General features: G+C 42.1%; 1 protein-coding gene across 1 annotated transcript; it reads right to left on the reverse strand.

The window, feature by feature from the left end:
* Positions 1-10,519: 10,519 nt before the first annotated feature.
* On the reverse strand, positions 10,520-36,368 carry dyrk2 (dual-specificity tyrosine-(Y)-phosphorylation regulated kinase 2). Its single transcript, XM_084038513.1, has 7 exons — positions 36,241-36,368; positions 26,307-26,410; positions 22,469-22,808; positions 22,219-22,382; positions 20,394-20,783; positions 20,221-20,311; positions 10,520-18,639 (listed from the first exon to the last, which is right to left on the reverse strand). The coding sequence occupies exons 1-7, from the start codon at positions 36,278-36,280 to the stop codon at positions 17,987-17,989; spliced, it is 1,782 nt and encodes a 593-aa protein (XP_083894639.1). The 5' UTR covers positions 36,281-36,368; the 3' UTR covers positions 10,520-17,986.
* Between the last annotated feature and the right edge of the window lie 14,528 nt (positions 36,369-50,896).

The following is a 50,896-nucleotide window of genomic DNA, read 5'->3' on the forward strand; positions in this document are numbered from 1 at the left end:
GCTAGGTGGGTGGTATCTCGAATGTATTCAATGTATCGCGAAAAATTGTCACGTAGAATCTTGTTAAGCTAGCCAAATGGGCAAGAGATATGGTAGCGGTCTGTGGTGTCACGGAGCTCCACCATAGTATCTTACGTTTCTTACAGACACCGAACCTAATTATGAGTACAAACTAGAGACTGTCTGTGGGACAAACAACAAGGTCGCTGCCGTATTTATGCCGAAACGACGGTATTTTCAATGTTTACGAAGCAGCTACGGTGTTAGCCTAGCCTAGCTCTGAGCAGCCCGATCGCCATTCAGAAAACAAGCATTTTAAAAGTTATGATTTATTTACTTACCGTCTTGCGGACAGACTTAAAAAACCATGACTTCGGATTTTTTACTAAGCATCACCATTATGTCGTCACTACGACATAATGAATAAATTCCAAACCCAGGAGAGTAACGTGATGTGATGTGAAAATGTGCGAGTAACGGCCTACATCCATAAAACGGAGCTGGATCAAAGGAATGGATGTTCGCACCTCACTTCTCACCAATAGATGGTGCAGTAGTTTTTCTAATTATTTTTCTCAAGCTAGGACTCATCATACCGGTGTGATTGTTAGCATTAAAGGCTTAAAGTCCCAGTCGGCAATTCCGGCGGATTGAGGGCATTTTGAATGTTTCCAACTCTCAGGCTCCTCCCCCACGGCCACCGAGCTCCTTCCCCTCGACTCCGTGCCCTTTGAAATCCCTTAGATCACGCCACCTTTGAAACGCGGCTCCGATGTTGACTCTGGTTTTATCACCATCGCAATCTTTCTTTTTTTCCTTCTTTTCCACCGGTGTTTTCTTTTCCTTGGTTGTTTTGGACCTCCTCGTTTCGGTTTTTAACGAGGAATTGGAAGCTTGTCGCTACTTCCCTCCGCCTCCCCCCTGTGATAGTGGTACGACCCGAGGGGGGAGGGGCTCTGTGTGTGCAAGAACACAGCCCTGCGTGCTGATTGGACAGGATGATCCGGGCGCTGACGATTTTTGCAAAACAAACAACAGGTTCTTCGTGCACGTAGAGACGTGCTTTTTTTCTAAAACCGGATGATTTATGTTGTTCTATCGGAGCATAGTGTCGGCTTCAGTGAATATGATCAAAAACATGTTGCCGACTGGGATTTTTAAGTGGTGTATTTTTGAAGTGCTTTAGAGGAGATATTTACAAATATTGCAATATACGTATATTGTGTATCGTGATATAACCTACATATTATGATATTATTGATGTATATATAAATATATATATGCAGTTACTTAGCTAAAACAGTAGTTCATGGATGAAAACCCATAAAAAGTGTGAGACTGAAACATTGCTAGTAAGCCGATTTGTATTTCTTGGGGTTTTCTAAGGTCAATAACGAACACTTGACCTTAAAATACCTTCTTTCCCACAGACAGGATGTGAATCACAAACGTTCAGTAAATAATGAAACTATGTAAAGATGCATTATAAGTGAAAATATCACATAGTAATAACTTTATCTGTCAGAGGAATGTTGTGGGGTTAAGGTATAAAGCAGAAGAAAAAGTAAGCACACTACTTGAGTAAAAGTGCAGGTTCACATCATGATTCATGAACATCAAGTTCCTGCAGACTGCCGTGTCTCAGAGACCATGATCCTTTGCAGGCAGTTTGGGGTATTTCTGCAGCTGATAAAAACTCAGACCCCCACCCTCCCTCCAACCCACAGCTGTGAGGTCACTTTCTGCTACGTCACTTCTGGTAAACAACAGGTAGTCTTCTTTTACGGTAACTGTGCAGCCCCTTTACCCACAATGCACCTCGGCCGCTCTGCTTCTGAGAAGCAGAGCTGTGCTTCCCCAGAGCTGGAGAGCAGAGCTGCATGTTTGTGTGTGGTCAACAAACAGTCATTGAAGAAGACAAAGAAAGTGAAATATATTAGGAATCGGTTGATTGGGTTATTTCTGGAGGTGTTAAGACCTGTTGTGCTGTTATTCTATATTTTACTAAGTATTACTAAATCTCATAAAAACACCAAATCTAACACCATGTTAGTCTGTCTATGTATTATACATCTTAAAAACAAAACAAATGTATAGACACCTTTGTTTTTAAACAGCTCTTCCCTGTATGAAACAAACAGGGGGGGGTGGGGGCTGCTGCTTTACATGGTGTGGTCCCGTCGGCAGGACACACGTTGGCTGGTAACCACAGCCTGATGAACTTTTTTTTGCTGTGATTTATGGATAACGGATAAAAAGCTCCCATTTCCCCCAAAGTAAAGCAGAACAGGGAACATCTTCTACATATAGCAAAAGACCCATACTTGGCTCCGGGGACGTCACTGTGATTTAAAGACAGGGGGGGCTTAGCCCCCAGGAGAAGCATCTTGTTAGTACTGTATTAGAACTACAACCAGTGAAGAAGTCCAGCTAGTAACCAGTTAAAAGCAACAGACATCGTCTTGTGTTGAACAAGAGTTACTGTCATGTTAACTTTTAGACACATTAAAGCTGCATGCTTAGAACCTGATCATGTAAATGTGTCTTAAAGTGATAGCGTATCTAATTCCTCTCTCCATTAGATAAGCTGCAGGTCTAAAGAATGGACTTTAAGTATGTAGATTGGTTCAAACAGTGTGATTCTGCTCAGTACTGTTTCTGTTATAAAGTATACAGTAGAATAAACCAAGACTGGTTTTAAAGGTCACAGTGGAATCTGACTACATAAATATGAACTAAAACTCGATGTATACCCTTTCATCAGTATGAGATGATCCTGAAAATAAAGACAAAAAAAAAAGTTGAAAAATTAGTGGCGTTTTAGTGTAGCTCCAGCCCCCCTAAAACGCCACTGCTTGGCTCTAATGGCTGACACACCCATCGCCACCGGGCACAGCCCCCCAGGACGAGTGATGGGTAGACGCATCACAGCTACCAGTCACACCATCTGCCCTCGAGCCAGAAACCGAGGAACGACACTGCAGACAGGAAGAGTGGAAAAACGTAGAAGACTCATGACCTGCCAGGACTGAAACTGAGTGATCATGTTTGGTCTCTGACATACAAGAACAACAGACAATGAGGACCAGCACTGATGCACAGAGGTCATACATGGTTGAGACACCACACAAGCACCTCAGCAGACCAACCGGCCAGAACGCATCCACACAACACAGCTGTTCAGGTCCAAAATCCACCATCTAGCAATAAATAAGACGTATGTAATGTATTGAACCCCCTAGTCTGTGAGTCAACACAACAGAACATGCAACACCCTGCTGATATGTTGCACATCGCCATACAACAGCTTGTGGTAAATCGTGTTTATGGATGAAATGCATGTGTCAAATAAATGTTTCCGAGATTAGAGCCGGAGTGTAACAAAGCCGTAAAGATGATGGAAACCAAGAAGACATCGAGAGACACTGGGAGTCACTGCCTCTGTTTCTGTGGTCAGGTCGCCCTGTGTGTGTGTGTGTGTGTGTGTGTGTGTGTGTGTGTGTGTGTGTGTGTGTGTGTGTGTGTGCAGGTTTCAGTGTGAGTCAGCGTGTTGCAGATGCTCTTGCAGGAGAAGGATGTGTGTTTGAGCTGCAGGTTGTAGCAGCAGACACACAGCTGACAGCTTCCCAGCTAAATGAAGTGATGTGCTTGAGACTCACTAGACGTCTGTTTGGCTTCACACTGCAGCTGCTGATAAATGATGATTAACATGTTTGTTCAGGTTATGTTGCAGCTGGTTATTAGGCTCCATGGTGAGAGGTTAACGTCACTTGAGAAGCCTGTTATTCCTTGTTTGTTGAAATTGGGTATAGGATTATTCCAAACTATTGTCAATTTTGCAGTTTTGGTAGATTGCAATAGATTAAATGACATTGTATGGGTGTTCCAATTATTTGATTGGACCATCACATTAAAATGAATGTTTCCAAAAGAAAAAGGGCTTAACTCTTTTCCTTTCTTCATAACTGGAATATATTTACAGCAGGACAGCAAACTATATATACACTTACATATCATGGCTCCCAGTAAAACAAATAATGTATTTTCGAATACTTTTTAAATGTGTTAAGGGCCTGGCTCCTTCCTACATTGCTGACATGCTCATTGAATCCACCCGTCACATCATCAAGTCGACGTGTCCTCGTCACTGCTCCTGTTCTCTGGAGGTCTCCACCACAACACCTCACGTCTGCCACAACTGTGTCTTCTAAGTGTTCAGTACATTACCTTTGATATCACCTATTTTACAATCATTTTATTACACTTTTAATAATAATAACAATACATACTTTATTTTCTAATGATCTCGGTTTTTTTTTACCACATTCATGTCATGTTTCTGTCAATCGTTAGCATATACTTTTATATGTAACACCCTATTATCTTACATGTTCTTATATATTATGTTATTATCTTTGCATATTATTTTGTACAATGCTTGCTATCCTAAAACACATGGAGTCCTACATGTGCTTTATATGTTAACTTGACTCCTGCTTCTCTGTCAGTGCTGGTATATCAGGAGGAAGTGTGTGTGTGTGTGTGTGTGTGTGTGTGTGTCTGTCATTCTAACCACTGTGACCGACCTCCTCGGGCCGGCTGTAGTGTCATCATTCATAAATACAAAACTATTTAAAAAATATTCAGAGTAAGGTTTGTAACACATTTTCGTGGACATTTGTCCTCCCTTTCTTATCCAGTGAAAAGCACGTATCTCCAGATGTGTGGATGTTGAATGTTTGTGATACACTGAAGGATGATGTGACAGGGCTGTTTTCCCTTTACAGATACACGTTTCTCACAGGACATATTCATCTTATAGAATATTACACATTAGGGCTGTGGTGATGTTGGGACCTTGAAATGAATTCACTTTGAAAAGCATGAGTGTGTTCTAGTCCTGGGATAACTCCTGCTGTGATATAAATACAATGGAATTAAAATGGAATTAATGCAGTAGTAACATTAATCCAGAAACCTCAGATATAATAGTACACACAAACACACACATTTTACTGCACCATCAATACTTTTGTACTTTAAGTACATTTACATACTTTTACTTCGTCCACCTCTGGACAAATAATAAAATATTGTTTTTATGTGTGATTGGTTGAACTGGCCCTTTAAGGGGAAGCTGCATTTATGTAAAAAAAAAAAAAAGATGATTCACACGTATTTCGATGTTAATTTTGAGGTTTGTTTGCAGTGTTTCATAGTTTCAATGAAGATGCTGACTGAAGACAGTGTCATGAGAGACACACACACACACACACACACACACACACACACACACACACACACACACACACACACACACACACACACACACACACACACACACACACACACACACACACACACACACACACACACACAGACAGACAGTTGCACTGTGGCATTTCCATGAAGTTACATGTTGTTTCCTGTTGCAAAGGAAGGAGTGGGTTCACAGCAACACACACAAAGTAGCAGCATTAAAGAAACAACGATCATTCATAGAATAAAAAGCAATGATAATGCTAATTTATTATTGAAGTAAAATATTTCAAACAAGTATTATTCAAAGCAATTATAAAGACATGCAGAGGCTTCTTAAAAGTGTCAAATTAAATGTTTTTTCTTCCATTTGTGTTGCCTTTATAGACTCAGGAGAGGTTGCTGCTCTCCTTCTGTAGAGCCTCTCTCTTGATGTATTACCTCAGTAAACATTGGAAACATGAGTTCATGGTCTCAATCACTAGTTTCAAGTCTTACAAGTAAATTCAGTAAAGTCAGCTCGTCTGTCTGTCCACTCTGTGCTATTTTCAGACCGTGGTCAGTCAAATCTAATCCACTTGCTCATTGAGAGTTTGCTTAAAGGTTGAGTAGGTGATTCTATTCAGAAACACTTTCTGTTATATGACTTGAAATCCTCGTAACATACTGATAGCCATGAATACATGAAATACTCTGACATAAGAATGTTTAAAAAATGTCATCTGTGGCTGTGGCAGGACAGTAAAAACCCTGTCCAATCAAAAGAGCCGGGCCAGAGAAAATAATTGGACGTCCTGCCTGTCTGTCAATGATTAGTTCCTGATTGCACGCTGCCGATCTCGAGTACTTGTTTTGCGTTCTGGGGGTTTCAGCGATGCGTTCAAAGTCAAAGTTTCTGTGGTTTTTCCAAATGACCTACTCTGCCTTTAATAAAATGTATTAAGAGCCTCTGCTGGACAAACTGTGCAACCAGAACACAGAGGCCAATACATTTCAATCCACATAATTTTTTATAATAATGACAAGAAAAGAATACTATATGGAAAACTCCTGCGGAGTCCCACTGGGTGTACTGGCGTCCTTTATTCACTAGAGGGTAGCAGAGTGTTGAGGTGAAATTCATTTCTGCACATTTTATAGTAGATTCCTAGCTGATTTATTCTGGAGGCAAGGATGTATTCAGACACTTCATTAAAAGTACTAATACCACACTGTTAAAATACTCTGTTGTAAGTAAAATAAAGTAAAACTGTGTTAAACTCTTATATCATTAGATTATTTTCTCATTAACTACTAATTCTTAGCCGTTGCTGATTTTTGTTTTGGTCCATTTAAATGTGTTTGGGTTGAAAAAGAGGTTTGATTCTTGAAGTGTTTTCAGATCCATATGTGATGTATTCGAAATTTAAACATCCTGAAACATTTGACTTATATATCTGAATACTTAAAATGTTGCTTGGTTTGTGTGAAATTATGAGGAATGGCATCACAATGTTTGTTTAATCCTAACCTCAATATGGTTATTAAAACATTCACATCATTAATATTAATAAATCCGGAACCAGCAATTTTTTCACATGAAAAATAATTCAAATAGTTGCAGATACATAGTTCAACCCATTAATTGTTTCAGCTGTACTTGTATAAACTGTTGTATGGTTTTAAAAGGTAATAAAACTGAATACAAAGAGACAAAATGGCTACAGCAAACCCATCACAATTTATTGACTGATTTATTCCCATATTTGTCTTTTATTTGATTTTTTTTGTTTTATAATTATTGTTTTTTTTTATTATTACTAATAATTAATGTTTTTTATTTTTTTATTTAGCTGGTTATTAAAGTTCCTTGTCGATTGTATTATACCTGCACATACCTCTGGTTACAGCTATTAACATACAATATTAATATTTTCCACACTAACACAACACACTTTCTTACATACGAACACTCCTCGAACAAAAACAATAGAAAACCTGCACCATACTCAAGCATCTGTTCCACACGTCCTCTATGCACACATGTGTATTTCATGTTTCACCTTTGGTTTGTAAGATGTATTACCTGTTTGGTTTACATAAAGTCACATAAAATAAATATATTTAAATTAAAGAATCTCAAGTCGAGAAGTATAAAGTCGCATATGATGTACAAGTAAAAGAAACTCAAATGTGTACTTAAGTACAGTATTTGGGTGAATATACTCCGTTTGATCCTTTATGTGCGTCAGTTTGGACAATCAAACAGAGCGTAGTGTCAGCTTTCAACCACGGGGTGGCAGCAGAGGACAAATATGAACATCTTAGTGGACTTTAACACACACTGCAAATCTGTATTTCCTGCAAGAAAGTGCCTCTCTGAGGTTTGTGCCTATATACCCCTCAAATTAATGTTAATTGTTACTTATTATTATTGCTTGTATTGTTTAGACAAATTAAACTAACTGAGAGAGACAGTTGTTTGATGAAGGGAGACGCTGGAAATACATTGACCTCTGGCCTGACAAATCTGACACCATCTGCACGCAAGCACGCACGGACACACGCACGCACGGACACACACACACACACACACACACACACACACACACACACACACACACACACACACACACACACACACACACACACACAGTTTTCCATTTGTCCTGAACTCAGAGACCCTCAGAGCAGATCAGTGAGTGCTGGAGTCTATATTCAATTATGGAGACAGACAGACAGACAGACAGACAGACAGACAGACAGACAGACAGACAGACAGACAGACAGACAGATTCCATGACTGGTTTGATATTTAGTGTTCAGACTGTCTGGAGAAGGTGGAATGTTGACTGGAATCAACAACCAACTGTGATCTTACAAACTGGTTCCATATCAGACTGATCAGTGATCAGTAAAGAGGAAACCTCTGTTTCTGAAAAGTGAAGCCAAACTGAAGTGCCTTAAACTTGCATTCTCTCTACTGGCCATCAGGGGGCGACTTCTCTAGTTGCAAAAATAAGTCTGATTGTATAGAAGTCTATGAGAAAATGAGTTTACTTCACACTCATTTATCATCAAAGTAAACACTGTAAAGATGAGTTTATGGTCTCAATCTCTCGATGTTTTATTCAATCAGCTTTGAGTAAATGATGGTCCATTTAGAGTCAAATAGACCATACAGCAGGGCATGTTTTAGGGTGTGATTTACAGGTTGCTATATGGCTGGGTCTGGGAGTTGCCCCTGTTGGGTTTATGGTGTTTGTAGAAGATTTTGACTGGTTAAGGACTTTTATAGGTTTAGAATGTTTGTAGAACAATCTGACAGACCCGGACCCTGCAGACTCAGTACAAGAACTTCCTCAGTTTCAACAGCCTGTCCGATCAAAAACAACATGAATACTCACTCAGATTGTTGATCAAATCATTCATCCATATGATTGTGCCATCGATGTGTTGCCTGGGTCGCCCTTCCAACCGCCTGCATGATCACGTCCTGTGTGTGAGGCTATGGAGAAATACACACGGGAGCCTCGGGCAGCAGATGTCCTCGCTCCTGTTTTTTTATTAGAGATGATAGTTAAGTGGCCAGTCACCAGTTTAGTAAAGTTGCTGTCCCGGTAACCAAGCTCACATCACCAGCCACCCCTGAAGAAGCCCTAGCCTTCAAGAAAGTCCAAAGTCTGGCCAGACCATAAAAACGTGGACTATATCCAGTCACCTGCAAACCACCCGACAGGTTCATTGGTCATTGTACTTAGCCATTAGTTTTGTTCTGACCTATCGGCCAGGGATCGGGAATGGTGAGGCCGCCCCCAACCGGGACACCAGGCTTTCCAGCAGACGAGTCTGTCTCTCCAGCATTTGCTGTGCCGCCACCATCTTGTATCCCCGCGATGCACATCGTACAGGGTTCGTACAGCGACCAGACACATAGGTTGACTGTTTTTCTTCTTTTATTTTCAATTCTTGCAACACACACACACACACACACACACACACACACACACACACAACACTTGTGCCTCTACTGCCCCTGCTCTTCATGCCCACCTCCACAATCCTAAAAGTGGAATTTCATTCAGCTGCTGTACAAGCTGCAGCAACTTTTTCTCCAGTAACTATTACTCAACTGTACTTGAGATATGCAACTCACCAAGAATCAAATTCGGAACGGAGCAAGTCATGTTCCTTACTAATCAAATATTGTATACTTGCACTCTTTCCTACATTGTATTACAAAGGCTGCACAACATTTACTCAAGTATGTACATTTTATAGATGCTGTTATTCTATACGAGTACTTTTACTGTTGGTACTTATACTTACTTACTATATTTTGTTCTTAATACTTCTACTAAGTGTCAGTTCATTGTAAAAACTGAGCGCACAGAAAATTTGATAGATATTGCCTATTTTAATGCCGTTTTCTACTTATGGCCAGAAAACAAATAAACAGAAGGTCTCAGTCTGACTGGTTCTTGTAGGTAAAGTACTGTCTGAATGTATAATAATATAAATGTCATGTAGACGTTATTTGAAAAACTGCTCCATTGTAAAGTATGCAGTGTGCATATGCAACCTGAGTGAAGGTGGTTAAACATATGCACAGTAAGTGGATATTAATTTGGACCCATAATCCCTTGCAGCAAGTCACACTATCAGGTTACTGGTGTGTGTGTGTGTGTGATCATCATGTCCTGCTGAGCTCTGAGCTACATCCAGATTTAAATAGACACACACACACACACCAGATTAACCTCCATCACCACCACGTCACCGTTCACCAGCTCAGGAGACGTTCACTGACGCTTCAGCAACTCAGCAAGGCTGTCACTCATCATTAAAGGTTGCAAAATTTTGTGAATAATCAAGGCGGTAACCATAGAAATAGGAGAAGAACAAGCCCCTTCCAAATCAATAGCTATGTCCCAATTCAGCGGCTGCAACCTTCAGAGGCTGCATTGAAGACTAAATGCGTCACAGCGGCTGACACAAGGCGTCCCATTTCAAAGTCTCCTTCAAACGCAGCCTTCTTTCCCCGGATTTTGGGTATCCATCTGATGGATCCTTCATGGCTCAACCAATCTAAAGATCCACTCCGCGCCAGTGACGATTGGATTTTAATCAGCATGGCATCTGCGAGCGGATCAGCAGCAGATTAGTTGCCTAAAAACAATGGAACATTAGTTTGTTCAACAAAAACATAACATTAGCTTGCTCGTTAAAAACTCATTGTTAGCATTAAACACTGATCACGAAAGAACATTACATGAAGATGAACAATAAAATTGTTTTATTAATAATAATAATTTCATAATTCCACCACAATAAAATTTAACAAAGGTTCACTAGAAAAGTGTCGACTTCTGTGTTCTGTACAGTAGATACAGTACATTTGTAAAACTGGCTGCCATGTGGCACAGCAGCGCATTCAACCCCCCCATCAAAAGAAAAAATATTATTCAAACATCTTTTCCCACATTATTTACAGATAAAATTCACAATAAAACTCAGCTGGAAAACATCACAGAAATACAGCGCAGCATCACGCTAACAGCGGCTAACAGGGACCTCTCGATAGAAACGTTAATGGCTAACAGGCTAGTAGGCTACCTGGCTAGCATGATAACTAGCTAGCAGGCTAGTTAGGCTATAGGTGCTTACACGCGTGAGCAGAAAAAACTATTTTCTGAATGCTACCAAGAGGTCAGTTAAACCAGACTTCATGTCCCTGTGTGACTGCAGTCTGTTATAATAAACTTAAAAATCATTTTTAAAAAAACACATCGATCACGTGTTCTCCTTCCCTCCTTATCGTCTGAAAGGAAACCCTTCTCCTCACTTACTTTCTGCGTTCTGTCTTACTTCCTACCTGTCTCTCTGTCTGAGCAGCTAGCTCTCAGCTAGCTTTGTAAAGGAATGCACTTTGGTAGATTCAACCAAATGCCCTGGGTGTTAGTTACAACAATGACAACAGTAATAATCATAATAACAATGATAACTGAGCAGTCTGAGATAACAACATGAAAAGAAAAAAAAGAACAAGGGATGCACCGATTCTCTTGACCGAGCGTTGCATCGGCCGATGTTCGCCTTGTCGACTGCCTCGTGGTTTGTTAACAAATAAAAGGGAAAGAGAATGCGAGTATTCCACCGTCTCCAGAAAGACCGGCAACGCCATCTTTGTAGTCAGTATGAAAAACACAAGCGGTGAAACCCTACTTCTGTTTCTATCACTTTTACATTTAATCATAGTTCATTTCACAAAGTGTTTTTCGCTGGCCATGTAGCCTAAGTACTGACACACTCTCCTTCCGCATTAAAAAAATCATGTGAAAGGTTAAACGATTTTTCATTCACTTGAATGATTAAATTACGTATTCAAACTTAGTATCAAAACATCAGAACTGTCATTTAAAACATCGGTATCGGCCCAGTCAGTGCATCCCTCAACATACACTTTAAAAACCACATGAATGCTAACAGCTAGCAGGTACAAACGTGTTGTGGGCTACTAGCAGTTAGCAGTAGGCTAGTGTTAGCTTCACTGAGAAAGCAAACGTCAGTGCAGCAGCTAGCGGCTGGACGCTAGCAATTGATCAGCTAGTGTTAGCTGAGTCCACTGGTCAGCAGGCTTGTCGCCGGTCCGTCCCCACGGCGACAGTTGGCTGATATGTGTCTGTACATTGTGCAGCCTTTTTTTTGCAATCACCCCCCAACCCCCACCCCACCCCCCACCAACACACACACACACACTTGATGTCATAGTTAGGCCGTTTAACGCTAGAATCTGTGGTTGGTGCATTGGCCCGCTCTGCTGCCTCTGTTGACAATATGGAAGCACATTTCTACCAGACAATAAAAAATATGAATGATAAATCAAAATTATGAAAAATTAAGTCATTTACAGTTGGAAGGTCTCGTCTTTCCAACTATAAATTAGATTCTTAGAGGAACTCATGAAGTCATGAGTTCCTCTAAGTCCATATAGTTTGAGTTTCTAACTGAAAACTACAAGACAGTGGATAGTAAAAATGTGTACATACATCAAATATTTTATTTAGTGAGTAAAAATGATGATTCATCAGATAATTTTTCACAATGTCACATCAGGACTTTTTGACTAAGTAACACATTTAAATTTAAACTACTTTCTACTATGCTTTATTATATTTAATTGCTCACAAAAAAATGAAGGGAACACTTAAACATCACAGTCTAATACCAAGTCAGTTAAACTTCAATGTGTCCCTTTAGGAAACACAAGTGATTGTGAATCCGTTTCAGCTGCTTTGGTGCAAATGAAAGAGACAACAGGAGCAATGTAGGTAAAAACAAGACAACCTCCAAAGAGAGAATGTTTCTCCTTCCTGACTGGTTCTTCTCTGGTTCTGGGTTCTGCTAGTGTCCTTGTCACCATTTTTAGCATGTGGTGATACCTGCAGGCCAATCAGGTTCACAGGTAGTCCAGCTCCTCCAGGATCGGCATCCATACGTGATCCCACGTGAACTGTGTCTCCCAGCACAGTCTGAAGGAGATACCAGGAGACCAGGTGTTACTCAAAGAGAGCTGGACAGGACCGTAGAAGGGCATCAACCCAGCACTAGGACCAGTAGCTGCTATATGAGGACCAGGAGGATCACTGCTAGATCCCCACAAGATAAGCTCCAGCAGGCTGCTGCAGTTCCTTTGGCATTTACCAGAGAACACCAGGTCCTCCATCTGTGCCTTGTTGTCTTCACAGATGAGATTAGGTTCACACTGAACACATGTGACAGGTGTGAAAAAGTCTGGAGACTCTGTGGTGAACGTTCTGCTGCCTGTTACATCATCCAGCATGATGGTTTGGTGGTGGGTCAGTGATGGTCTGAGCATATCCTTGGAGGGTCACATAGACCTCCATGTCATGGCCAACGGTAGCCAGACTGCTGCTAGGATGAAATCCTCAGAATCATTTTCAGACCAACACTGGTGCAGTGGGCCCAGGGTTCCTTGTGGTCCAGGACTAACCCGGCCTCATATGTCCAGATTGTGTGTTAGGTTCCTGGATGACGAAGCCATTGATGCCATTGACTGGCCTTCGTGTTCCCCTGACCTAAATCAGCAGCTCACTGATGCCCTGATCCAGGTCTCGGAGGAGATCCCCAAGACTCCATCAGCCGACTCATGGTGAGCAGCCCAGATGTTCTCTGGAGTACACACAGCCCCACAGATGCCAAACACACTGCTGAGTCACATCAGGAGTTGTCCTGATGAAATTCAAGAAAGTCGGATCAGCCTATGATATTGATTTTTTTTCTTTCATCTTCAGTGTGAATTAGAATCCAGCCTTTGGCGGGTTGATGACTTTGGTTTCCACTGACCGTTATGTCCTTTTGTTCTCAACAAATGATACAATATACAAATACAATATACATCCGTAAAGATTTTCAATTTGAACAATTCAGTCATCAAGATCTGACGTATGATTTTCGTGTTCCCTTCATTTGTTTGAGCAGTGTATTTGTTTATGTCCTCCATGTGTGTTTCACGTGAAGGGGCAACTATGACTTGCATTTAATGAGGAATAAATTAACATTGTAATATCATGACATCATTTTGATTCACCTTTAAATGTTTTTTTATCCTTCCTAACTTTAACATGATTTTCCTTCTCTTTTCCTGGAAGTAATGAGCTTCCATATAACAGCCTCCTGCAAGAGAAGGTGCAATACAGCATCGTTCTGCTTTCATTCATGATGGGTTTTTTTTGCATACAGAATGGAATGAGAGCTTTTCAAAAAGTGTTGGCACAACCAACTTTCAGATTAACATATATATATATATATATATATATATATATATATATATATATATTAGCTAAACCCAGCAAGTTAACAGTCTTGTAGTTTTTTGACACACTGTTTGAACATGAATGGCAGTGAATGGCTTTTTAAAAAGGGAGGCTGAGCCCGACTAAAGTTAACACTGATGCAGGCAACATTTGTTAAAGTCAGGAGACATCTCTGCTTAGGGAGAGAAGTCAGAAAGACTGGTATGGCCCAAAGAACCAGAGTTCAATTTTGATTACTCTTTTGAATAATTGTTTTGGATTCCATCTGAAGAAACTAACAATCAATTATAATCAATCAATTTAGTTTTTTTCCCCTCATTTACTTTATTTTGGTTGTTTCGATTGAGGTCAGATGTCAGAGGTTGCGGGGTTGACATGGTGTCTTTGGCCTTTGCTGAAAGAAAGCAGGAGCCAATCAGAACGCAGACTTTGGCCGACAAAACATACTTTATGACATCATCTTGAATCGCACCGGAAAGATAATTATTTCACTGTGTGTGTATGTGTTGGATGGGTGTTGTCATGGCGATGAGATACTGAAGGCACAAAGTTACGACTCTCAGCACTCTTAAAAAAATTAAAAAACACAATCAACCAAATTCTTAGAAAACAAACAAATCAACTTTTAGCAGGTAGTGTCTGTGTTTTACATCGTCAATTCCTTCTGTGCTTCACGTCGTCGTCGTCCCATGTGCTACAGTACATCACGGGTGCTCCTCCTCCTCCCCTTCAAACCCCTCCTCCCAGTATGACTCAACTTCCTGTCGGTGTGTTCAGGTACAGAACTGTTTATATCTGTATGTGTTTGTGTGTGAGGGAACAAGCTTTAAGAAAACCCTCTCGTAACATAGACACACACACACTGCTACATACAACACACACACAACCACACGCACACACACATTCAAGTATACGGTATGAACTGCACATTGTAGTAAATATGTAGATTAGATTAATAAATATTAATTAAATTGTAGGAAATAAATAACTCCCCTCCCATCCCCGTCACATTGACAGATCTGTTTGATCAATTTATTCCTGTCGGTCTGACAGAGTAACGCTCATGTACACATTACTGTAACTGTTACTTTTATGTTTTGGATCAGTTTATTTCTGCTGCATCTCTACTGTACACACACTGTGTACTCATCCGACTAGTGTTGTGATGTCTGATAGCATTAGGGCCCAGTCACACCAGGAAGTGGCAGTGATTCCATCATGAGATGTTAGCAACAGGGCTACGTACGTTGGCATCTCCAGTTCAGGGTCACTGGAGGCTGAAGCATATCCTAGCATGGACTGAGCAACACGCAGGTTATGGCACCTACACAAGTAGGATAGAACAATGAAGGTTTATAAAAATCTCTTCAGTGTTCAGTCGTCCGGAGGTAGTGTCTGATGTGTCAGTTATTTCATATTGGCATACCGCAAGTGGATGGAAATGTTTCGTGAACATTTGAGCTACATTTGGATGGATGTGTGTCTGTGTTTAGATAGCACCCCGACTTTGCGTAACGAGTGAGACGTCCCATAGTACGGCCGCGGTCTTGTCTGTGGACTCGTAGGCCGTGTGATGTATTCAATGAGCGTCAGAAATCTGATTAGCTCGATGCATCAAAACAACTACGAAAGGTGAACTTTTGCTCATCTCGCATATTTACACGATTCTTCAACCTCAAGTGAAGTTGTTGCATCATAAACATGTGAATGCGTATAACGGCGTCCTCGTACAAGCAACTATTGGCGTTTTATCTTCTTGAGCTACGCTTTGGGCTTGTTACCTCCGCCAGCGGCATGTCGCCCGGGTAACACGTCTTCACTATGTCACGTCTTTTCCGCCTCGGGTGCTCGGAGCGTTTCGATAGAACGCTGTAACGACTCGTCTCTTGGCTCTGTGACGACCTCCTTTGCCGTCTCAGAGGCGTAATATTCTGTTACGCCTTTTCCTTTTATGAGAAAATTGTCCAACTTCTCTCTTAATGTATTTCTCAGTAAACATAGTAAACATGAGTTTATGGTCTCGATCTCTAGTTTCAAGTCTTCTTCAATCCAGCATGGAGTTCATTTAGAACATTATCCTCCATTTAGAGTCCACCAGACCAGAAAGCAGGTTATGCTTTAGGGCGGGGCTACCTTATGATTGACAGGTCGCTACCACAACATTGTTTGGTCGTGAGTCGTCTGTGTTTTCGTCTTACAAATTTAAACTTTTCACAGTGTATTTTTACTTCATGAAAGTTAATTGAAACATTTGAGTCTCCTAAAAAGATGGTAATGGCCACAAACCAAGAAGGCAACAGCATCAAAACGGCCGTCCAAGCAATGGGGTTCTTCTTATATCTGATGTGACTGGACCCATATTTTTAAATAGTATTAGTTGTATTATTAGTTTAAATGTGTTTTAGTGAATATGTTTAGTGTCCTAATTCTGTTTATTACTTTGAAAGAAACCCTGAATTCAAACCGTCACCATCATATGCTAACAGCGTGTTAGCAAGAGAGCTACTACCTCTTTGTGACAGTAGAAGGCTAATGAGGCTTTTGTTCCAAATAAAATTAAAACGTTCTCTTTGAACCTTCACCATTAGCTAGGTCTTCACGAGGGGTTTTCATTTAAATCTTGGCTCTGTTGCATCACCTACATGCGAGACAAAACCAACCAGTTTCATCCAGAAAGACGTATCTTGATATTAACAGCTAACCTCTTCTCGTAGACCAAAACTCACCTTTTCCTCCACATTTTACAGGCGTTGAATGAATACTGCTCTATGCTGTGACATTCCCTTTTATTATTTTAACATGATTTAAAATGTCTTCATAAAACTGCTTTTAATCTGCTTCTCTATCTCTGTCTTCACAGCTCTTTCAGCCATTTTGAATCCTGAATAATCTGATTTAGTTAATTAGCTAAATAGACTTAACCCAAACATACTGAATCTGTGCTTTGTAAGGCTGGGCAGTGCTAACAGGTTATGGCTAAAGAAAAGGCTAAGGCTAGCCACCAGACTGCCAAAAAAGGTAAATAGTCAGCCAACTATAGCTAGCTGACTGATTTGAAGTTTGTAAATTAGGTAGCAAAGTGTCACCTAAACACAAACAAATAGCTGTCTAACAACTAACCAGTGGTTATTATCCAGTTAACAGTTAGCCAGCTGACAGGCACACAGCTAGCATGGTAACACGGGCTAGCTACACATTGTAAAACAACAGCTACCTAAGAAACTTGGCCAGCTAACAGGTAGATGGTTCAGTTTGGATTGTTTTGAAGTGCCCATCAAATGTTCCCCAAACTAAAATGTAACAAAAATGATTTCATATTGATATGCAACAAATATTAGCAAGCTCATTGTTGCATTTTTGCAGCTGTTACTTTAGTATTACAAGGATGTATCTGACTTGTCAGTAAAACACAAACATATTACTCTACATTGTCTGCAGACACAACCTTGTAAGACTTAAGATCATAAAAAATGTTTTTTGGTGTCGATTAATCAGCTCAGCTAAATAGATTCTGTGGTAAAAACATAAAAAAGCCTTGTCCCCTCCGTCAGCACCATGTCTTTTGATGTGTTTGAGTGTTTGGAGCTACAGAGTGGTGTGTTCTGATTGTCTGAACTTCCTGTCTTGTTGCTCACAATGTGTCTTTTTCTGAGAATTTGAGTAGTCCGAATGTACCCCACCTTGTCAATAAAGTTTCCTTCAGCTAGGCTTACATCCAGCCTGGCCGTTCTGCACACTTTAATGCAAAGTTTTCCATTTCCATGAACGCACTCCCAACAACGCTGTGAAGACCAGCATGAAACAAACAAACGCTCCTCAACACTGGACAAACCAGTTTAAATCAGTTCCAGCTGGTTGTTCACAAGCACAGCTTCACAACTCGCAACACAGCGAGCGGGGTGCGTTCACTCTCAGCTGACTAGTTTGGGCAGCACCGTCCTAGGCTGGATGTTTCCGTTGGCATCGGTGATCGCTGCCAAGTTAGTCCTGGTTTTAGAGGAGGAGGACATAGTGGTTGAGGAGGTGGTGGCGAGCTTGGAGATGGAGGTGATGGCGCCGTCGGTGGTGGCGGTGCCCCGCTTAGAGGAGGAGGGGGTCTTCTCCCCCGTTGTGGTTCCCGTCGGCGGTTTGGGGAGTCGCCTCCTGAGCCATGGGTGGCGCAGCGCCTGGCTGGGGGTCATCCTGAGTGCCGGGTCCCACTCCAGGCACTGTTTGAGGAAGTCCAGGAACAGTGGGTCATCGCAGCCCTTCAGTGCTGCGCTCCAGTCCTTGCTGCCCGGCGCGCCGCGCGCCTTCCCTCGCCGTGAGCGGCCCCCGTTCAGCACGGTGGTGCCGTCGGGCAGCGTGGTGACAGTGCAGTACCTCGGGTAGCCTTTGGACGACACAAAGTTTTTGGCTCTCTTGGAGGCATCGAGGAGCTTCTGGCTGGGCATGCCCAATAGTTCAATGATGCAGGCCAGCTGGTCGGCTTCGTCTTCGCCAGGCAACAGCGGGTAACCGGTCAGCAGCTCGGCCAGGATGCAGCCCAAAGACCACATGTCGATAGGCATCCCATACCTGGAACCTGGAGGGCAAAGATCAATCAGTGAAAATCTAGATTCAAGAAAATAATCAGATAAATAGTTCACATTCCCACCGATGATTTCCAATCAGTTTTCAGACTGATGGATTGATTTTCTACTGTTTTCAATATATTTCCATAAGATTTTACGATCAGAGACTTTCGTTTTCGGTCAAATTTACGGAGTTGTCCGCTGTAATGTTTTACCTCAAGCTTATTTGCTTTCTTGGCAATAGTGGAATACAAATATTGATAACAGGCTCAAATCAATACTGAAGCTAGGTTTAGGGTTAGCGTTAGAACAGGGGGAATCTGGTGGCCTGGCTGTCGAGAGGTAACATGATTACTCATTGATTTTGGAAACATGCATGTAGAAAAAAAACATGTTTATTTTAAAGTTGAATGCATCAACCATGGTGCAGTTTTGACAGCAGGTTAGATCTATGAAGAGCTTTGTGCTCGAGTAAACCAATTTAATCATAAACATATCAGTTGTACAGATATGAACAATGTTGACATGCCAAAGAAAACAAGATGGATCAGGTGGGCTACATTGAGTGAGATCCGCACCAGAGATCGGCCATCACCCAGCTTTAAAAGTGACATATTTTCTTTTTATATAAGTGCTGTGTGGTGGATCTCATTTGTGGTTCATGTGGATTTAGAAAAGGGACTGATAATAAATATTCGGAGAATCACCTGATAAATATTTAAAGAAACTGTAAAGTATTAACTTTGAGAACAGAGTTTGGTGGGGATGGTAGAATCAGTGTTTCGCCAATATGTTCGTTAATAATTCACTAATAACTCTTGTCATTCACAATGACATACTGTTAACATCATCAAAAGTCATTTCATGTTTACAAAATAAACAATTTTACATACTGATATATCATCCTGAATTCTCATCTCTGCAGCTCATTTCATTTCAGTTTTCTCCCATTAATCACACACAATGCTAAATCAAAGATGGAGTTGATACCTATATATTAGCTGTGACTACAGAGCTGGCATTCTCAGAAGGCTATTGTATAACACCACTGATCAACCTTTGCAAGATTAGCATGTTCAAAGAAGTAGCATGGAAACAGTTAGCTAGCTAACGTTATAACACCACTGATCAACCTTAACAACTATCGTGTTAGCAGAACAGAACTAGCTACATTTATAACAGCATTCTATCTAATATTCTATCTGTGATATGTCATCTACTTTCCACTATGACTGAGCACAAACCAAGCTAAGCCCTGAGATGATGACTGAGGACGTCTTTAGTATGTAGGTCTCTAACACAAACATCTGTACATCCTGGACATGAAATACAACATTTTAAATGTCAAGAGATCTGTTTGCCTGGAGTTTTTTTTTGTATAAATACTTTTCCCACCAGAACTGTACTTTTTGACTTCACCCACAAAATACACAATCGTTGTTTACAGACACAAAAGATGTCTAGTAGTTAGGCTATGAGGTTTTCATTCACACAAAATATCGAAAAACAGTGTTGTTGTGGAATGGAATTCACAGTATGGATATTGAACATTTTAAAGTGCTCTTTAAACACGTGTTAAGTCTGGTGCTTACCTAGAATGACTTCCGGCGCTCTGTAGAACCTGGACTGGATATAGGTGTAAACTCTCTGATGTTCATAACAGCTAGAACCAAAATCTATGACCTGGAAACAGAAAGTCGTGTTGTTAACAAGCCTTTAAAGGCGCACACACACGCACAGAAAAAACAGCATTTTCCCATCCCACCTTGATGCCGCTGCGTCCCTGCTGCTTGAGTAAAATGTTCTCAGGCTTGAGATCACAGTGGATGATGCGGTTCTTGTGCAGCGAGTCCAGACACTGCAGGATGGAGTGGGCAAACTTCCTGACCAGCGGGAGGCTGAAGCCCTGGAACTTGTTCTTCTTGATGAGCTCGTACAGGTTCATGCTAAGCAGCTCGAAGGTCATGCAGATGTGGTTCCGGAAGGTGAAGTTCTCCAGCATGTGGATGACGTTCATGCTCGAGTCCTTGTCCTGCTTCCTCAGGTGCTCCAGGATGCGGATCTCCTCCGCAGCCTGCCGGTGGAAGCGCTTCTCGTTGCGCACCATCTTCAGAGCCACGTGGGTCTGCGTCTTGTGGTCGAACGCCTTCACCACCTGCAGGGGATCGAAAGACACTGTGAGGCGGTTCAACAGCACAGAACCATTTCAAGACATTTTTCACTATTTAACGAATAATTAGTGGGTTGAAGGTTGAAGGCCGATATATTTCCATTGCTTTCAACCCTTTGTTGAACAGAGAGCGCCATCTATTGGGCTCAGAAAATAAAGTAAATGCTTCACGAAGCTTCATTTGGACATCACTACGAATAATCAAACACAACTGATAACATTGCATTTTTAAAAGATTTTTGCATCAATGTGACGACATGCCTTGACTTTTATTTCCTTAATTGCATTATCCTGTTAACCATAACCACTTGAATACATTTTCAAGCAAACCAAAACAACAAAAACACAAATTGATGTGACATACTATGGGTACTTTCCTATTACTCTGGCACTTCACTAAGTCAATTGGCTTTGTTGGCGCATTTTAAGTGTTACATCCTTCCAGTTTTAATGTTGTGTTTAATAAATGATTTATTATATTTTACTTTGGTTTTGTTAAAGGTTATTGCTGCATTTTGATCAGGTTTCTAGTGCAGCTTATGAATATCAGCTGAAGAGCCAATCAGATGACACTAGGGCTGCACGTGAACAAACCCAACACTGCAATCCGTTTCCCCACACTATATTATGCAATATAGAAAGATACTGCAATCTTCAACTTAAATGTTGTTCATTCTAAAGTTAAATGTATCAATTTGATGCACTTTGAGAGCTAAATTCAACAATTAAGTGCTCTGCTAAAAATGTATTCATTTATTCACTGGTTGTATAGCTATAATACACACAAAAGCAGGTTAATGATGGGCTCTCTGTTTCTAGACGGGTCAGGTAGGCTCAGGTCCCTCCCACTCTGGACAGTCCGGTTGCCCCAGTCCTCCCCTCAGTGAAAATATATATAAGGTTCATCATGAAAACGGTAGCAGGTCAAGCTAGACTTTTGGATATTCATCAATACTGATGGATTAGTCATGGAAAATGAGAATCATGGGAGTCTTAATTCGCTGTTAGAGTGATACAACTCGATACACGCTTGGCAGCGGGCGCACTCCCAAGCTCCGTGATGTTGGCTCCAGTTTGTTGGCTCAGAGCGGTGGGAATTAATTAACCTACAGACCCACATGGGTAACCGGTGAAAAATATTTGAAATTATGAACCGTTAATCGCTAAATATATTGATATTGTGAAATAAAATGAAATTAAACCTGGCATTTTTATTTGATCCTAAAAGCAACAGCAGCTTAATAACAAAAACTTTCACTGTTTACTTTTAAAAGTAAAAGTACTGTAACAGTAACAGTAGCGCGACTTGTATTACTAACAGTAGTAGTAGTAACAGTATTAGGACTAGCAGACTTAGTAGGATCAACCATCACTAGAAGTACTAGCAGTACATCACTAGTAGTACTGTGACAGGTCGTACCTGTCCAAAGCTGCCCTTGCCGATGACCTTCAGGACTTCGTAACGGTAGGCGATGTGGTCGTGTGGAACATGGATGTAGGATCCCTGATCGTCATCGTAGCCACCGTTGTTGGCTCCGCCCATGACCCCTGACCTCTTTTTTGCATTGGGACCAACAAAAAACACTGAGGAGGAAGAAGAAGGGGGTCACTTCTCATTGTCATTGATCACCTTATTGATTTATGGTCTGTAGGAGTTTGAACCCACTGACCTTCAGGGTAACTGAACACCTCGTGGTGTTCCAGTGTCGACATTTTGGACATGAACTGCTTCATGGCCTGCTCCGGGGACAACGAGGAGGGCTTTTGCTTGCTGTCCGTCGACTTGGTGGAGGCGGCGCTGCCCTGGCGGCCGTGGTAGGGGGGGTCTGAGGCCGAGGTCTGGCGGTCCGGCAGCGGAAGGCCCGGCCGTGTGGAGCTGAGAGGAGCCAGGCCGTTGGGCTGGGAGGTCAGCACTGGACGCTTGTTAGTGTTATCCTCGTACAGCTGGGTGACGTGGACCTGCGACTGAGACGACAGCTGGACCTCCGACATCGCGGCTTTGGAGCCTCCCTGAAGGGAGACGCAGAGACATCAGGTGTAAATAAGGACTTCAATGAGGACTCCTGATTACGAGGAGGAGGAGGACCAACAGAAGAGGACAACAAGAGGAGAGGAGTACCAGGAAATGAGGATGACTAAAAGAAGAGAACACAAGGAGGAGAGGGAAGCAGAGGAGGAGGACCAACAGAAGAGAACAGGAGGAGGAGAGAAAGTAGAGGAAGAGATCCAACAGAAGAGAACAGGAGGATAGAAAGTAGAGGAAGAGATCCAACAGAAGAGAACAGGAGGAGAGAAAGTATAGGAAGAGATCCAACAGAAGAGAACAGGAGGAGAGAAAGTAGAGGAAGAGATCCAACAGAAGAGAACAGGAGGAGGAGAGAAAGTAGAGGAAGAGATCCAACAGAAGAGAACAGGAGGAGGAGAGGAAAGTAGAGGAGTAGATCCAGTAGAATAGAACAGGAGGAGGAGAGGAAAGTAGAGGAGGAGATCCAACAGAAGAGAACAGGAGGACGAGAACATAAGAGCAGGAGAAGGGCCAACAGAAGAGCAAAGGAGGAGAACCAACAGAAGAGATGAGGAGGAGAGGAGTAAGAGGAAAAGAGGATGACTAAAAGAGGACAGGAGGAGGAGAACATAAGAGCAGGAGAAGAACCAACAGAAGAGCAGAGGAGGACAATCAACAGAAGAGGACAAGATGAGAACATAAGAGGAGAGGAGAAGGACCAACAGAAGAAGAGAGGAGTTGGAGGAGGAAGGAGAAACGTGAGGTAAAAACATGTGATAATCAAACATTAAGAAGACAAACAAAAACGCTGAAATGTGGATCATTAACATCCACAGATTAATAATTTGTTACCTCGAATGAGGGAACACGAACACTCTAATTACTAACAACAGAGAGACAGCTGTCTCCCTTTGTCGCTTTGTCGGTGAGTCACTGCTTGTTGCCGTGGTGACAAGCACACCTGGGTCCTTTCAGATGACAGAGGTGCATACACCGGCTGATTGTGTGTGTGTGCGTGCGTGCGTGCGTGCGTGTGTGCGTGTGTGTGTGTGTGTGTGTGTGTGTGCGTGCGTGCGTGTGTGTGTGTGTGTGTCAAAACAAGGAAGTGAGTCAAGATACAAGTGAGTGCTGTGTTGTCAGCCGTTACTGTGCCTATAAGTTGACTCCTCCCTCACTTGACCACACAAACTGAAATAAACAAAACTAAAATAAACTCTTTAATTTCGATTGAATTCATTAATCAGAAAATTGTTGCCTCTTCATTTTATGCCCATCCGCTCCAACAATGACAAACTAATGACTTCCATTAAAATCCATTATGTATCTTATTGTTGATAATAGTTATTTTGTGTAGTAAAACTGGAAACACAACAAGTACTGGATGCACTTTAAGTCCCAGAAGTAATCAGTGACTCTTAAACGAACATTAAAAAGCAGAACTGTATTATTACTTTTTTAATAAAAATTAGAAAAACAAAAAAAATCCTTTCTGAGTGCAGCCATAGATCACGCATCAAAGTCATTTAATGAGCGAGGCAAACAGGAATTTAATTAATAATTGACAGTTGATATGGTTGACTCGGCTCCTCTTTACAGTAATTAATCATAAATTAACCATTAATGTCGCCTGAAGTGTTTATATATTGAAAATGGGACCAGAGTACTGCTGTTAGCTACTGATATGTCAGGTTATCAAAGGTTGTACAATCTTCTCATCACTCATTACACATGTGATCAGTGAGCCTGATCACATGTGTTTTCTTAGAAGTTATAATAAATAATTAAAATCCTCCACTATAATACCTTACAGGAAACCCCTGCTAATGCTAACAGGCCCTGGAGGTAATGCAGTGAAGAAATGCTGCATCAGTGCCTTTAGACCATTAGTCCTATGTGCGTGCGTGTGTGTGTGTGTCCTTCACACCAGCCTATAAACCAATCAGCTGTTTAAAGCATCCTGGAGCAGAGGGCTATTATTAGCCGCCAGGCTACAGCTGACTGTTCCTGCTGTTCAGACTCATTGCTTCACAGAGGCTTGGCTCGGCAAACTGAAACCTACATAAGTGGCAGGTTGGCGTCAGGACCAGACAGCTCCAAGTTTTATATCCAAACCAGAACAAAACTGAACAAGGAAGGGATCCAGGTGCTAAGTTTGAAATCTGGGGCGCTACGTGCAACCCAGCTCCTCAGAAAGTCGCATCTGAGTTTAACGTTTAACGTTTTACATTTAAGGAGAGCTCCTTTTGGGTTCACTGGGTTTTTTTGGTATACATGTATACGTTCCTGAATATTTACATACCTGAAAAACATAATAGCCCAAGTGCTGCAAGAATGAGTCCTAATACCTGGATATGAGCATTTTTGCAACTCTGTGCAAACGTTCAGTTGCTTCGCAAATATGAAAAGTATTGTAACGCGCTGCAGTGATGTATCGAACCTCGGGCATCACCAGTGCTTAAAGTAGGAATTCAAAACATTTCAATTCAATTTACGAATTGACTTCAATTGAAAACAAAAACAGCAGATAATTTGTCCACTTATGCCTGATATATATAGCAGGACCCAGGCCCTTATTTGGGATCAATAAAGTCCCAACCAGCCTTCCCTCCCTCTTAACAGAAGAACTTCATCCATCCATCCATCCATTTTCTACCGCTTATCCTGTATTCAGGGTCGCGGGGGGGGCTGGAGCTGATCCCAGCTGTCATTGGGCGAAGGCAGGGTAAATCCTGGACAGGACGCCAGTCTATCACAGGGCCGACATGTAGAGACAAACAACCATTCACACTCACATTCACACCTACGGGCAATTTAGAGTCACCAATCAACCTATCCCCATCCTGCATGTCTTTGGACTGTGAGAGGAAGCCGGAGAACCCGGAGAGAACCCACGCTTAGACGGGGAGAACATGCAAACTCCGCACAGAAGGAACCCGGGGCCGACCCAGGAATCGAACCCGGGACCCTCTTGCTGTGAGGCGAGAGTGCTAACCACTACACCACCGTGCAGCCCCAGAAGAACTTCATATTTACATAAAATAGAGTGAAAAGTGTTGATTAAAATGCCGGTGGAAGTCTGTCCCTAAGTAAACAGGTTAAGGGGTGATGCCATTGATGTCGGTCTGTTAAGGTATTGTAGTTCAATGAAATATTATTCAGAGCCAAACTTGAGCGAGTCTTCACACTACTGTTAAATAGACCTGCATTTATAGAGCGCTTTTCTAGCTTACTAGCTATTCAAGGTGCTTTACATACAGTCACTTTTACCCATTCACACACACACATTCATACACGGATCTAGGCGGATCGGGGGCAATTTGGGGATCAGTATCTTGCCCAAGGACACTTCGGCATGTAGACTGGAAGAGCCGGGATTCGAAGCGCCGATCTGCCGATTGGACGACTACTCGCTCTACCTCTGAGTCACAGTGCGTTGTGAACCCACAACGACACAACTAATGCAGTAAAGTGAGGGCGATGAAGTAAAAAGCATGTGTTCGTACCGTGAGGGCGTTGTGGTGGTTGTTGCGAAGTCGCGGCAGCGCCACAGGTGACGTTGTCTGAGAGCCACTGTGACCCGGAGAGTAGACCGGCTCGCCCACTTTGCCTGAAAATATAAAAAACAAATGGAGGTTAAGTTTCATCTTTCTAATTATTCAGATGAGAAGAATGGACATCAATTTAATTTCTGTATCCAGAACAAAGATACATTCAGGAGCTACACCGCCAGCAACGCTAAAAAAAACCACCAGAGTTAGTTTTAGTGTGATCAACACTCAAAATCCAAAGATGTTCAATCGTATAATTATATAAAAACACAGAGAAACTGCAAATTGTTACATTTGGAACTAGAACCAGAATCAAAATACTATCATTTCAGCACTACTTGTATTGATGTGTATTTTTCAGCGATTGAAACTTATTCTCAAATGAAGTTCAAGTGGGAGTAGATTGTAGATTGTATAGAAAAATACACACCAATACAAGTAGTGGAAATTGTATGTACTTTAGTACATTTACTCAAGTGTACTTAAATACAGTTTTGAGGTATTTATACTTTGCTTGAATATCAGCATTTTATGCTAGTTTATACTTCTACTCCCCTACATCTATTGTACTTTTTACAGTTATTTTACAACTTGAATTACTTTGATTTCACAAAGCAAACATATGATCAAGTTATTAAATATGATGCATTGTTAAAGATTAAAAGAGCTCCCGAAGTTCTCCAAAATATACAGTATCTTTATATCTTTTAGCACTGTGACTTACTTACTGAGCACTACTTATTTGTGCATAAAAATAAAAAAGATCTAATCTTAAATGCTCTGGACACTCTGAAAGTGTTTTGTAATTTTGCATTTTGATTTTTTTTTTTTTTTTTTACTTTAAGTACATTTCATGATAATACTTTCGTACCTTTACTCAAGTAGAACTTTTAAGAGCAGAACTATTAGTTGTAACAGAGTATTTTCACTTCTTTCACCGTTATTGTTCAGCATCTAGACTAGATAACTCCTAACTCATTCACTCCTCAAACCCAGTGTTTTGCCTAGCTTAGCACAAAGACTGGAAGCAGAGGGAAACTGCTAGCCTAGCTGCATCCAAAAATCCCAGAGTCTGTCTGATGTACATGTTACGTGCCATTATTGCACAGAAATAGATAGAAATGATGTAGATGTATAAAAAAGAATACATTGAGGCTTCACTGAGCAGCAGTTCCCTCTGGAGCCATTAGCTGAAGTCGCTTGTCATCACGGTGGGGTTGCCAGGTTGGAGCGCTGACTAGCAGACTACATGACACAGGATCAGCCTTTTAAAGTCCAAGACATGTCTGTCGATGCCTCCCTTCAACATACCAAATATCACATGACATGAGGCACGAAACCAGCTTGTTACGTGACTCGCATATCAGGAACATGCTTGTCAAGCTCCTAAAATACTCGAAAGTGGTCCAAATCCGTCCGACAGACTGCGATGTTTTCATAGAGAGGCCAGGTTGGGCTTAGATTAGATGTGTAGACTGACATGTGTGTTTACAGTTACGTTGATGTGCCAGCACACTGAGTGATCATGAGCACCAACCCTTAAATATGGCCTCTTTTAAAATGAACACATATGCACGTAAGCAATTGCACACTAAGTCAACGCAAAGATGTGAGTAGATACAACATTCACTTCATTTGCATATTGGTGCAAGTGGAAATATTTCAACTTTAAATAGATCAGCGTTTGGTTTCCTGTGTATCCGAGACTTCACATCAAGTACAAACCATGTGGAATCTACTTTTTTTTTTTTTTTTTTTTAACCAAATCTGTGTTATTTTCCATGGTACAAGCAAGATTTTATCATCAGAAAAGGTGTCAAATCATGTGCTTCATGAATAAAATCATGTGAAAATATAAAAAATGCTATGAATATCAATTAATTTGATATTCATAGCAACAAAACAGTAACAAAACATTGGCCTATTTAAAAAAAAAAGTGATTCAATACAATCACACAAAACATTCCATCCTCTTACGAAATGAAGTGTCAGGCGTGCTGTTTAGTAAATGTCCTGTTTAATTTTGAAGTTCCCTGCCTCTAGTGTCCTGTGTATGGAAGACAAATTATTCTGATAATAATCCAAAATGTGCTGAAAAATTGGAAAGGGAACAACGCTCTGCTCACATGCTCTGATGCAGGTCGAGTGTTGACTAGAAACATGTGCAGACAGGACTCATCAGTAAAGTTGCAGTCATGTTCTCTGTGTTGTGATGACTCTGGGACAGCTCTGCTTGTTAGCTACGTAAAGCCATGCGTGTCATATTACGCTGTGATGACGTACAAGAGGTAGTTTGTTTGTTCCTTGTTGGATTACCTGCCTGTTTCTTATTCAATTCTAGATCGTCTCCAGTTTAGATGTTTGGTATTTTCCCTTTGTTTTGCCTCAGACTTCTCCCTCAGTATTTGTTTTTTTACATCAGTTTCTCGTTGTCAAAGCTTGTCTTCTGTTTAATTTGACCCCCCTTCCTCATGTCTGCATTTGGGTCCTGAACTGAAACTGTGACAAGAAGTGTTTTACATTTAGCTGCTAGTGTCAAATTCCAGAGTTAGTGGTGGTGTTGTACTGGACAGTTTATATTGAAATGCTTCCCCTCATGCACCTCTTAATAATGTTCAGTTCAACATGACTGCAAACTGCAACCTAAGAAACATTTTAATTAACGTTTGAATTAACACCTCTCTGACAGTATTGCCTTTGCAAAGGTAGAATATATGGCAGAGCTGGATTGCATTTGATTTTATAGGTGTACCTAATAAAGTGGCAGTGTTTCTGAACTTAAATGAACTGGATGAGCCTCAACCCCCCTTGGACCAGACTGAACCAGACCAAGTGCTAAAGGCAGCGGCTGCTCCAGGTTGACCCAGTCTAAGGAGGATAAAGGTTTTAATACAGCCTGATAATCCTCAACGCTTCACCTCTCTCTCTCTCTCTCTCTCTCTGCATCTCCACGTCCGTTAATGACAACGGCAATGACACAGCGAGCTTAAAGGTCTGAGGTCACGGCAGACCACTATCTTAGCAGTGAATGATATTCAGCGTTGTACTTTGACTTGTCTTTCCACAATTCTTACCGGCTTCTCCTTCAGTCAGGGGTCACAAATACACAATCTAGTTGTTCTGCACACAATACCACAACGATATTTCGTAGAAAACATGCTTAAGTTAACAAATTGTTGTGGTTGGCAGGTTTGAAGTATCCAGTTCTGATCTGCTCTCCTCATAACTGTTGGTTTATCTCTTGATTTAAGCCAATGTGATATCTGCTGCAGCTACCGCTTATTTGCATTATCAATTAAGCTGATTCTGTGAAAAATGACAACTTTGCAGAGCACAAAGTGACTTCTTCCAAAACTCAAAGGGATTCAGCTTAGAAGCCTTTTTTCCACTATATTTACTTGAAAAATAGTTGCTTTGCTAATCATTTCAGCTTCACTACTTGTCGGTGAGTGAAGAAAATCACAATTACAATCCCAATTTGTCACAACTGCATGTCTAAAATAAGCCACAACTAATCAGACATTTATTATATTGTCATTTATTAGTAATCACAGTGAGGTGCTCGTCTCACGACGGCACGGAGCTAACCGCTAACGTTAATGACGATCAACTTGCATGATGACATGTTCAGGCACTGCTCAGTAAAAATGAGTATTGTAAATCTATCATAATTGTTCAAATGAAATCCTGTAAAATGTACTTTTGGTCAAGAAACTCGAATAAATAAAGTTGTTTGAAGGAGATGTTTTCACAGGAAGATAAACTAGGTATTAATGAAGGAATTATGAGCTGTTTAACTTCTAACACTAGCTTGAATAAGCGTAGAATACATGATGAAAACTTTTTAATAAAAGCACATCTGTTATTTCCTAACTATTGTGGTTTCATGCAAATAACCACTACAGATGACAATAACAAAGTAAAAGGATCACATTAAGACCTTTGAACAGTTTACTCAGTTAGTCTGGAATCTTGATGTCAAATATGGACTAAATATGGATGTGGTCATCCTTTTAAAAAGCCTTGGCCAAGAACATTGCAATCAAAAACAATTAATTGGTTATTAAAATAGTTGCCAACTCATTTATGATGACATGAACGTAACAAAAAGCCGAAAGGCTTCACATCTGAGAGTACTTGGAGATTTGGCTCGAATACTGATTGAATTGACTAAACAATATTTTAATCTGTGGCTGGATAATTGATCAAGACTCCAGAAACCACGAGGCAGGATAAACAGATCTCAAAGCTGTGGACTGAATGAATGGAGACCCTCACAGGCCACCGTCCAGCTCCTAGCAGTTGGTGCAGGTTAAAGCAGACAGATGGACTCTGCTGCTGCTCTGTCTCTAATTTGAACGCTCACTGTAATCCCGCTAATGAGGAGACCTGGATGGCCAGGGCAGACTGCCAACACACTGTAAAACAACCAGAACAATACAGCCTCTAACGTGCTGCAGAAACTGTAGCCACAGCACAAACACGCTGCTGCAGTGAAACAATGCCGTCTCTCTGATGCATCTTCACTGTCATCATGCTAATGAACGACAAAGCAATCAATCAATACGTCACAATATCTTCTGATAATGTAATCAATACTGCTGTGATCCTGAAACAGGCTTATTCCTTTCTTGCAGACTAATGCAATTGAAATAGATTAAGAATACCTTATTTTATTTGAAATGATCAAAAAGAACATTCCAGCTCCTCAGATGTAGAGTATTAAAAGCATTTCCCTGTTTTATATCATATTAAAATTATATTTTTTGGGTTCATTGGGGCCAACTGTAATGAGCTTTAATGTTTTTTTGTTTTTTTGTGGTCATGAACTTTGGGTCATGACCGAAAGAATAAGATCCCGGATACAAGCGGCCGAAATGAGCTTCCTCCGCAGGGTGGCGGGGCGCTCCCTTAGAGATAGGGTGAGGAGCTCCGTCACACGGGGGGAGCTCGGAGTAGAGCCGCTGCTCCTCCACATCGAGAGGAGCCAGTTGAGGTGGCTCGGGCATCTGCATCGGATGCCCCCTGGACGCCTCCCTCGGGAGGTGTTCCAGGCATGCCCCACCGGGAGGAGACCCCGAGGAAGACCCAGGACACGCTGGAGTGACTATGTCACCCGGCTGGCCTGGGAACGCCTTGGGGTCCTCCCGGAGGAGCTGGGGGAAGTGTCCGGGGAGAGGGAAGTCTGGGCGTCCCGGCTCAGGCAGCTGCCCCCGCGACCCGGTACCGGATAAGCGGAAGAAAATGGATGGATGGATGGATGTTTTTTTGTTAAATTAAATCAATATATTAATCACTGTACCAGAAGGAAAATGTCAGATTCACTGACATTTTCTCTTTTTAGCGTTTTACAGTTGTCTGCAAGCTGGTGATTTAACTGAACAATGTATCAATTTGTTGATCAATAGTAAAACCATTCAACAATTTGAATAAAACATTTCTTGTTTCAGTCATTTATTCAATGACTGGTTCCAACGGTCAAATAAAGCCAAATATATCTAATTCATATAATCTTCTGAATAAACTGTATTGTCATATTACCAAACCCTAAAAATGACACAGAAATGCATGCGCATAAGTGCATATATTTGACCTTCATAAAATAGTATTATATTGGCAAAATAGTTATTTCTAATAATAGTTTGGTTTCTTATTGATATCTTCAATAACTTTAAATATCTTCCCTCAGACAAACATCTTATTAGAATAAAACACAGATAACATCGGCCTTAGAAATCCCAGTATGGCTCAGGCTGAATTCAAACCCTGTCCAGTACATACTGATAATGTGCGAGGGCTCTCTACTGGAAAGCACATGCAGTATCCCTCGCTGAGCCTGGACAGATGCATGCTAACAGACTGGGAAAGAGCCACTCTCAATGTGAATTTGACACCGAGCTGGAAATGCCAGAGTGCCGGCGAGAACGCTCGGCATGCTGCTCGACAGGACAAGTGGGAAAAGTCTTTGGCAACGTGACCGCATGCATGCAACACCGCAATGCTAAGCGGGTCAAACCCAGCAGAGGTGCAAAAAAAGCTCTTTTTACATTTCAACCGGCATACTTCTTTATTTCTAGTCCTTTTTGACGATGCCAGTTGCACACTTTCTACTGGTTCTAGCATTATTTGGAGTTAGCCATGTGAGTTTCCCACGGCGCGAATACATCCCACAGCCGAAATGACAACAATCAGCTGAAGCCAAGCTATTTAAGGTAAAGTTAGCTGCCCAGCTGCATTGATAACTGATACAGTTACAGGCTAAATTATCATTTATCTCCAGTTGTAGTGAATGTGCAAAACAGGCAACAGAGTCTCCAGTTCATCCATCTGGCTTGTAATGTCGTGGACAAATGCCACCGCGTCCATTAGTTTAGCTGCGTTTCCCTCTACTGGCACTTTATCAAGTGAGAGCGACAGCGTGTCAATGTATACATGCATAGTGTCTTTTCAAAATAAAAGTGCACCTTCACAGGAAGTTGGGTTTCAGCAAGAAAACCATTTTGTCAGGTTTTATAAAAGAGGATGGATGCTGACAAATGAATCACGTGACTATCGACGCAAAGGACTCACGTTACAAACGACTGACATGACAAAATGTCAATGTTTACTTTTAGCTTTAAGCTGTGTACACACCGGAAGAACTGCCCGACTCGGTAAATTCGGCGTCGGCTACTTAATATGGCCGACTCGAACTACGACATGGGCGGTTCACACCTACGGAATTACAGCCGACGCCATACGTTCCGTGCTTGCGCGAGATGTAATGTCTCCAAAACAACAGGCGGCGCTAATCTGTATTGTGGGCCAAAAAACACGAAAACCGGAAGTAGCCGGTCCTCTCTAGACCACCTTCTTCGATTCCACTGGTTATCTGGTATGTTTACCATCGTCACTTCCGGGCTTCACTGATTCGCTAGTCAAGCTGCTAGCCTCCACCAATCAGAATGGTAAAAGAATGACCGACTCGAATGGCGGATTACACATTTCAATCGGCTGAAATGAACGCCGACGTGGGCCGATTCGAGCGACCACACCAAGGAGACTCATGTCACGGACACAGACTCTCTCAAAGACGCCGATTTTCGGTCCGGTGTGAGCCCGCCTTTACAGGAGAGGCGATCAGCAATCTCCTGCATGAGAGTCCTCTGCTTCTTTGACTTTTCCCCTTCCTCCCTGTGTGGACTATCTCGCTCTTCGTACTATGTCTGTTGCTCTACCCATAATGCAGTGGGTGGGTGCATCAAAAACACATGCTAAATGAGCGTCGGAGCACTGAGCCGGCTGAATTATTTGAGCAGTGAGGATGGGTCAGCCTGGTATAGTCTGACAAGGTCTCTGCCAGTAATATTAACAGTTATAGCTGTGAATGTAGCAGTGCATTGTGGGCGCATTTCATTTGTGGGTGAATAAAACTCATAGATTGTTAAGTCCCTGTACTTTGCTTGTATCCAGCTGCTGGTTAAAGTGAAGGGGGTCAGGCCCGAAGTGAGCAACAACTCAACTCAGGCACACGTCGAGTGGAATGACCTTCAAAGTGGACCGGTGGTATTCTACGCTCCTCCAAGTCTTGCTCAGCTTTTTATTTTTTAGATATGTTTTGACTGTTTCACTGACAGCAGGGTTAAACAGTTCATTATTACTGTAAACTATGCTCTGTTTGTATCAGGAAAACTCTGTTTATGTTAACATGTCAGGAGCAGCAGCATGTTGTGTAGTTCATTTGTTACAGTCAGGAAGAGAGATGTCTGATGAAAATAAAACCCAATTACAAAATGATTGTTAGAACGAATAATAGTAATAGTAATTATAGAGTAATGGTATTATTAAGTACGTCTATCTATTATATATATATAGTAGCCTGAACAGAAAATGAAAAGCAAAGGGGCAATCCTTGTCTATCATCGAATGGTGGTTAGAACATTTTAAAAAGTGATCAGAGCCCTGCTGGCACCTTTCTACCAGAAAAGACGCTATATAGAAACAAATGGAACAAAACTGAAACTGCACAAAAGCCTACAAGAGAAAAATAACACTGGCTCCAAATTCAAAACACTAATGAACTGGTTCTTAAACTACCAATATGATGAATATATGTGGTGAGTGGAGGATGTCAGAAGAGAGTTGTATGGAAAGCCTGCTACCAAATCAATCTAAGAAAAAAACCCTAGCATTACCAGTGGCATAGACATGACCCATAAATAACACTCAGACTGGTAGAACAGCCAATATTGGCAAAATAAACTGCAATACCCAGCAAGATAACAATTAGCCAATAGTGTCTGTAGTACACATATTAGTATAAGAATGAATTGAGATAAAAGTCACACATTATTCAGTTTCTAATATACACTTGGCTCATAGCGGCATCATGGCTACTTAATCATGTGGAATAAAACACAAATTAGTGTTTGAATTTAAAATTACTATCAATCAAGATTCAAACTCTTGTTTTTAGTTATTTTACACACACCTGACATATTTGCCTGTTATCTACTTTAAGCTGGAGATAAATTTGCTTTTAACTACGCGTTCACCTGAAGGCTGCCTCACATCTGACGCAAAAAAGGTTAAAAGCAAGTTTAACTTATGACAGGGCTTCATAGTGGCCTCGCTTAAGACGAATGCCGTGAAACTAATAACTTTCCCATCGCAGATTTGGCCAAGGGTCTTAGTCATGTGTCATCCTCTCCTCTCTTTGTCTTAACAATTCTTGTTAAAAGATTAGAATAAAGAAGCCACTAACCACTACACAAGTAAAACAATTCATAGTAACTTTTACACATGATTCAAGTGATAATATTACTTACAACACTTTTAATTTCACATATTACTCTATAAAACGTTTTGTTATTACACATGCTATTATGGGTACTACAGCAGTGTAGCACACTATATACTCACTACAATGTTCCCTCACTCATGTGTTTGTACTGCAGTAGCTTGTAACATATCAACACACACAGCAATACTGATTAGCTAAGTATATCGATCTGGCTCCAATCGCTAAATAACAACTGTCCGTAAACAACTTCGATTATATATTTGGATATAAATGATGATAAATGACTATAATATTCTATAAATACCCACCACCATGCTAGAAACATAATCCTATGGTTTAAATAGAGTTTATAAAGCAACAGTTTCAGGCTAACACAAAGCTATAGCATGAATATTGATCCATAAAACGCATTAGCGTGCTAACTATAAACAAAGATAACGCGTTTTTAAGAGCTCAAAGCTATAATAAAAACATTATACTGACTTTAAAAACCCCCAAACAGAAACCAGCTGACCTCTGACTGAACTGAACGAAGCTTTATTTCTGTCAGCGGAGCTGGAGGCCAAAAACGTCCCAGCAACGGAGCACACACACACTAAACACCAGGAAATACCGCATCTAACGTTGCACACGACCCCGGAGACAGGACGAAGACGTTACAGGCACCGAGCACGGTTACAATACTGTTAGAAAGGCGTTACATGTCGGCAATAAACGGGCAGACACGGGAGACCTGCTTGTACTGCTGCTGTCACTTCTCATCTGTTAGCTAGTTAGCTAAAAATAAACCTGACAGATGGGGCAGGAAGACGTCTGGAGCCGCTTTCATGTTACCTGTTCGCTTTAGACGTTAACGGCTTCGTTTCTGTCTGCCATTTTTAAAGATAACAATACACATGGGTTCATAATAGAGACGGAAATGCTGTTTCTACTCAGTTAGCTAGCAGCGCTTTACGCCCTTTCTTCAAGTGTTTTCATCGGCTTCTGATGCATCATGTTTACATGTACGTGAATTAAAGTGAGCTAATGCCGGGGGATCAGCGGTGCGTCCCCGCCACACTGGAGGGGCTTCGGCGCCCTCGGGCCGGCTACAGAGACTGTGCTTACCCGTCGGGAGGACCGAGGTTCCGGGCTTCTTGGTTAACATGGCGGCCGCTCCTCTCAACTGGACACGGACGGATCGGGGCAGGACGCCTCCTCTTCCTCCAGCTGCAGCTCCTCCTCTTCCTACTCCCTACTCGTCCTTTCTAATCCCCCTGTTCTCCTCGCTCCTCCTCGTCCTTCACTGTTTTCAACATGCACTTCCTCCTCCTCTACAGCCACGGCTGTCTCCGTTTGTTTTATCATAAACAAGGAAACATTTCATTCAAACACGTTTTAAACTCAAATAATAATGTTGCCAATAATAGTAGCTGCCAAATGGTTGTACTTTCAGTACCGTAATTAATAAACAGACATTATGTTATAATATATTGCTGTTTGGTGGTACTGAATATAAAAATAATATTAATAAATATAGCATGTTCTCGTTTAAAATTATTAATTTGTTATAACACAAGACCGACATAAAAACTGTAAAATGTGTTTCATATCAATTAAAACTGTATTAACTGACTTTTTGTGCTGCTTGTTGGCAGCAGAACAAACTGACAACAAGCAACAACATCTGACATTTTTTCACGCTATAAAGTTTGATATGTTGTTAGGTAGCAGGATTCAGACCTGTACAAGAAGTAGCTCAACAAAATTAATTCTCACCAACATTTTCCAGAGCTCTCAACCAGGAAGACTAGAAGATGCTGAAGATGTAGAGCAGACTGTTGTTCATCTCGGCCTCTTCCAGTGTCTTCCATATGAGGACATCGTCATTTACACAGCATGTGACTGTTTATTTGGCTGCTTGGTGACCAGCATGTTTACATCTGAGACACAAGAGGGGTTTCTCCTGTTGCTTCTGTGCAGTGTTCTGTTGACGATAAAAGTTTGTTCAATCAACGTGTGTGTGTGTGTGTGTGTGTGTGTGTGTGTGTGTGTGTGTGTGTGTGTGTGTGTGTGTGCGTGTGTGTGTGGTCTCAGGTTTCACAGCTTTCAGTTAAATTACAGGGAGACTTATGTAACATCCACACCAGCAGAAACAACCAACACAATAGAATTCAACACAGAACATTAACTTATTTTATTTGTTTGTTTTCAACAAAAAGGTTTACTGAGAGACTTGAGATGGTTTTACTCTGCAGAGCTCAAACGTGAATGAGTCAGCAAACAGGCACAGGGACCCATAAGGTGGTCTGAGTAGCTTTGCATTTAACAAATATAAAAACAAAAGTTGCATATTTCCTTCAGGCGGCCACCTCCAGTTGTGCCACTTGAATTCTCTCTACTGGCCGTCAGGGGCGACTCCTCCATCCATCACTGCTTCACCGGGGGGCTGGAGCCGATCCCAGCAGTCATTGGACAAAGGCCTGGACAGGTCGCCAGTCCATCGCAGGGCTGACATGTAGAGACAAACAACCACTCACATTCATACCTACGGGCAATTTAGAGTCCCCAATGAACGGAAGGAGGCCGGAGAACCCGGAGAGAACTCACGCTTGCACTGGGAGAACAACTCCACACAGAAGGAACCCGGGCCCGACCGCCTCACAGCCCCGGGAATCGAACCCCGGGTTCCCGGGAGAGTGCTACCCACTACACCACCGTGGAGCCCCAGGGGGGACTCCTCTCTGGTTGTATAGAAGTCTATGAGAAAATGGTCCTACTTCTCTCTTGATGTATTATCTCAGTAAACATTGTAAACATGAGTTTATGGTCTCAATCTCTAGTTTCAAGTCTTCTTCAATCCAGCATGATGTTCATTTAGTCAATATTGGTCAAGAAGGGTATGATTAGAGGCGTGGCTACCTTGTCATTGATGTCACCCATTGGTTTGTGGTCTACAGTTTTTAAGCTTCGGCACCTTGGCCATTACCATTTTGAATTTATTTTGAAAATTCCATTTGAAATAAATGGAAGTGAGCACTTTTGGACTGTGGCTTTTATAATTCAAGGTACACTTTGCAGCTAAGTGTTGAAGTAATCTTAGTAGCTAAATAGATTGGTGCCGTTTTGGCGACAATAGTGAGACAGTACTGAGGCCATGGTAGCAGCCTGTCAATCAGCAGGTAGCCCCGCCCCCTAAAGCATCCCCTGCTTTCTGGTCTGCTTGACTCTAAATGGACCATAATGTACTAAATGAACATCATGCTGGATTGAAGAAGACTTGAAACTAGAGATTGAGACCATAAACTCATGTTTACTGAGATAATACATCAAGAGAGAAGTAGGACAATTTTTACAGTTTAGATTCTCTGCCCAAGCTTGAGCCTGAACTTGCAGGCTGGGTCGGGCCGGGCCCTTGATCATGCATGTTCGTTTTTTTCTTTTATTGAATTTGATTTTTAGTTAAAGGTGCTATTGACAACATTGATAACAGATGTCACACTCGCACTCCTCACAACACAGCTGTTGCTCAAAGCACATGAGCCTTGCCAGTTCGTTGCATAACCTGCGTTTTCATGGTCAAGTGGAGGGACACTCAGACAGTCTCAGTCATTTCAAGTGATGAATCTTTCGCGGCATGAATTCATTTTGCAAAATGTAGCTCTACATTTGGGTTACTTTGTGCGTTGATGTTTCTGCGAAATGCCGCCCGCTTACCGTCAAACTCAGCCATTTTTCCCTTTTTTCCACACTACCTGGCAACCCCAAAGACTCTTGACCCCTGACTACGCAGAGATACCATGTGCTACCAACGTTGTTATTCTATTGGCTCACAAGCCTTGCTAGAAGCCGCAGCCACACGTCACACATCTACACGGAGGTAAACTAAACATTCATTTTGGACCCGTCAAAATGTTTTAAAATGATTAATTCACAATCAAAACATTTTTTGTTTTTTCATGTATTATTTTTTGTTTATGATTCGTTTAAATAAAAAAAATAATTTGACCTTTATTATTATTATTATTTTAGTATTTGGGTAGGGAGAAAGCTATGCAATAATCAGAAATATGATAAATATTATAGCAAAGTAGGCCCAAGTAACAAAACGGAAAGTGGGAGGTATGGAACCATTTTAAATGAGGCGTGGGCATTGATAACATGCGTCGGCTTTGTCGAGTGCATTCAGTGGCGTGCTTCAGAATTTCTGAATAAACAAGCATGGCTTTCTTACATGCTTCGTCCTTGTTGCACTATTCATTAAGATCATTCTAAACAGATTTCTGTCATTCTAAACAACTCGGAATTGTAGTTGAAATCTTCAGTTATAACGGCCCCTTATTAAAAATTGTCGGGCACAGGCTCAGGTCGGGTCGGGCTGGATTATTTGGTCCCCATCTAAGCTCTAGTCATTTTCTCATAGACTTCCACACGATTTGACTTCTTTTTGCAACGAGAGGGGTCGCCCCCTGATGGCCAATAGAGAGAATGCAAGTATAAGGGACTATAGCTTTGGCTTCAGTTTCAGAAGCGGAGGATGCAAGTATAAGGATGCAAGTATAAGGGACTATAGCTTTGGCTTCAGTTTCAGAAGCGGAGGATGCCGTCTGGTGTCATCTCCAGTGTCATTGAAAGAGAGTTAAATACATACAACAACAAACATACGATAAATATAAACACACAAATGTCACTGTTGTCCTCATAACTCGTGATCAGAATCATCAAGAGAAAGTGGTCAAGACCAGCTTTAAACTAGGACACTGGTTCCCAACCTGGGGTCCCGACCCCTGAAAAGGGTCGCCAAAGCTTCACCGGGGATGGTGAGGCCTTCCTGATTTTAAGGAGCATAAGACATTTACAGTTTTTCTCAGTCGCTTTGTTGCTTTTCTCAGATTCAGATTCTCCTTCCTCAGCTGCGTTCATATAATTCTCTGCTGTTTTATAACATTATCATTTGCTTATGTCATGTCAGTCAAAATGAACTATACTTATGGATGCTGAATAGTCGTTCCCAATAAGACTAATAGTCTTCATTTCATTGCTTGAGTCATTACATTCAAAATTGTTGAACTAGTTATCACATTCTGTCAAGCTAATTTTATATCTTTAATTATGATGGAAATGTCTCCTAAATTGAAAAATTGCTCTCAGGTGAACTTCAGCTTTCACTCACGAGGAGGTGTGTGAAGTATTAGTTGTAATCAATGACGAGCCACTTGTTCACAGTCACTCAGGGATGAATCCCATGAACCCTCACTTGGCAAGCATATATGAACCGAGCAGAACATAGTGTGGACCATTTCTACAATGCTGTGACACAGAAATGGAAGGGGGGTGACGATGCAGGGAGGAAGGGGACAAAACAGAGGAAGAGGGAGAAGAGGCCGAACACATCGGCAGATTCCTAATGAAATGAGGGCTTCAGTTGTGGACCATGTTGTCAATCACGGCCTCACAATGGCTGAGGCTGGTCGGAGGGTGCAACCAGATGTGAGAAGAACCACTGTGAACTGAAGCTCTACCAAAAGGGTGTTTCCTATGTTTGTTCTGAATAAGTGACTGTAGTGTATTTTTCTTTTACACAATGCTGTAGAATTACAAAGAGCATATACAGTAAAAATGTGAAAAGTACGTATTCAGTGTCTTGTACTCCCTTACTCCCCTAACTACAGCAATGTGCAACTTTACTGTAGTTTTCAAATGGCTGTACCAGTAGTGTATACTGCTGTCTTGAGCATTTTCAGGTCGTGTCACCGAGTTCTGACCTTTTTTTTGCATTGGAAAACACTGAGAGAATAAACTGTGATAATGAAAACATGACAAAGCCATTTAAATATCTTGTTCATAAACAATGGTGTCAAGACTTCTCATTTTGATGCAAGTGACGTGCTTTTGCAGGTTATCTACTAGGTTTTGCAGTTTGCACTAATTGTTTTGAGAAATGCACTAACTGCTGTGCAAATAATAGTGATGTGAGACAAGCACCAAAGCAACTGAGAAAAACTGTAATGCTTGAGTGATCTTAGGGATTAAATTGTCATCCAGGGTGGGGGTTATGGCCTTATGGGTAACTTGCGTACCGGTATGTGAGGTGAGGTGTGATGGGAAGCGTAGTCTCCGTGGATGTGTGTGGATGTGAGAAGCCGCTGCTCCCTCGCTGCAGCCGGTGAAGTTGATGTACAAATGAGTGTTGTTAGCCAGCAGAAGTGTATTAGATGAGCTCAAGATTACAGCCTCACAAGACTGCAGCATTTGTCCTCTTGTAGACGACTCAATGAAAGCCTCTGGTTGGACGGTGAAGGATCTCTCCTGTCATTCTTCTGGTCGTGTCACCCGGACACTAGAAATGCGGGTCACCAGCTGAACGAGCAAAGGTCACGTTAGCATCCACAGCGTGCTCCCAACTAGGGTTCAGGGCCGATTAGCTGGAAAGTTAACACATCGTGACAACAGTGTTTACGGAGGCTTCTGGTTGGACTTATAGCAACACACGGCCACCACAAGATGGTGCTGTTTCACTGCTATCTGAAGTTATCTGAGGGCTTTATGATATCTGTAGGATGTATGTTTAGAATACATTCTAAGGTTGTTTCTATATAGAAGTGACTCAAAGTGGTTCAAGACTGATTCCATGATGATGTGATGTGAAACTATTTGAATTTGATAACTGCAGCAAAGTGACTGAGAACAATGATTTTACACGTTTGAGTCCACTCCATGTTTTCAGCTTCTATCTTTTTTTTACATCCAACATTAAAGACAGAGACCAATCGTAAACGTAGACAGACTTTTGTCTTTTTATTGGAGGAACTGTTTTGGTGGTCTGATGGTGTACTGTAGACACTAGGCAAATTCGACTTGATGTAGCCGCCTGCAGCGCGCTACCTAACGTGATGTATTGTGGGTTGAAAGCGATGCATGATGGCTAGAATTGTGTCCGACTTAGCAGCCGACTGCAAAGACGTCACAGGGTCGCGACCATATCACGTGACCCAAAACATTGCGGGAACAAGTTTTCACCGCGGTCCACGGTGGCTGCAACCATGCGGCTGCAACTGGCTTGTCCACACCTCCGCTACAGCGGAATGGTTCTCATTGGTTAAAAGTTCAATGACGTGTGTTCAGGTCCGCACTCGGCGGCCACCTTGTGGTGAAATGATACTTTTTATTTTGGTCGCATTAATCTCATGGCTTGATCTTAAGTTCCGTGCATTGTGTTGTGAGTAGGCCTATTATATGTGAGGTATTTTAGAGCCCGCCCCCTCAGACACCTGCAGCTCTCGTCGGCGTGGTAAGTCAAGTCAAGTCAAGCCAAGACCATCCCGAACAAGCCTACTGGAGATGTCTTTCAGCTGGCACTTCCCAGAATGCTCTCTGCCGATTGGTCAGCTGTTTGCTCTCAGCTGGAAGAAAAAAACAAACATGACAAAGGTGAACATGTGCTACAATGTGACATGACGTAGCATGAGTGTTCTTAAACAACGTTAACAAGCGAGGCAAAGTGTAATGGTGTCATTTTATTGTTATTCCAGGCAGCTAACTTTTACGGAGCCCCCCTGGTGACATTGGATAAAAAAAAAATAACACGTGGCCACGAGATAGTAATGCGTGGCCACGCGTTATTAGGCGAATTCGACTTGATGTAGCCGCCTGCAGCGCGCTACCTAACGTGATGTATTGTGGGTTGAAAGCGATGCATGATGGCTAGAATTGTGTCCGACTTAGCAGCCGACTGCAAAGACGTCACAGGGTCGCGACCATATCACGTGACCCAAAACATCGCGGGAACAAGTTTTTAAGAGGCGCTTCTTGCAGCGCTTGGCAGCGCGGTCCACGGTGGCTGCAACTGGCTTGTCCACACCTCCGCTACAGTGGAATGGTTCTCATTGGTTAAAAGTTCAATGACGTGTGTTCAGGTCCGCACTCGGCGGCCACCTTGTGGTGAAATGATACTTTTTATTTTGGTCGCATTGATCTCATGGCTTGATCTAAAGTTCCGTGCATTGTGTTGTGAGTAGGCCTATTATATGTGAGGTCTGGTTAATACAAACACAGAATGATAATACAAATATACTGGGAAAAAATAATGCCTTCCACATGTTGCCTTGCGTGTATGTGTGTTATATATATATATATATATATATATATATATATATATAAATAAAACATATCCTCTTTGGTTTGCTGCTGTGTTCTATCGCTTGAGCACCATAGTCACGTTGACTTTGTTGTCCGACTTGACGGCGTTTGGCTGCCGTCTCTTTTAGAGCCCGCCCCCTCAGACACCTGCAGCTCTCGTCGGCGTGGTAAGTCAAGTCAAGTCAAGCCAAGACCATCCCGAACAAGCCTAATAACGCGTGGCCACGCATTAACTATCTTGTGGCCACGCATTACTATCTCGTGGCCACGCGTTATTTTTTTTTAATCCAATGTCACCAGGGGGGCTCCGTAAAACTTTAAATCAATGCACAAGGATTTATTTCGCACCGTCTCAGGGGGCATGTAGTACCACTGGCCAACAATAGGAGGAGGGGAGTAGCGCTTTATAGTAGTTTTGTAATCTCGTTTTTTATATTATTTTATACATTGTATTTAGTCATTCCTTACATTACCACTATGATTGTTTCAGCAACTGATCAAAGGACTAATATTTTATGTACATTAATTTTAATCAGAAGTGTTTTGGTCTGAGAACTCCCCTCTGTGGCGCTGTGGTGCATGCGCACTGGAGATTCTCTTTCAGTCTGCGTTCACGGCTGAAGGAGACAGGTGAGGTTACGGACTGTTCATCCAAATATTATAATGTTGGCGCATAGCGCTGTGAATATGTTCCAAGAGCAATATGGGACAGTTATAATGTGTAGAGGTTATTATATTTTAATGTAAGGTGTTGTAAAGTTCTTTTGAAAGTTGTATCGTTTTGTGCTCAGCAACATTCCTTTGTAATGCCGCTACTCGCGCGCGCCTGGCGACTTTTAGTAGGCTGCGGCATTATGGGGGATGTAGTCTTAAACATCATATGCATTAATCAAAATACAAATATATAATATATATATATATATATATATATATATATATATATATATATATATATAATAATAATTCATACTTTTTCATGTCAAACATTATGCACCATATTCAAATCCTACCAAAAAGCCTATGCAAAAGGTGCATTTAGTCTTTCTCCGCAATAGGAAACTACAGCTCCCATAATGCCCCGCGGCAAACCAGGAAGTACAGCACCCACGTCAAATAGCGATCCCTGTGATTAGGCTTGTTCAGGATGGTCTTGGCTTGACTTGACTTGACTTACCACGCCGACGAGAGCTGCAGGTGTCTGAGGGGGCGGGCTCTAAAAGAGACGGCAGCCAAACGCTGTCAAGTCGGACAACAAAGTCAACGTGACTATGGTGCTCAAGCGATAGAACACAGCAGCAAACCAAAGAGGATATGTTTTATATACATATACACACACGCAAGGGAACATGTGGAAGGCATTATTTTTTCCCAGTATATTTGTATTATCATTCTATGTTTGTATTAACCAGACCTCACATATAATAGGCCTACTCAAAACACAATGCACGGAACTTTAGATCAAGCCATGAGATCAATGCGACCAAAATAAAAAGTATCATTTCACCACAAGGTGGCCGCCGAGTGCGGACCTGAACACACGTCATTGAACTTTTAACCAATGAGAACCATTCCGCTGTAGCGGAGGTGTGGACAAGCCGGTTGCAGCCGCCGTGGACCGCGCTGCCAAGCGCTGCAAGAAGCGGCTCTTAAAAACGTGTTCCCGCGATGTTTTGGGTCACGTGATATGGTCGCGACCCTGTGACGTCTTTGCAGTCGGCTGCTAAGTCGGACACAATTCTAGCCATCATGCATCGCTTTCAACCCACAATACATCACGTTAGGTAGCGCGCTGCAGGCGGCTACATCAAGTCGAATTTGCCTATTCACTTAATCAAACATTCATAAAGCTAAAGAAAACAAGCATGGATAGACACGGATGGGACAGCAGCGTTATATGTCCAAATGTTAGCTTTATGTCCCACAGCTTCACCATTTCGTTAACTTTTAACTTTGGTTCTCAGTAGTGATGTCCAAATGAAGCTTCGTGAAGCATTTTCTTTATTTTCTGAGCCCAATAGATGGCACTCTCTGTTCAACAAAGGGTTGAAAGCAATGGAAATTACTAGGACATTACTAGTTCTCAGTATCTAAACTGCTTGGATCTACCGGAGCATGGCGTTATCACGTTCTCTTTAACGTAAAACACAAGGGAATGGACGAAAACAGTGCAACGATACAGCATAGCGATAGCAGACAACATGAAGTGTACAACATGAAAGCAGACAAGAAAACAAGAAATTACGACAGCTTACCAAGTGGCTGCATATGTTGCCACCTATAACTATTTGGGAATTTTTGTAATTATGTATACTAAAATGAGCTGAAATAGATTTAATCTGTTTCAAGCAGAAGATACTATTTACTTTATTGTATGTTGACATAGGTAATATACTAAATCCTATTTGGATTAATGTTTCTTAGTAGAGGTCAGGGTTCAGTATAGACGGGAGTGATATTCTTCTGAGAAGAATAGTCACGTGGTGCTTATGTTGTTGACTGATGTTCGTGCCAGTCTTGTTGGTGTAAAACGAATGATACTGAGAATTGAGGCGAATAAAAGTTGCCAAAGAGAAGAGACGGAGTCATGTCTGCTTAAGGGTGCAACATAAAACTGGTGTTTCCGCCCGGTCGTCATCGTTTTTTTCACCCCAACGAAAGAGAAGCCACGAACTCCCGAGCAAACGGCAAGTGCTAACATTAGCTGCTAACCAAGCCTACTGAAGGTCAATACTGCAGTTCTACAAACTAAACGGTGAAGGTAAACGTTTTCTATCATGTCGGAAGTGCAAGAAATGTCCGCGGAATGGGAAAGCCTTGTAGCACCGGAACTGCATGTGTGGCAGAGCAGGTTGATCATTATTTTTATTTATTTATTTTTTTTGTATTTGGGGTGTACTACCTTAGGGTGGCTTCCCCCCCTCCTATTTCCTGCTCACTGTGTGTCACCTCATCCTCCTCTACCTTGATTACGGGGCGGCGCCCGGAAAATTAGATAATTTGATTCAGGTGCACGTACTCCTTCCTCTTCTCAGTAGACTTGGCGTCTGCAGCGTGGCTCGGGCTAGCGTGGCTGTGGCAGCGTTCAGGCAGCAGTGAGGCAACGGGCCAGTTTGGTGGCTTCATACCTTCGGGTAAGTTTCCCAACATTATTGGTTATTGTTGTAGCTTACTATGGTGGCTGACGCGTTCTCTGCTTCCAGCAGAGTCTGCCTGTCTTCCGTCTGGAGGTTGAGTGAGGGGAGAGTTGCCCCGGCATTATTTGTGTGTGCGCAGCGTCCATGCGCCGCAAAGCGTTTGCTTCCTTGGTTAAATCGAGCTCGTCTCCATTTCACATCGTCAGGTATGTTTCCTGGTTGCATTGTACGGCGCATTCTTTATGTAGCAGCATGGCTGAAATATTATTGACTTGGCAGTGGTGTTTTGCTGTCCAAAGTCGGAGGTGGAGGAGCGTGGCCTTGAAGCTGGCTCTTTGCATGGCATTCAGTTCCTACGGAAGGCTGTCTCATTTGTTTTGTGCTTGGTGTACATGTGCCTTGTCCAGCTGCCTTTAAATATGACTTTGCTATCTCTGATTGCTGTTAACATTTAAAGCTGCATCGTTGTGGTGTGTTCCTCCTGTGCCGGAGCCCTGAAGCCTCCACGTCCCGCCAGCTGATTATCTGATGCGGGCCTCCTACTGCTGTTCTGTCTGGGTTATTTTGTTTATTCATTATTTTTCAAAGTTTCTTTTGCCATTTAGTGTTTAAATGTTTTGGTTTATTTTATTTTCCAAACCGATCGAACGATGGGTTCAAGGGTGTGTGTGTGTTTGTATGAGTGAGATTTAAAACCCTGTGTGTGTGTATATTGTGTGTAGGTTCCCCATCTTTTATTGCCTGGCCTAACAGTTGTCTCTCTCTCTTGGACAGGTGCTGGTGGTGCCACTGGTGCGAGAGACTGGCTAATTCCGGAGGTGGCGGTTCCCCTCACTTTCCTGTACAGTAGTGCACTTTGTGGTGAACAATTTGTGCGGTTTTCACGTGTGGTGTAGCATAAGGACCCTTCCCCTCTCCTTCAGCAAGTCATCTCTGCCCGGTGAGCCCCCAGCCCTGCACCTAGCACTTTATCGACAACTTAAGCAACGCTTTAAAGCGGCCCTATTTTAGATGATGTAATATTAATTTTCTTGTTTATTGATTTTAGTGGGAACCTGTATTGCTTTTGTTTTACTAAGGAAAAGAACAACAATATTTAATAATAAAACCTATATTTTTTTGGAATCACGTCTGAGTCAGTGTCTGTTAAACCTGTGTGTCCTTTGGTATTATAGAAGCTTAGCTATATATTTAGAATTCCTGGGGGTGAGATTCCCTTAGATGGCGTTGTTGGGTCCTTATCCAAAATATTCCCTCGTAGCATTGTCACACATGTATTATGTGAAGCACATAGACTTACCGTGAATGAGAAGGATGAAGATGTACCTCGCAAGTTGAGGAGGCTTATTCTGCAGCATATAGAAGCAGAAGATGTGATGTCAAGAGAAGATGCAGGGATGAGTCTTTTACTGCAACTAAATTATGAAATTGACGAACTAATAGGGGAACCTATGGATGATGAGGAGGAACCTCCGCCTAAAAAAGAGAACGAGCTCCACCCTGTGGACAAAGACGAAATTGCCCCTGATAAATCAAAAGCCCCTGTAGTCAGTAAGAATATATCTCATGTGCATCCGCTGTAAAGGAGAGATTTGAAAATAATTGGACAAATTGGAGAACCAAATCAAAAGGATAAACTAACCCTCACTAGTTTTGAAAGACAAATTCAAAGGGCACTGACAAAAGGATACGATGAGTGAGAAGTCGTAGAAGCTTTCATTCAAGCCACAGCCTCAGGAACCAAACTGAAGAGTTATCTTGAAAGCAAAGTGGAGTTGACATTGCAAGCTCTCAGGCAAATTTCACAGGCACATTACGTGAAAAAGGATGCTACGGAGCTGTACCACTCCCTCACACGCACAGTTCAGGAGCCTAAAGAAACGCCCATACAGCTTTTTATGAGAGCAATGGACCTCAGACAACAAGTTGCCATTGCTTCAGAAAGAGTCAAATCTGGTTTAAAGTACAGTTCAGAATGACTGACATGAAGTATAACAGACATGAATTCATTCTTACAAGATCCAAAAGTGACAGATGAAAACACAACTGAAAGTTGTCAAGCACAACAAAAGCAAAGACTATTAGAGTGCCTGCTACTGGAGGGGAAAATGACGAACTTGTGCCCAAACAAACAAAGAACAAACATGGCGAGCCAAACAAACGTGATACACTGATGGAGAAAGTTGATCATGGTAACAAAAACATATGTGAAGCTATCCAGTATCTCACCACTAAAATTGCAAGCTTGCAGCAGACCCCTCCATCTCAACAGAGGAGAGTGAGTGAAGAGCCAGATAGAAAATACAGAGCACAGTGTAAGACTACATGGACAGTGTCAGAAATGTTGACAGTCCAATCATGATGGAAAGTGTGGTCACTGTTACAAATGTGGCAGCACAGAACACTGGGCATCGGGTTGTCGAAAGAAAAATGTCTCAGCCAGCACAAGCAAAATTGAAATTATTCACCATCCTGCTGAAAACATAGAGAAAATAGATCTGTTTACCACTCACTGGTAAACAACGGCAAGCAGCAAAGCTGGTAGGGAAGAGATGCCTAGTTCGAGCCTCCCTAGGGGGAATTGACACTACCATACTGTGGGACACTGGTTCACAGGTATCAATAGTGGGAACGACCTGGAAAAGGAATTACCTACCAGATGTCGAGGTGAGACCAGTGGCTGAGCTGCTTGAAGACGGATCATTGGAGCTCTCAGCTGCAAATGGAACCGACATCCCATATGAGGGATGGATGGAAATTGAAGTGACTTTGTCCAAAGACGCTGTGGCTGGAATGAGTGACAAACCTGTGGTAGTGCCGGTCCTGGTTGCCAGCCATGACTTTGATCGTCCAATCATTGGCTTTAATGTAATTGAAGAACTAGCCCTGACAAATGACACACATGAAGACTGTATTCCTTCTGGTCACATGGTAAAGAGACTGTGCTCAGCACTTGAGGTGGGACACAAAACCACCAGAGCTGTCTTATCTGTCCTGAAAAAGCAAACGCCTGGTAGCCAACCCCACTTAGCCAGAGTAGGCAGACAGCCTGTGACCATCCCAAAGAACAAAATGGTAGCGGTGCAGTGTGGGCGGCTAAACAAAAACGTGTTGAGCACGTCACACCTAGTGCTGGAGCCATACCAGGAGTCGCCATGGCCAACAGGCCTCGCCATCAGAGAACAGTTAATTAAGCTACCTCCAGAAGATAATGGAAAAATTCAATTGACTGTAGAAAATATAACAGATAATAACATTTTTCTTTGCAGTCGCACTACAGTGCGCCTGTTGTACAGTGTTGACGCCATCTACCCACTGCAGTCCAAGGCCTCTGAGGACCAGATGCCACAGGCATCAGACCGCAGGGTTGGTCCACCAGCGCAAAAGACAAGTGGAGAGACACAAGGTGAGCCCTGGGACCCGCCCGTGGACCTCAGCCACCTGTCAGAAGGACAACAGCAGCAGGCAAAAGCAAATGCTCAGGGAAGATTGTGATGTTTTTGCTAAGGATGACTGGGATACAGGGTGCATTAAAGACTTGGAGATGGACATACAGTTAACAGACAATGTGGCAGTCCAGAGAACATACAATGCCATACCTAAACATCTCCATCAAGAAGTGAAAACACATATACATGACATACTCCATCGAGGCATGATCCAGAAATCCTGTTCTTCGTACTCCTCACCTGTAGTATGCGTTAGGAAGAAAGATGGCAGTCTGAGGCTGTGCGTGGACTACAGGCTGCTGAACGGGAAAACACTGCCTGTGCGTCATCCAATTCCAAGGATACAGGAGATTCTTGAAATACTGGGGGGTAACTCCTGGTTCCCTGTGTTAGACCAAGGGAACGCCTATCACCAGGGCTTTGTAAGCGAGAAAAGCAGGCCCTGCACCACATTCATAATGCCATGGGGACTGTATGAATGGGTAAGGATCCCATTTGGGCTTACTGAGGTTTGCTACGTGGGGCTTGTAATCTCTGCAGAAGGATACAAGATGAATCCCAAAGAGGTGGAAGCAGTTCAAGCACTGAAGCATGAGACACCAACCACTGTGCGAGAGGTGAGAAAACAGATGGGATTTCTCAGCTTTTCCAGATTCTACATACCAGACTTCTCTAGGACAGCCAAACCTCTCCATGAACTATTAGCAAAGCCCAAATCTGAGGTGGAGCAAAGCCAAAAGAAGTTAGCTTTAAACCTGCTCAATTGTCACCTTCTCATCCAGTTCAGTCGACTGCACTCCACAAGGAGATAGTGAACAGAATTGTAGAACAGTTGACAAACCCACCAGTCATGGCATATCCTGACTTGGAGAAACCCTTTGTGCTTCATGTGGATGCCTCAGAAGAGGGCCTAGGTGCAGTGTTGTATCAGCATTAAGACAGCACTCTCAGAGTGATAGCATATGGCTCAAGAACTTTGACAGCACCTAAACAGAATTACAGATTACATTCAGAATTCCTGGTGCTGAAATGGGCCATAACAGAGCGCTTTTGTGACTATTT

This window comes from Eutrigla gurnardus, assembly GCF_963514095.1.
Source record: "Eutrigla gurnardus genome assembly, chromosome: 21".
Classification (NCBI taxonomy): Eukaryota; Metazoa; Chordata; class Actinopteri; order Perciformes; family Triglidae; genus Eutrigla; species Eutrigla gurnardus.

Coding starts and splice junctions, on each gene's coding strand:
- dyrk2 (XM_084038513.1), bottom strand. CDS start 36,280: ATGTTAACCAAGAAGCCCGGAACCTCGGTCCTCCCGACGG. Junction 22,383..22,468: donor GGTGTTCAGTTACCCTGAAG/GTCAGTGGGTTC, acceptor CTTCCTCCTCAG/TGTTTTTTGTTGGTCCCAAT. Junction 20,784..22,218: donor GCAAGGGCAGCTTTGGACAG/GTACGACCTGTC, acceptor GATCCCCTGCAG/GTGGTGAAGGCGTTCGACCA.